Genomic DNA, 72,089 nt, shown 5'->3' with positions numbered 1-72,089 from the left:
ACCTTTTGATGGTATGTGGTTCTGTCTGTTTATTGGTTTAGTGTTTTAGGGTAGAGGGTTGTAAATAACTGCCAACAATTTGTCTCTTTGATGGTAAGAAGACTGAAGATAGATACCTGGATAAACAATGTTCAGGATTAGTCCACAGTACTGTATATAAACCTGGTGTTGTAATACAGGCGTCAGAGGATTTCTGCAAGGGCGTCCTCTCCGGGCCCGTGATTAAACCTGAGATGATTCATCACACTTGTGGTTGTTTTCTGAGAATTAGCAACTCTCAAACTTAAAGAAATTTCTATCACACATTCCTGGCTTTTTCACCAAAACATCTAACATGAGCTGTCCCTCTGATGTACTCATTCCTGATCCTATCCATCCTCATCACTCCCTGAGAGAACCTTAACATCTTCAGCTCTGCTACCTCAAGCTCTGCCTCCTGTCTTTTTCTCAGTGCTGAAAATGGCTGTCCACCAACGTTCACCATCCAACCTGACAGAACTGGAGAGGATCTGCAAGGAAGAATGGCAGAGGATCCCCAAATCCAGGTGTGAAAAACTTGTTGCATCATTCCCAAGAAGACTCATGGCTGTACTAGCTCAAAAGGGTGCTTCTACTCAATACTGAGCACAGGGTCTGAATACTTATGACCATGTGATATTTCAGTTTTACTTTTTTAATAAATTTGCAAAAATTTCTACATTTCAGTTTTTTTCTGTCAAGATGGGGTGCTGAGTGTACATTAATGAGAAATAAAAGGAACTTTTTTGATTTTGGCAAATGGCTGCAATGACACAAAGAGTGAAAAATTTAAAGGGGTCTGAATACTTTCCGTACCCACTGTATACTCTTTTTTACTGCAGCTAACCTTCATTCCTCTCCTTTCCAGAGCAAACCACCACCTCTCTAGTCTCTTTCCATCACACTTGTGGCACCTGTCAACACATTTCCATCCCTGTCCTTAGTCACCCTAACCTGCTGAACATCCTTCCCATCTCTGTCTCTCTGTCTCGCCAACCTGTACAAATCTACCTCTCCCTCCTTAGTGTCCAACCTACCATACAAATCCTCATATGCCCTTTATTTGGCCTTTTCCACCTCTACCTTCACTTTATACTGTATCTCCCTGTACTCCTGTCTGTTCTTTACTGTCCTCTCAGTATCCCACTTCTTCTTAGCTAAACTTTTCCTCTTAACACACTCCTGAACTTCCTCATTCCACCACCACCAACTCTCCTTATCTGCTTTCCACTTTCCAGATGACACACCAAGTACCCTCCTACCTGTCTCCCTGATCACTTTAGCTGTAGCTGTCCAGTCATCTGGAAGAACCTCCTGACCTCCCAGAGCCTGTTTCAGCTCCTCCCTGAAAGCCACACAACACTCTTCCTTTTTCAACTTCCACCACTTGGTCCTCTGCTCTGCCCTTGTCCTCTTCATCTTCCTCACCACCAGAGTCATCCTACACACCACCATCCTATGCTGTCTGGCTACACTCTCCCCAGCCACTACTTTGCAGTCACTGATCTCTTTCAGGTTGAAACGTCTGCACAAGATGTAATCAACTTGTGTGCTCCTGCCTCCACTCTTATATGTCACCCTATGCTCCTCCCTTTTCTGGAAAAATGTGTTCACTACAGCCATTTACATCCTTTTTGTGAAGTTTACCACCATCTGTCCTTCTTCATTCCTGTCCTGCATACCAAACTTACCCATCACTTCCTCGTCACCTCTGTTTCCCTCACCAACATGTCCGTTGAAGTCTGCCCCAATCACCACTCTCTCACCACTAGGGATACCTTGAAACACCTCATCCATCTCCCTCCAGAATTTCTCCTTCTCTTCTAACTCACATCCTACCTGTGGAGCATAACCACTGACAACATTCAACATCACACCTTCAACGTCCAGCTTCAGACTCATCACCCTATCTAACACTCTCTTCACCTCCAGAACATTCCTAGCAAAATCCTCCTTCAGGATAACTCCTACTCCATTCCTCTTTCCATCCACACCATGATAAAACAGCTTGAACCCTGCTCCTAATCTATAGGCCTTGCTACCTTTCAACCTGGTCTCCTGAACACACAAGATATCCACCTTTCTTCTCTCCATCATATCAGCCAACTCTCTAGTTTTCCCTGACAAAGTCCCTACATTCAAAGTCCCTACTCTAAGTCCTACACTCCTGCCCGTCCTCTTCTCTCTTTGCCTAGGAACACGCCTTCCTCCTCTCCTTCTCCGACCAACAGTAGTCCAAATTCCACTGGCACCCTGTAGGTCAACAGCACTCGTAGCGGCCGTTGAAGTCATATTTGTGATTCGCATGTTTGATTTGGCTGAAATTTTAAGTTGGATGCCCTTCCTGACACAACCTTCTGCATTTACCCGGACTTGGGACTGGCACATGAAGACACTCGATTGTCCCCATCTGTGGTTGCATTAGACAACATTTCCCACAGTTGTGTTTTCTTTCTGTTCCATCCAGGTATGGCTAAATGTTCTTTGTTTTATATGCATGGTTAATTTAAAATTAGCTACAGAGGCTTGGGTGTGGAATGATTTATTTTGCATTTGTGGTGGCAACATGTATTTGTTTATTTTATTTTTAATATGGTGTTACCGGTATTGTACCCTAAGTCTGCGCTGAGTATGCAGAGAGGAGGTGGAATAATCACAAGATGATATATATATATATATATATATATTTCATTCTGCATGTGTCTTTTCATGTAAAAGAAGAAAAATATTGATTTTGATGAGCTCATGACTTTTCCCCTTGAAAGACACATTAGCAAACATAGCAACTCATTTGGGTGCTTCTTTGTGTAAGATTGAAGACAGGACAGTACAGTACAATACAGTAATGATATTAGTTATTAAATAAAATTTCAGACTTTTAAGAAAGAGCAATCAAGTGTAATTTACTAATATACTGTTATTTCACAGATAATGAACAGACAATTGTGGTTTAACACAAATTTAAATAAATGGAAACAATGTACAAAAGAAAATATGACCAAAATTAGCAAAATTTTCTCCACATAGAAAAAAATTTCATTGTTTTTTTAATAGAATCTAATAAACTCGAGCTAGAACTGAACTGAATGTAACAAAACAACACAAAAATCTATCTTCGTGCTGAAAAGATTAATGAAAGAAAGCATGCAGGGATGGAGCAGAGAGTAGGCACAGATTTTCAGAATAAAAGCAAGCAGCGTTCTAAAATTGTCCCAATAGACGCAGCTATTTATGTGGATAAATGAACCATTACTGTATCTAATATGTGGCAAATTGATCCTGGAGACTCAGGCTGTCATCCATTCGCCTGCTTGTATTTAGACTCTGATTTATACTTTGTCAGAGCTGGGAGGACAAATGTGTCAGCTCACAGAATCTCCCAGAAGGACCTGTCACTGAAGCGCTATGATGGCGATGGAGTCAGCCGAGGAAGGATTTGCTCATGTTTCTGGCGGCAGGACGCTCCACGGGCAGACATCACAAAACAAACCAAGCTTCAGATACTTCAAATAGGCCTACATAGTAAAGTGAAAAGGGACATGACACCTATATGGAAAATGAAATATGTTCATTTATAATTTTGTGGGGAAGGTTATCGATTGTTAAATAGAAAACACAGGAGGAAAATATTGAATAAATGAACACGAGTGTGTTTTTACTCAAAGTTTTTACTTTGAAATACAGTAAACCTCCGAAATTAGCGGGGTCACGTTCTTACAGAGCACCCGCGAATTGTGAAAAACCGCGAATTTTGGATGTGGTAAAAAAAATGCCTATAAATGCCTATTTTTATAGTTTAAACCCTAAATATGTTCCCAAAACACTTTAATTTCATTTCAAAATCAGCTTAATACATTGTTAGTAAATAAATTAGTGACCTAAATTAGTAAATTACATCGTTCTTAATAATTTCGCATTAAAACTATTAGGGTTTGGTATTCTTGACTTCCTGTATGGACTCTTATTTTGGTCTCTGGTTTCCGGTTTCACCTGTTGCTTTCACCTGTGTTTGGCTTTGTTTCTAGTGTGTGTATAGCTCATGTTCCCCTTTGTTTCTCGCGGGAGGATTAAAGTTTGTTCACGTCTGTTAACGTTTGTCTGTACGCCGAGTGGCTGAGTTTATATGTTGTTTGTTAGTCCGTGTTTGATTCTACGTCGAGCAGTGGAGTATCCTGAATCTGTTTATTGCGTCCCGAGTGCGGAGAAGGTTCTCCGCGGTGCCCGAGCCTGGTGTGTCCAGGAATTAATAAAAAGATTGTGTCCTGCGCCTCTCCTTCTACCCCACACCCCATAACAAAAACGCATTAAAAATTATATATTGCTACGAAAAGAGCCATAAAAAAAATTACATGGAATATTTGCGGTTTCCACGAAATTGCGAGGGTTTCCGCAAACAATTATTAGTTAGGTTATAAGGAAAAATCCGCGAACTACTGAAGCCGCGAACTCTTCGCGGGGGTACACTATACACTGTACAATAGTACACTATACAATAGAGTGATAATAATAAATATTAAATATTTTTGTCAGTAGGGGACACTAATTGTGTACCAGTAAAAATATCTACTGGGCCTACACTCATTTTATCAATGATTGAGAGTCATCCATGTGATTATCCTACTGCTGACAAGGGAGCATAATAATAATTGGCAGATTAAGTAAAATACAGTATGTGCTGGCTAGTGAGAAAATAAAGAATAATATGAATGTCAATGGAAAACAGCTTCAAAAGACTATGAGGGGATATTTTTTTGAAAGAATTATCTTCCTCGCTGCAGCAGATGGTATTCAGAATGTCAGAGTGCAAGGATGGCAATGTTTAGATTATTATAAATGTTAATATTATAAAAACATTAATTTAGAAGACACACAAGCTCTGTGGAGATGTCACAATTTTATAAATCAGTCCATTCTCCATTCAGAATTCCACTAGTTTCCTGGTATGTTATTCATCACAAACCCACACAAAGCGGCAATAAAGTCCTGACTGGGAAACTGCATGTTGCCCTTGGCTTTGAGTAGTAACTCTCCGTGCAGGTGTGCAGAGTGCAGGGTGGATGAATTCTGAGTCAGTGATTAAAACATCAGTGCAGTGTATAAATAGACATTTTTGAAAGAAACCTGAGGCAGAACTAATGTTTAATGAGTGTATTTATTGGATCTGTAAAGTCAACACGTAACTAACTAACATAAATATCCTGCCTGTTGTTACTGTCACTATTACTACTACTATTAAAGTATAACTGCTGCTTGTACTACATCAGTCACTCCTAGTCATTCGAGTACATGTTTATGTCCAAGTCACGTTTCTGAGGCACAGTTCGGTGTTTCTGTTGATGAACTGGTAATACACTGTCGCCATCTAGTGGTAGAAATCACTTGATGCAAGTGTTTTGCTCAGTTGCTGTACAGCAGTTGTGGAATGTAACTAATATAAGTAATGTTACTGAGTAATGTAGTGCTTAATTATACGGGAGCATTTCATGCTACTTCGTGCTTCAACGTCGTTAAATTAAATTGCAGTTTTTACTCCTACTTTTTATATTCTAACTTTATTTACTTTTTAAAATCAGATTAATAGCACAGAATACAGCACAACATAAGGACCTGCCTGATCCTTGGTGAGAAATTCACCAGGAGTTTGTGGAGTAAAACTGAAATTATAAGTACAAGGTAGTTAAAATGAGCTTCCCTAAAAACTAAGATCTTAGACAGATGGAAAGAGCAGATCTGCATGGGCGTCACGGAGCAGCTAAAAGGGGAGGAGTTGAGTGCGCAGCTTGAAGCGCGCCTGGCAGGGATGGCAGTGGACTGGGCATCTCTGCTCTTGTTGAAACTGTGGATGAGAACTAGGCCTGTGACGAGTGAAAAGTGAGGCCGATCACCGACCGTCTCAGAGCCATGCGCCTGTTGATCTGTCTGATATCTGCGCTGAGTCTACGCAAGGAAGGCAACGCGACCGGAGAGCTGACTGCGACAGCAGGACGCTCTGTGCATATCGATGACAGGAACTTTTCAAAGCGGGATCACGTGAGACCAGAGCCTTTTCAGTACCGACAAGTGCTGGATCCCCTGCCAGGTTTGTATGCATCTCAACTGGAGCAGAATTTGTACTTGTGTATTTCAGAAAGGATATAAACTCAAAATAACATTGTAACTGGAGCAGAGAAGAAGACTAATTTAACATATGTTTTGATATTTCTGCTTATTTCTATTATCCATTATATCAAAGGCTTTTTGTAGCAGATTAGAGACTGTGGTGTTATTTAGTCAGCCTAGCCCATCTGTGTCAGGATTTGCTGTTGATGAGTAATAAGACATATGGGGGCTTTATGAGTAACTCTTCACCTCTCTTTTTACTGGCACAAACAATGCAGCCCTTTACTTTGTTTGTGCACTATTTACAATATGACAACAATGTATTAACTGATTTGGGTTTTTGGCTAAACAGCTAAACATCATAAAAATACAACCATAGCAGACTCATTCTTGTTTTCAACTCATTCTGCTCATCTCCTGCTGGTTAGTCTAATCTTCTAAAGGGAAATATGCTCTCCCTCCCCCCTGAAGTACATCTCTGTCTCACTCACGCACTCAGATGCACGCACTTTTCACGACAAGCTTCTTGTTTACAGCAGAGCAGTGGAGAAAAGTTGAAAGAGGGATTTGTGGCCTTGTTCACTTACCAACTGATTCATGCCTAATTCATTGGCCTGTAGGAGTACATCACCCCCGGTCTGCATTCAGGACTAAAACACTTGGAAATGTACCCAAACATGTTGCTGTCGCATGTATTGCTGCCAACCTGCTATCCTGTCCTGCCAAGCCTGCTCCTCCTGGACTTCCTGTCCCTTCGGTACAAAATAAAGTCTGTCCACTTTTCAAGGCACAACTCACAAATCCAAATGGGCATAGAGCATGCTGAGAGCAGTATTGTCATTGTTGTACTCCACACAATACTCCACAGATTTTAATCAGGTTTAATCACATAGCTCCAGGGGATATTTTAATTATTTAACTGGGGACTGTTAGGCACCCCCTCACCAGCATCTTTTGTCTTAAATCTCACTTCAGTTTGCTGACTTGACTGTCTGCAGAATAAATGGCCTAATTCCAACATATCTAATGTGTGTGTGTTGGGGGGGGGGGGGGGGGGGGGGGTCATGAGAAATAAATCCCTGTTGAACCATCTGTTCATCCTGCCTGGTGGTCTCATAGAACAGACCAGTCAACATGTTTCTATCCTTCCTGCGTGCCATGATTTTGGTTATACTGTTCGGGGAAGTGACCTGTCCAGGGTGTACTCCTGCCTTTCACCCAAAGAGAGCTGGGATAGGCTCCATCAGATCCCTGTGACCCTGGTTAGGAATAAGTGGGTATAGAAAATGGATAGATGGATGCTCAGTGAAGTGACAGTGATGCAATATAATGCTCTACCTGCTTGACTGGTCAGCAGAATAAGGTGATGTGAGGGTTTCAATATTTAGATTTTTGCCATTCAAATATAAGGTGTTTTAATTTTTATAATTTAATGTTTGGTCAGTGGAAATATGTTTCCAATGTGCACACACTGATAAACAAAGCACTGAAAACATTTCACTCAAGAAGAAATACCTATTTTCTGTATGTGCCCAATAACAACAGCACTGACATGCTACATGGGATCTATTTCTCATCTGCCTCCTTGGTTTTAGGTGGCTTGTTTCAGTCAACATCATAAACCTCTTTGTGCTGTGGTTCACTTCGCCAAATGGGGAGATTATAGTAATCTGGACCTGTCCAGGGTGTACCCCTGCCTTCCACCCAAAGAGAGCTGGGATAGGCTCCAGCAGATCCCTGTGACCCTGGTTAAGGAATAAGCGGGTATAGATGATGGATGGATAGTAACCTGGCACAAAACACCTCCACTTCAGACCTTCTGTTCTGTTTAGCTATAAAGGCAGGACACAGAGAAATAGGACTGTCCTTTTCTTGATGTTCACTGGCACACAGTATGTATCCTGGTGGGATGACAATAACACAGTAAAATGATAGATATTTGTTTTATTTTGTGGCTGGTAATAAGGGACTCCTGGCAGCTGCAGGCATTTGTCTGCTTCTGATCAAAGGGAATAGTTAGGGGTAAGGATATGGGCTGATCTGGTTATCAGTCTTTGGCAGTTGCTGAGATGCTGTGAAAGCTGGTAGCACTTCAAGAGTTTTCAGTAGAGCTTTGGCAGATCATTTAGCAGCAGGATTATAGGCAGTCAAACTGCAAAATCAGCCACTTCAGCTGTCTGTCTCTCAAAATCCTTAGATAATGACACTTATGACAGTAAGACTAGTGAGATTGCAGCTATAGCACTACTGCAGCATTTAGTTACAAATAAAAAGTGCGATGAGGACATTTTTGTTGTCTCATAGCACAAAATAAGTAGGATATATATAGCTGTGAACCAGCTGCTGAGATTTATGGCTCACAAAAGTCACATCCTGCCTGAAAATACACAGAAACAGTACAGTTCAGTATAGAATATTTATAGCAGAGCCTTAGGTGATTCATTTCCTTAACTCTTTTAGCACAACTTGACAGGTCTTGTTTGAAACTCTAAACTTTCCTCTCTAAACTTTAATTGACCACAAAGCTTTAAAAGCATGGCCCCAGACTTACTCAGTGCCTACACTCCAACTAGATCACCCTGATCCTCGGGCTTTCAATTACTCTGCCCTGTGTGTGAGTTCCTGTGGACCAGGGACTGGTCAAGTCACTTAAAGTTCAACTTAAAACATTTTTATTTTGCCAGGCTAATGGATGAATTGTTGTTTCTTTGCTTTCACTCTGAATTTGTCACCCTGCCTATCTACCTACTGTAACTACTTATTGCAATGTTACATTCTTTTCTGTTTTAAATGGGAAGATCTTTGACTTGCACATTGTTTCTAAAGATGCTATATAAATATATAAAGAGAAATTATAGTATTTTGTTATTGTGTTTTTTAGTATTAAAAATGCTGTAGAGCTGAGCAGAAAAGGGTTTGTCACACTGAATGAATGGCACTACACATAGCGATTTGATTAATTCCTATGTTGTAAATATTGACTAGGGCTGCTTCAGTGTTCTGTGTGTCCCTTAGTCAATGATTGTTGGGATATGCTTGACCACCATTTGTTAACTCTGTGGGCAAGTAGTGATGCATTACTTTATTGTAATGCACCAAGATCAGAAATAAAGTCTGATTATGGTTCCCATAATCACACTTTTTTCATCAATGAATTTTCCTAATGTTTTGTCCATAAGGCATCACCTAGGTTAATTTCAACTGCAGCCAACTTAAGTAAATAAATACATGGTTGTGCTACATACAAGAGGTTGACAAAATAACAATGAGTTACAGTATCTTATACTGGGATCTATAATGTTACATTGTGTTGAACGTGTGTCATTCTGAGACTGGTGTTTTTTTTTAGGGGATTTCATGAACTTGTATGAACTTTCTCACTCAGCTGCAAACTGTTTCTCTTAAAGCAGCATCTTTACCTTGACCACAGTCCCATTTCATATTTTTTCCCCATAGGTTCTGCTTATAATCTGAAGGTCCAGGTTAATGATGTGCTGAGTCGCCAGTACCTGAGCCAGGCAGTGGTGGAGGTCTACATTAACTACACCAGGACCAACACAGCTCTTACTAGAGAGGACGGTGGTGTTCTGCTTCATGTACCTTATCAAACTGGGCTGCCTGTCATGGTTGTGGCCAGCAAGAATGGCTACATTTGCTCACTGCTGCCTTTCAAAACCATGAGAATGCCAGGTAAGATGTTTAATGTGTGTGTGTGTGCTTAATGTGGAGTTGAACAGAGTTACCACAGTTAAGGAGCTTTAGCTTATGGAAAGGTAGTACAGTTTTATGGATATATCAAGTACTTTTAGACTATTATGACTTTATGCTTAGTATGACTGAGGTGCATCTTTTCCACTGAAGCAGGAGTGCTAGACTTCTTTTCTCTTTTTGTCAATTCAGAAAATCTGTTGCTGCTTGACTTAGCATGTTGAGGCTTAACTCCATTGCATAGCTACAATTTCTCTCATCTGTGTGCCTGCATTTTTGACACAGCAGCAGTATTCTTCTTCCGAATGTGACATGCCAAATTGTGTCATATAAAAATTACAATGAAATATAATTTTAAAATGTTGAGATCCAAATACATCAGTGATTTTCTGCATTTTTAGGATGCAGTTTACAAGGCCAGTTTTATAGATTGAGTGTTAGATAAGCCCCTTACAGAGAGTGTTTGTGGAAAATCACACGTGTGAGCTGATTAAAGAGAATGCTACACTGCCATCTATTGGAAAAACATGTAAATGAAGTGTTTAACGCTAATTCTGCATCTTTCTGCTTTCTGCTTCTATCATTGTTGCAGTATTTTCATCAGTGACCATGTCACTACTTGGCCTGAATCGAGGGAACATCTGGCTCTTTGAAGACACTATCCTAATCACTGGCAAAACATCTGGTACTGTAAAAATCAACCAACCATTCTCATGCTTATGTTACCCCTCTATCTCTTTGCTTCTCAGTACAAGAATTTATTTAAATAAAAATATATCAGCCAAAGAAAATACATATATTTCCTCTATATTCAACTGTGATTCATTGTGTTTTGTGTTATTTGCAGATGCTTCATCCCACCCTGTTGTCCAGTTTTCCAAAAGCCTGTTGAATCTGACAGATGGCAGTAATGTCACGTCTGTTAAAGCTTATCTCACCATTCCCAACCTGTCATCAGAGAATCAGAACTTTTTCAACACTTTGGGTATTATCAGCAGTAAATCAGGTAACCATTTCAGAAAACCAGGTAACTATTTTTTCTATAATCTGATTTTAAACTACTATAGACATATATATTATACCATTTCTAATCTATTATAATTTTTAATACCATAATAGAAGTCAGTGTAATTGCACATGTAGGAATGAAAGTATTCTGTTTGACTTTGGTGGCGTCTAGTGGTTGTAAAAATCACCACCAGTTGATACTAATATAAATAAATAAAGATGCATATGAGCTGCTCCTAGTCATGCTTTATTGCTTTTTACAGCATATGCCATTATAATACTTTGAAGGATGAGAATAGATCTTATTCTATATGGTATGTCACTTACAAATTATGTGCATAACAGCTAGAACAAGCTGAACTGAAGCAAAGATGAAACTGATGCTATGGCTTGAGCAGGAGTAGCGTCAGTTTGTCAGACTGCTATATTATCCAACCAGTATTCAATAATACTGCAGTTTCAGTTGCACTGTTAACATTTATCTGAGTTAGTTTTACATGAGTAAATTGCTCAGAACATATATTGTACTTCTCATGCACACCATGTCTTGTTTTCCCAAGGGTATGTGAGTGTGGAGTTGAGCCCGGTGGCAGCTGTCAGCGTGCAGCTTTTCTCAGGAGACATAGAGCTACTTGTGAGTGGGCCCATAAAGATCAGCCTCAGAATTACTGACAGCCGTGGACTTCAGACTTCAAGTGTTGTTCCAGCCTGGTTCTTTAACCAGACCACTGGTGAGTAGAAGTCGTGATCATTTGTGCACGCAATTTGTGGTGCTAGTGAAAATGACTTTATGGCTTCAGCTTGTTGAAGGGTGGATGGTGCTCACTTAGAAGAAGATTACACTGATGTGTAAGTTGACATGCATGATAATTATCTCTCAAACTTTGATGCTTTTAAGGAGAAGTTCTTTTGTAGGAAGATCAAGTGGTTAGCTTGACTTTTCTCAGTTAATCATTTATCAACTGAACTTGTTTTAATATATTTATGATTAAAATCTACTTAGAATGAACATTTTTGTTAATTGATTGTCTTAGAGCAACAACTATTTAAGTCTCCAAGAATTTGCCTAATACAGTAGATGTGTGACATGATACTGTTGTAACAGATGAGCTGGTCTGTAATGATCTGACATGTAATACTTAGTGTTTCACTAACTTGGAATCTGAAGTCATGTTTCAGCACCAACTCACTGTCACTTTTCCAGTAGTAGATTGTGATTGTGACAGATACATAAGATGCCACTGACAAATAGAGAACACAGACATTTTGAATGAACATTTTGGGTTATACTTATTCTTTTTTCAACAAGAACCTAGATTGTTTTTGGAAGGAGAAGAGAACATTTATTTACGTATCTGACAGATTTGTGTTATTTCTGATAAATCTGAGACAAGGGTTTCTTTATAAACACTGACAGGTTGAGTTTTTTTTTTTTTGCCTAGGAGGATGGATGAGAAAAGGATTAGGGAAGGTGGAATCAGTAGATGGAAAACTGAGGTGGACTTTCACAGCTCCTCATCTTGGATACTGGATTGCAGCACCTTTGTCATCAACCAGAGGCAAGTGCTCTACAGTATATTTTATTCCTAACTTTTGAATAACTTAAATAACCAACAATAATTTGTTTGATTAAAAAATATTTTGAGATGCAAAAAGCCCATAGTTAATTTTATTATAATATTTTATTATAGTTGTTGCATGTCTATCTTCAACTTCTGACCATCTCACATCTGCTTCAGGTTTCTTTGAGCTTTCCATTCCCACTGACGTCCTGATGGTTCTCCTTGGTGGCATGCTTGTTATTATTGTCTGTCTGCTGGTTGGATTGTCATATTACCGCAGGTAACAAAGGCCTTCATCTCATCTTATTCTATATGGTATGTCCAATAGGTGGTGGTGATTGCTCAGCGGGAAAATTGTTGAATGTGTTATGACACTTTGTTTTTATCATGACATTGGGTTGCCTTTGAAATCCTCTTCAACTATGGTAAAACTAAGCTGGCTAGAGCTGTCCTTTGAGTAGGCTGCATAATTTTCAGGGCAACTTTTAAAGCCACCCCTCAGGCCATGAGTTTATTTTGTAATTATTAGTCAAGTATTCATATAGAAATGCTTCAATATTAGTAAAACACCAAGCAGCAAATCACACAAATCATTATGGCTATAAAAATCAAATCTATTATTTGCACAAATGAATATGTTGACAACAGCTGCATTCCCAATCATGGGATGATGAAAACGAATCACCTGTCATGTTGTGTATCATTGTCCTGACTCTGTTTAAAGGAAATGTCCTGTCTTGTCTACAGAAGTTCCATCAATGACTCTAAGAGAAAGAAAATCCTTGCAATGATGAGAAAAGACCAAACCACCTCCACATGTGATGAAGAAATTCATGAAGTATCTTCAGGCGATACCTCTCATCCACAGGATGGGCTGAACCAATCTGTCATAGAAAAGAGGGATAATCAACACAAAGCCTCTGTGAATTCAGTTCACAATGACAATGTAATAGCCAATCCCAATGCTGTAGCCATCACGCTGGAGTGTAATGAGCCAGAGCTTAACACTGATCTGAATGATCAGACGTGTTCGTACAAACCAGCAGAACAAAGAAGAGTTCCAGCAACACTGACTGAGAATTTATTTTTCTACAACCAGCCTATTGCCATTCTTCACGCTCCAGCATTCTTCCATTTGGAAGAGCAAACAGAACCACCCCAGCGGAGCAAGTCAGCTACTCTGCCCCGTGTAGGGGCTTCAAACAGTGGTGCCAGTGAGCCTCTGAATAAAGACAACATCACACAGACAATGACGAAAGGTCCATCTTTGACCCAGAACCAGGCAGCAGAAACTGAGGACCACCTTGGAGTTCTGGAGCCCATTCAGGCAGCAGCCCCCAGCAGCACATCCAGGGGTCACTTCAGCCTCCCAGAGTCAGTGTCAGTCCCAGGAACATTAAATAAAGTGCGGGACAGCAGGCATTCAGTGCACACCTTGGGTGAACTTTCTAAAATGCCCTCACCTCAGCCACCCCGGGCCTGGTTTGTCTCACTGGAAGGAAAACCCGCGGCTGAGATCCATTATGCTGTGTCAGATGAGCAGAGGAGACGACGGCCAGTGGAGAGTCGAGAAACCAGTTTGGACTCTGGAGTGGACATGAGTGAACTGAACCAATTGACTGGAAGGAGGGCCGTAACACTGGAGCGCAATGCTACTTTTGTCAAAAGCACATCCAGCAGTAAACACGCACCTCCACACTAAAAACTCTATGCTAGTGTGTTTCAGCACAAACAGTTCCATCTACGACCAATGATTAATTAATCTTATCAATATGTTAATGTTACAGTCTTACGTTACATTTCTGTGAAACAGATTGTATAGCAGTCATGGGTTGGTCATGCCAAAAATGATCCCTGTTTTTTAACAGCCATTACTCACTGCTGACTTCAACGTACCCAATTCTTTTAAAATTTTCAGTGTGGACAACGTTTCTAACATTTATATGTCCACCTCCAACAACACAGACAGCAGTATGACTGGGATTAATGAGTAAGTTTCTACACTGCAACAGTGAGCAATTAAAAAAATGTCTGAATACTTATGTTATTTTAACAGTGTCATCTGATTTATATTTATATACCATATGTGTATGCCATATGTATTCTGTTAATCATTTCATTATATTTTAATACAAATACATGAATAATACACATTCAGGTGATTAACATTTTTAGTGGTGTTCAATATACAATATATGAAATGATAAAAATTCATTATATATAAAAGGGGTTTTGTGATTTGGGAGAGGTTCATGTTATCATGGTCTATGTTCTGGCTTTTTGTCTGGGACTTTTATTTTGGTGTCCAGTTCCTGTGTCCCTTGTAGTTGGTGTTTCTCCATTGTGGGAAGTCAGCTGGTCGGCTCGCAGTTAATCCATGGCCTTCCTGTCCTCCTGAACGCCACCGCAAGTGTGTCTCTCTGTGGTTTCTCCAGTGTTTAAAACTTTCTCGTCATACCCCGGATTTCCCAACCCTTGCCAAACTCTAACTGTCAAGGAAAACTAGATTTTGAAATGACCAGGTTGGGATAACACGCCATGTGATTTATATGGCATGTTCAAACTTAAAATAAGGTACTGTGCCTTCCCAGTTTCACCGGTCAGTGCCTCCTGTCGGAATTCATGGTTATGGACTCTCCCTCTTCCTACTCTGGAATATCAGTTCTCACCGTCTGATTACTTACCTCTATATACTTATTGGTCCTGGTGCCTCCTGGTTCTGATCCTGGCTGCACCCTGGACACTTTTGTAGATACTTCGGTTTTCTGAGGTTTTTTTTTCCTCTTTCATGTTGATAAAGTCTCTATCTGTGAACTTGGGTCCAAAAATAAATTTATAAACTAAATCGTGACACGTGTTTGCAGTAAAGCCACACAAACTGTCACTAGATGCTCTCTCTATGATCCGTGGACCAATGTTGGCACTGAAACGGGGAATAAACCAATTCAGTGTTGTTCAGTGTGCAAAGAAAGCCAGTTTTCCTACACAACTCCATTTTTTATGAACAAGTGGCTTCAAAGTTTCCTCTTTTGTGCCAGAAAGTAGTAACAATGAGATTACACTTACATTGCACTTTTAAAAAAACATCCATGCAACTGCACCCCTTTGGTTACACCAAGGTGGTCACAAAAAAACGTGGCCGTCTTTATGTTTGTTTTTGTGAGTCACTGTTATGAAAAGCAAAAACAATTCATGTAAGTTTTACATTTAATTCTGTTTTTGACTAGAATCAAAACAGGTTTGCTTTTTTGTCTTTGTGCTTAAAAATGTAACTTTTCTTTTCTTTTTTTTTCAAATCAAAAATGCACAGATGAGGAACCTCTTTGCCATGTGTTAGGGTTTGCTTGGGGCTCCTCCCCTGTTGACACGCAGAAGGAATGAGGAAGTTGATCACGAAATTCACGAAGCAAGAACTTTAGTTTCCATCTACTTTAAGCCTGAATCATAATCTTATCTGGTTTTCTGTCAAACTACTACAAGTCGAACAAAATAATGGTATGTTATGTTTATTGTCTATTTCTGTAGTCATAGAGAAACTCTCCAGATGTGGGGCTTATATACTTGATCAAACCGTGTTGCTCAGTTTACTTTTCTGTGTGCATAAACACGATGGACTCGTCATTCTACCTACAATATCTTTCAGTCACCATATATAAAACAATGGACCAGTGATGTGAAATTAGGTATATTACATGAGGGAACATAATAAGCATGTGGCCCTATCAAAATGTTTGACTTTTTAAGTGTCCTGGTTTCTGTGTCATTATAGGCGGTGGATAAGCTGAGGTCAGAGCAAAAACAGCTTTGTGTGTGGCTTTCAGATGACCCCAAATATATCCTTAAGCAGTGTGGAAATCTTTTATATATGAATGAATACAAAGAGGCAGACAAGCAAAACAGTGCAATACAGAAAATGAAAGTGCTGTTGGGAATAATAATTGAAAAAGGAGAAGATGCCTGTCAGAAATTCATTGACATTCTAAGGCAACATCAGACACATTACCAACAACTGCCACAGTTTTTCAACCCTAACACTCAAGGTAAAGTCTGCCATAGTCTACTATAACTACATTTAATAAAACCAGATGTTGAAGTTACCCTTTTTACAAATGATTATAAAACTGAGTGAAAGACAGTATCATACACAATTGTGTTTGCAGGGTCACACATTGCATCTGTGTTTGCTGATAGTAACAGCATTGTTACCAGAAGAGAAATAATAAATCCACAAGCAAAATCACTCTCCATGATGATCGAAACAGTGAGTCATCCAGGGAGTAGTCAGTCTGGTAAGCATAAATCTTTCTCATGTCACATGAAATGATGAACCTAATTTTGTAAAGTATATTGATATGCTCTGCTAAAGCAACTCTATTTTTGTTGCATAGTTTATACAGTTCTATTCTGTTTGGAGTTGCTTGATCAAAACAGGTTTCAATCTCACTGGCTCTTGATCGAGGTGGAAACATGGTGGATGACATAAATATTTTGCACTTGTTTTCTTCAGTCAACTATTTACCTTAAGGGTCCTGGATTTATTCATGTGTAACATGCTGAGCACTCATCTTTTGTCTTTAGCTGAGCTTTTTTTCTTCTTTTAGGGAATACTGAGGGACAAATTCTCCCAGCATGCTACACTGCACGTAATAGTAGTATAGCATGTGCTGATACAATATCAGGTGCCATTATAGACGGTGATATAAATCTGTCAGTGTCTATAAAAACATCACAGTCAGGTAAAATTTTGTCAGTTTCTTACATCTGGTAGATGTTATAATTACATTTTGTGTGTCACTTTCTGTCATTTGTAAATCAAAGTATAGAACAATAAAAGATTTTTTGTTCCCACACTGTTTTCTTCCCAGCTACAGTAAATGAGACACCACTACCTTCAAGGGTACAGTACATGGAGGTAAAAACTTTCACACACTGATAGGTGTTTTTTTTTTTTTTTCATAATCATCCAGGATAGTAGAAATTCAAACATGCCATTTTAATGCATCTATACTTCAAAATTTCAAAGTTAACACTGAGATGAGTCCAGTTATTGCCACACTAAAGCCCAATATTCATGTTAACTGATGTTTTGACCTATTACTAGGCCCCACAGCAGCCATCAAAATTTATAAATCTGCTGGATCCTGTGAAATGCAATTCCGTTCTTATTTGACCCAGATAAAAACATTTCTGCCCTCTTCTATAAGAAAGAGAAATTCTCAGGAGCTTGTGTATGAATGGTGCTATACAAATAAATTTGCCTTGCCTTGCCTTGAGCCGGCCTCATAACACAGCATTGCATCTGCTGCTGTTGTGGCTGGCCCCACTGGCTTCGGGGCAGTTTTCATTTGAATGCCATGGCCTGCTCAGTGCTCCAGCTCTTCTTTACATTATCTAGCTCTGTCAGCCCTATTAGTAGGTACAAGTTAGAAAATCAGCACTCTCTATTCTGGTGCACATTTAAAACATGTTTGACTCTTCACCCAAGCAAAGAGCAGATATGTGTCAGTATGATGTGACCTTACAGAGGCCTTACAGAGCTACCATTATACCTGCTTAGATTACTCCACAGTGGCTGGCCCAGCTCTCTCAACAGTGTATTCCAGCATCCATGATAGTTAACTTCCAAGATAACCAGCATGCACCTCAACCTACCATCCAGCAAATCCCAAGTAGTCATCCTCACCCTGCTGTTACAGTATCTCATCTTAAGTAACAAATCAGCTACTCCTGTCTGCCTAACTAATCCTCTAAGCTAATTTGCATGCTAACATGCCCAGGGCACCATATAAATGAACCAGCGCAACATGTTAGCAAGCAACAGGCTAAAACACATTGGTTACCCTAACCAAACAATTTCCACCATGGTAACAAACCAGCCAAGCCTCTTTTACTACTTCATTTTAACCTCACACCACACCAGTTCACTGCACTAGTTCCCTATCTTTGTCCCAGTGTCAGCCATGTTTTTCACTCTCTATTTCAGACTGCACCCTCTTATACCTACGTCATTTGAAAACTGATTTGCCAAAACCCCTACAGTGATATTAAAGGAAATTAATCTCCTCCAGTTCAGTTTAATACTGAACTGTCGATCTGTAACTTTGATGTTGCCTGCCAAGTCAATCACAATATGTAATTTTCTAGACATCATGTGTCTATGTCTATTTTAAACAAATGAGATTTTGACATATGCTTGAGTGAACAACAGTGAACCCCAGTTTGCTCCTGATACATGTGTGTATCAGAAGCTCTTTCCCTGCTCTCCTCCAAAGATACACGGGAGCAGAGAGAGGAAAATGGGCAGCTGCAATAATCAGTAGCCCCACTAAGGAGCACAGTCACACCTAAATATCACTTAGAACCTATTTAATCTGCATGATTTTGGCCCATGGGAGGAAAACTGCCATGTTTGACAGTAGCAAAATGTAAAATTTGATGTAATGAACAAAAACACAGCCACAAAAATTGCTAATGTATAAACATTTGATAAACAAAACCTTCTGTCTTTTGTAGGACCCGGTTGTAAAAATGATCATGAAGCACAAAGTGGAACTCATTGACTGCTTGAGGGCAGATTGCAACTTCATTCTGCAACATGTACATGCCAGAGATATTGTCACAGACAGACAATACCAAAATCTGAAGTGTGTCCCAAAGCCAGAGGAGTCCATTATTAACCTGATTGATCAAGTTATTGCTAAAGGTCAAGAATCCTGCTCTTCTTTTGGTAAACTTCTCAAAGAGCCAGAAGTTCTCAAGACCTATCCACAGCTCAAAGAAATCACAAAAGATTGGTTCTAGACAAAGGTTGACTAAATAGATTCAGCTATTTAATACTGTACAGTACATTTGGAATACCATCTTTCAAAATTTCTTGATTGCATTTATATATATATATTGATAAACAAAACCTGCTACATGCTGTAGCCACCCATTTTGCTATCACTGTGGTGAGCCTATTGCTTGTGGAGTTGTCCATCTGTCTAAATTTTTCTAAATGAATGAACAGTCTAACATATTGTAAAGTTCAATAGCAGGCTGCTGCATATTATTAACTAAACCACTAGAGGTCACAACTGTACAAGTTTTGTTTTTGAAATTTTGAATTTAATTGCCAAATTAATTAATATTACAATAGCGTATTGGACACTTTATTGGAAATGGACGTTAGACTGATATTGGTAATAACTCCTTAACTCCTTAACTAAAGTTGCCTTTAGTTAATCCTAGACCAAGGTCTACAGGGTTTATCTAATCAGAGCATTCAATCCAATACAATTATTTTTAGTCACAAAAAAAGGACATGGACAGGATCACATCTGACTGCCTTTGCCTTGGACAGAGGCCTCACACATGGGTTTGAGCCAGTGATGGACTCTGGATGTGAGGAGTTAAGAGTGCAGAAGCAAGGTGGCTGGAGGAGCCTTTTGGAATGGAAACAGTCTGACGCACTTGGTAGATCATAAAATGCCAGCAGGATTAGCGCTGGTCTAAGGGGGGCAGTGAATGACAAACATACTGAACACTTGTCCCACTAGCATATATTTCCCTAAAATTTTTATGGATCTTACTTCTTGTACAAAAGCTAACACACCATAATGCATGTTTTTGTATGCTTTTTATACATTTCGCTTGATATAGCTCAAGTTCTGAGACTTGAAATGGGCAAATGAGTAGAGCTAATACTTCCTAAAGAAGATTAATTGCCTTTGATAAAAGGCTGGTGTTCCTCTTTTTTTGTTATTAAATTGGGATGTTTCCTGTCATAGAAACTTCATGTAAGGGGTAATCTGCCATTCTCCTCATTATTAATGCATTTTATCTGACACTCTATATTGTTGTCTACTTAAGCCTGGTGTTCATGGAATATCAGAATATATTAACGTGTCCTATTGTTTTACTTTTCTCCTGCCATCCTTACATGGGTGACATTTTTACATGCCACTGCACTGCCAAGCTTTTGCAGTGTGAATCTCTACCAGGCCAAACAGTCTATCGCCTCCACAGCAGACAAAAATGGATTTTCAAATCATTTAGATTGTCCATTGTCAAGACTGGATCTGAGTGTAAATGCTGGATACCCCACTGCTACAAGACGTATGGTAATGGTGTTTTCATGTAAATGTACAACCTTTTGTTTGTGGCCTCTTCAATAACAGAAACATGGTCTATTCACAGATCAATTCACTCCTCTTTATAAGTGTATCATTGCAACAGTCTGCTGTGGATCATTCTCACAGTGTCACATATTTTAATCAAATCCTATCAGTAGCAAGAGATATAGTGACATTTCTTTGTATTTGAAAATGTTTATTAAAATATTTAGGTGCATTGTTCTGATGTTCCAGCTTCCCTCTTTCTGGTCTTCAGCAGCATCCCTGAGGAGCATTATTACCACATCTGCATTCTAGCCATGAATATGTAATGTGATCATGTAATTTTAACATGTAATAGCTTTAGTGGAGTGTGCAGACTCAGGCAGTGCTTGTTAGCAGATTTACTGTAATCCATTTTGGGCCTGAGTCGTCAACAGCAATATTATAATTATAATTATAGCATATATCCAGCTGTATGCATTCCTACACATTTCAACTGTTAGATTACCATTGGATATCAATCATGTTCTGCTTATCCTGGACCATGTGGGGTTGGGTGGGCTAGAGCCAAGCCCAGCTGACATTGGAGAGGTGGGTTACACTGTGGACAGATCCTCATTAGTTTATCATAGGGCTGACACAAAGACGCCGATAAAAACACATTCACACCTACAAGAAATTTAGAGTAACCAGTTAACCTAACTACAACTTGCATGTGTTTGGACTGTGTGAAAGTACCTGGAGTACCTGGAGAAACCCACACAGACACAAGAAGAACATGCAGGCTCCACACAGAAAGACCATTGGTCAGCCAGTGTTGACAACTGCCCCACTGTGTTTCCTTTAATCAGAGATAAATTAGTTGAATTTGTTATTTTGTTATAGCTTTAGTGTAAAAAGTTGACTTGTTAGTTCTAATGGGCATAATGAACTATATCATGTAATTACAGGCAAAATGTTCTTGAAAAAAATATTTAGCGCTGTTTCATAATGTTATCTTCCAAAATGTTAATTACGAAGACAATTGAGATTTGTGTAGCTGAGGACACAATGAGTTGGACAGGTTCCATATGCTATTTTAACAATGTTTCTCAGAGGTATTTTGACATAATCCCCCTTCTCCTACAGTACATTCACATGCCCAGCCCCCGATTGACCCAAAATAGCACTGCTTGGCAGAGATGGGTTCAGAAATAGCCTGGAGTTGAAACAAGGCAGATATGGATACCCTGAGAGATCGTTTGGTCTCAAGTGTCATCTCACTTCCTACATTTTATTTGTATCACACATACAGTACATATGTCTGTTGAAGTGCCAGGCACATACACTCTCATTCTCAACATCTGTAGAGTTGACAGGGGTTTACCATTAAGCCTATTTCATGCTGTATATTTTTGGGTTCAAGCAGAATGAACTTGAGCTTACTGAAATATGTTTTGTATTTTTTCTGTGTATTTGTAGACGAGGACCAAAAGCAATTTACTTTCTCTATATTTTTCTCTTTATTAATAATCATAATTATTGTACCATATTAATTTTACGGTACACCTACGGTACTTAAGTAGCAAAAGCCCTTTTAAAGAAGTAAACTGTGCAGTGAGATTTCTGTTTACTTTATATATATATTTTTAATACAGTAAAATCACATAAACTGCAGTCTGTTAGGGCCTCTGACGGTCTGGTCTACATCTTTACTGTCTATGGTCACATAAAGCCATAAACAGTAGTGCTTTGAGCTAAATGCTAAATCAGCATTTTCACAGTGACTATGCTAAGAAATGTTCACAGAATGATAATCCATCTAACTGTTGTTAAATGATTTAATACAAACCAAAATATTTTAACCTTGTGCTGGCAGTAGAGGACAAGTCAAGCAATCAACAAGTTGTTATGATTCAGCTAAACACACACACACACACACACACACACACACACACACACACACACACACACACACACACACACACACACACACACACACACACACACACACACACATATAGTACCAAAAATAAAAGTACTCATGCATTCTGACCAATGCACATTATATCATTGGATTATAACTGATGCATTAATGTATATTGAAGGGGCTACTTGCCTATAATAAAACATCAATATTTATTGTCTTTTGGATTATAAAGCTAAATGTTCTTCCACGTCCCAAACTTGTAAAAACATAATTAAATATCTAGTTCAATTAATAATTATATGATTGCACATCCCAACTTCCATCAGTCTTTAATTTCAAAAGACAAAGAGGCTGATCTGGTGTGAACAATAGAAAATGGAACATGTGCTCTGCAGACATGGTGGATCAAAGACAGCTGTTGATAGCTTTTAAGTTTCAAAAAAACCCCAAATTGATTTATGAAGGTTGACTTGCCCTTTCAACTTTTTTTTTTTAACAGCTGATTGAATTACATACAAACATTCATCCTTGCAGAGAACGCTAATGTTGCTTATAAAGTTTTGCTGGAACATCTTTCAATATTTATTTGTCTTTGGGCACAAATGCAGAGCAGCTGTTTCTCATGCTGTTCTAGGTCCAATGTATGTCACAAGAAGTGCTCGGTAAGGATACTGGGTTTCACTCTGTCTGTGGTCTGTTGTGGTTAAATGCTTCACAGACCTTCAGTTATGTGAGATTAGCTTTGATGATCAGGATGTTTCTTGATACTGAAATGTTTTTTATGTTCCACTTTGTTTCAGTCACACATTTAACAGATGGTTGCTGAGGCTTTGTTTGGGTGTATCTCCCTGTTTTGTGCTTTAAATTAAAATATATGTTTTCCAGATCTATACCTATCAAATGGTAGACAAAGGTAATGGTTAGCAACTAGTAATGAATTAGATAATTCCATCAAAAGTAAGGGGAGGCCAAAAACAGAGCAAGATTGAATATTGGATTCAAATTCACTGGGTGGCCAGAAACAAAACAAAACAAAAACAAAACAAACAAAAACAAAAGAAGATGAACAAAATGAATACTAATATTAGATTGTGCAGGTTTTGTCCAAAAATATGTTTCTACTGCCTGCAATTCAGCCATTCCAGATCCATCCTCAGTAGACTCCTTATAACGGTTGTGACAATAGTTAAAACATAGTCAGTGGGTCAAGCCAACGACACACATGTTTATCCTACCTGACTTTCTCATGGTTCTCTGGTAATGCAAGCATATCACCAGTGCCTTTCAACTACAGCAACCAGGGCTTCAGTTGTACAAATAAAAGGAAGCAGACTCCATGCTGGGATAACATGTTTGAGGTCTGACACCTGTATGGAGTGAGATAAGGGTCAGAACATGAGAGCTCAGGGTTTGATCATATGAATTGTGTTTGGTTTCTGGACATGAACTCATAAAACATCTGCTTTACGACTCCTTTTAATGATGGGAGGAAATGATATAGCACTGATGATAAAAGCTTCAACAAAATTGCTTGAACATTAAACAGTCTTGTGAGGGCAAGCCAACTCTGGTTTATCAGCAAAACAATAAGCAGACAGGCAGCATTTGGCTTTGAAAATAATGAAAATAAATCATTCCTCCTACCTAGGGCTAAATTGCAAATTGGTTGCTGCACACAGATGATTGTGAGGATGTGCAGCTGTGGCTCAAAATGGGATAATATGAGACTGGGGCAAAGTTTCAAATGTCAGTTTAACTGAGCCAAATGATGTTGTTAGGGGTTGCACTTAGGGGTCAGGATGACAAGGCTATCTAGAGAGTATGGCCATGTGGAACATAAGAATAAATCCTTCACTAACCTCACACTTTCACACTTTAGTATATTAGACTGGTGACCTTTTTAAGAGGTGACAGGACATACATGTTTTATAGCTATACTTTATGTCTGTGGTGGGACAGACGTGGGTAACTCTTCATTTACATATGTTTGCACCATATGCACAGTACAGTGCATTTTAGGTATAAGGAAGCAGAAAATGATACTTAACATGCTCCCTGGCTAATAGCTGAATAAATGTACTTGCAGTACTCACTCTTCCCATTCTCAACATTTAATTCTCCAATGACTAGAGGTGATATGCGTTGTTACCCTGACTGCATTTCACTCTTTGACTCCCCTGTCCTGACCGGGATCATCATTAAAACAATTAGCGTAAGAATAGTAGAATAGTTGTTCTCCTAATGACAGTCAGTAGTCCACGGTCATAAAACATGTCAGTGATCTCATGCAGCCCTACCAGCATTCACCTCAATATAATATTCCCAAAATAATATTATATATGCATGTTTTCCGACTGTGTTTATATGTAATTTTTACAACCTTGGATTTTCTCTTCCAGTCTCTGTCTCTGTGTATATTGCCTCCACTCAGAACTCTGAACTGCACCACTGTTATCTCTAGATAGCACGGTGTTGCTTGAGGGGAAAAAGGAAAAAAAGGAAAAGGATAGTTAACCATTTCTACTGCCCTTTGGCTAATTCTGTTTCCATGCCAAAGTCAATTTTCTTTGGAAATAGCCACAACTGTGACACAGTTGAGCCTGAGTGGATCTGCGGATATAAAGCAGCAATCAGCAGGATTGAGAAATATTTAGCTTTGTCACAAAGGGCCCTCCAAATTCAACACATTGGAAAATGACTGGAATACCAGAGCTGGAACTTTTTCTTGACCCTCATGTACATCTCTGTTAATCTGTCATTCAAATTCATTAGCAACACAATTACCATTTGTAGACGCGCCAAATAAATCACTCAATTGGGATGTTGTAACATTTGTAGAATCTAGACAAGGCAAACAAAACTTTCATGAACTGCTAACAGCTATCTTGGCTATCTTACACTGGAGCTCTTTTTTAATATTTAAAAATTAAAAATTAATTATATTTTTTAACATAATTTAAATTGAGTGAAAATATTGTTGTGGCATAGGTTACCTAAAATATTTAACTCTTATCCTGAATTATTTCACTAAATACTAATATTTTGACTGGATCGTTTTTAGCTTTTCCACTGATTTAAAATTTAAATCCCAAAATTTCCAGTACCTGCCCTTATTGGAGTCATGTTGACTTAAGACTTTGGAGTTTTTAGGATATCAGTTATGCTGATGATTAAATCAACCCAATTAAAAAGGCTGAAATTAATGGTTATGTACTAATTCAGCTCACAGAAAAACACAAAAATAGAGCTATTTCAGGATAAGAATAGGAAACCATTCTTACACAAGCATGTCTTTGTTCTCGCAGCATTGCACATTGCATTTTACTACACATATTGCATCCGTTTGTGACACATATCCTTGAATAAATAAGTTCTTTATTGTGAGAATATTTGTCTCTGGAGCCTACAGTATGTAACATGTTCCCTCCCCAACTCAAAGAGCTCTCAGGAAGAGGCCTAATATTCAGTATATGAGCAGATCATCAGCTTCTTTTAATTACATTTTAATTGTTTGCTTTCCATTCTGAGGAAATGATTGAGAATTATTATATATCTGATATAGTAAGTGCTTTCAATACTAATGTAAAATTTTCAGATGCCCTGTTTTATAACAACATTATTACAACAACAAGGCATTTCACAGACTAGTTTATTGTCATGTTTCACACATCAGGATATACAGTATGTTTTTCAGGGCATCTATATTCATACAATTAATTACAACAGAGAGGCAGCTTTACTTAAGCAAGATGAAACTTTACTGGAACAGTACACTCACATATCTACAGTTTTCAAGATGGTACAAAAATGTAGTGACAATCCTTCTTTAGGTCACTTACTGTAAAGCCAGTAATTTCTGGTGTACCCATGTTTTGGAAGCATTCAAAGTCCAAACACATAATTATTTGAAGGTACAAGTGTCTGATGGAAAGGCTAGTGCAAATAAACAATGAAATTCTTTGACTCCAGCGTTTGCTTCTGTTTCCTGCATGTTCATATTGACCAGAATATAATCAGTTATAATTATTGCTAAGAGGAGCACTTTTTGATTAATTTGGGAAAAGCGCAAGGGCTCAAGACCCTAGAGGTCTGACCCCCAAACATGCCTGATTCAGGGTTTGTCCCTGTATGGCTTTTTTCCCTCCAAGCCCGACTTTTTCTTCTCTGGGAATTTTCTGGTAACAGCTGGATTTCATTTCATGGAGCATGATGTTGAAACCAGGACCCTTCTCTAGCGATGCTGATGCAGGGCAATTACTCAAGGGAAATACCTTGAAAAATGTTTGCAGTTCAGTAGCTGGGTATAAAGCTGTTTCACATTCACAGCAGTGAATGAAGTGTTTGTATGAATGCATGTATTTTCACATTTTAATCTTTAAAATGAACACCACACAAAAAAAAAATTGTCAAATGTGGAATTCCTTTCAGGAATTTGTGCAGTTTATAGAATAGTTTGATTTTTGGGAGAATTGCATAAATTTGATTAACAGAGTACTGACCCCACTATAATGTCTGCATGGGAAAATGAAGCTGTAGCCAGCAGTTTGCTTATCTTAGCACAAAGACTGACAACAAGAGGAAACCAGTTGGGCTCTGTCCAAAAGTAACTCTTCCAGCAGCACCCCAAAGATTTACTAAAATATTTGTATTATGTTAAACATGTTAAATCCATACAAAAACAAAGAGGCAAATTGTGGATGTGTCAGACTTTGTTATGTTACTGTTCCCAGATTGTTAAACTGAAATTGGAAAATATGGATGGTATATTACATTCCTAAAAGTGCAGTTAACATTAAATGTCACTAGTGCTTAAAGTATTTGATTGTATTTTCTTTAACAGTAAAAAAAATTGTGTAAAGATATTATGGGATATGTTGACAAGCAGTATTAGGCCAATTTGATTATTTAAAGTAATCGGAGGAAAAACATCCAGAAAGCCTGTCCTTAGTCCTGTTGAACAAAGTATCTCTTGGCTTGTGAGTTGCTCAGCAGATGGCACCATTCAGACTTCCTTCCTCTGCTGACCCTTTCCCTTGTTTCAGCCTCCTGACGGATGTTGTCTGCCACATACATTAACCCTGCCATTTTGTTCAAAGTGGAAAACATGCTGAAGTCTTACTAGCATGCACACAAAAATGTGTGACCTTCTCCTTCTTCTTCCTTAGTTTCCTGTGGTCTCTAAAGGAGTGTGACTCTTGAATAACTCACCACCATTTATTCAAAAACAGACAATCCCAGAATCTGGGCTATTTCTATTGTTCTGTCTAGTTTTCTTTTTTTAACTAGTTGGGGGACAAGCCTGGTCATTCATAATTCAAGCAGTTTCCTGAGTGTTCAGAGCACCTTATTCTGCCCTGTCTGGAGCCGAAGCAGATGAAGAAGAAGATTATAAGAATGTTTCTATTAATGCTTTTAATACTTGGACTTAAGAAATGTTATAAGATTTACCAACAATTTACTAATAGTATACACCTGGATTTGTTCAGGAACGATAAACGTTATTAAGAATCCAAGGTCTGAGGACCTAAACCACCTCAGGAGGATTTTTTTTTTTTTTTTTTTGCATATTAGCCTCACGTTTGATGTGAATATCTGTGGTGTGTTTAATTTGCCTCTGAATTTTTCACTTTTTTTGCGTTGTTCCTGGTGTGTAAAGGCCTGAAGTCCAGCCCCATCCCTTTGAGTTTGTCTCTGAGGATTATTGGTCGGATGGTATTGACTGCACTTGAAAAATCAAAAAAACATAATCCTCACATAACTTCCAGGTTCTTCCAGATGAGACAAAACGTGGTGAAGAATGTAGAGGACAGCATCATCCACACCAATGTGTTCTCAGTAAGCAGACTCCAGGAGATCTATTGTGTGTTTAACTTTGAGTCTTAGTAGGGACCTCTCCAGGACCTTCATAATGTGGGATGTGAGAGCCACCAGTCTATAGACATTTAGTTCAGCTTCACTTTACTGTGAAGTTGTTAATTCCCCTCCACACCTCTCTGGTGTTGTTGTGCTGTAGATTTTTCTCTATTTTGTTTTTGTAGTCCTCCTCAGCCTGCTTTAATCTCCTCTTGAGCTTGTGTTGCATTTGTTTGAGCTTCTCTTTGTCTCCATCTGTAAATCCATCTTTCTCTGGTTAAGGATTGCCTTGATGTCACTAGTGATCCAGGGTTTGTTATTAGGAAAACAGCACAGACTTTGTAGGTATAAAGTATAGAAGTTGAGGTAATCTGTGAAACAGTCAACCTGTCTGTCAATGTCCATGCTGCCCCCCCCCCCGCTCACAACAATATGCTCCAATCTGTGCATTCAAAGCAGTCACTTGGAGTCTCAGTTCAATTCAGTTCAATTTAGTTTTAGTTGTATAGCGCCAAATCACAATACAAATCATCTCAAGGCACTTTACAAAAACTAAAAACCCAACAAATCCCTTATGAGCAGCACTTTGTGACAGTGGAGAGGAAAAACTCCCTTTAACGGAAGAAAAAACATCCAGCAGAACCAGGCTCAGTTTGGGCGGCCATCTGCCTCGACCGGTTGGGGTGAGTGGATAGAGCAGAGAGAAAAGAACAGCAACAATAAACAACAAATAGACACTGAAGGTTGGTGGGACCAGTAACTGCACATCAGCAATATACAGCTCCAGGACCAGGGACACCTGCAGAAGGTACAGAGAGAGAGGGCGAGAGAGAGAGAGAGAGAGCACAAACTAGGGGAGAGAGAGCGAGAGCACAAGGTTAGTGACATTCAGTGGTGGAATATACATATGAGAGGGGAGGAGAGGAGGAGAGGAGGAGAGGAGGAGAGGAGGAGAGGGGAAGGGAAGGGAAGGGAAGGGAGGGGAGGTCAGGGAAGCCAGATTGAGATGGTTTGGACATGTTCAGAGGAGGGACAGTGAATACATTGGTAAAAGGATGCTGAGGTTAGAGCTGCCAGGAAGGAGGCCTAGAGGAAGACCAAAGAGGAGGTTCTTGGATGTAGTGAAGAAGGACATGAGGATAGTTGGTGTGGGTGAGGAGGATACAGAGGACAGGGTTGAATGGAGGCAGATGATTCGCTGTGGCGATCCCTGAAGGGAGCAGCTGAAAGAAGAAGAAGAGGTAGGACAGTTGACAAACTGAGAAAATACAGTCAGGTGTGAGGTGAGAGTCACATGGTTAAAAGCTCCCGATATTATAATGAGGCCTCAGAATGATGAGTTTGTATCCTGGCAACAGTTTCATGATGATGAACGATGAACATTAACATTAGCTCTTGGTTGAATATAAACAAGTATGGTGATGATATCACTGAACTCCCTGGGGACATAATAAGGTCTGAGACCAGCTGCCAAAAGCTCCATGTCCTGACAGCATATCCTTTCCTTGACAGAAATATAACCAGAGTTACACCATCTCTTGATCAACTGCAGCATCTCTGTCTGCACGTACCAGGGTGAAGTTAGGCACATCCACATGGGAGTCTTCAATGTTTTGATTCAAGCAGGTCTAGGAAAAAAGACATCAGGCTACACTCATGATATGTTCTCTGTATCTTAACAGTGCCTCCAGCTCATCACTTCTGTTCAGCAGAGAGTTGACATTGCCCATGATGATGGATGGTAGGAAAGGTTTGTGTCTCCATCTCCTAGCATTTAGTTTAGTTTAGTTTAGCACCAGCTCAGCATCTGTGGAGAGACCTCTTCAGCTCAGCTGGAATAGGCTGATATACTCCAGATCTGCTCCTTTGTGGTAAGAAGATGTAATTTCTTGTGTAGATTCTTCTCCCCACAGTAATATCCGTAAGTGATTGAGCAAAATAAGGCTCCAGTAGACAACAATGCCCAAATGAAAGAAAGTTCATTAAGACGACCATGTAAAATTTAGTTGGTAGTGCCTCAACAAAACAATATGATCTGTAAGAATAGCTGGAACTCAGAAATCCCACATTCAGGGCTGCAAAAAGTGGTGGCTGAATGGAGACATTTGGAAAATCCTTAGTTCAGAGGACACAACTCAAAGTTTAGTACACAGAAAATAACATGCATTTAAAAAAAAACAAAACTGACACTGACATTTTGATATTATTAAAGGTGATATGTTAGGGCTGAGGATGATGAAAAAAGTTTCTCGGAATATCTTTCTGTGGCCCTAAGTGTTAAAGATCGGTCTACCATCACACAGTGGCATAACCTGAATAAAACAGTACAACAAAAGTAACATGTTAAATATCTATATACTGTGAATCAATGTAAGTAAATAGATTTAAAAAAGGGTTTTAATGAGGCATTTGAAGAAGATGCAGACTTTCCAAGCCTAATATGATCACACAGAGAATTTGATGGCTAAGAGGACTTTGATAGTGATGATTCAGAAGAATATCTCTGAGTCTGAACAGAAGAAGATCTCTTCAATCAGCTGTTAACAAATTAAGGCATGTATCCATCTGTTTTCATCTGCATGTTCAGTTTCACAAGTAGAAATGACAGAAATGAAATGAAATGAAATAAAATTTCTGAAGAAATGAATTTAAAACTCAAAAATAAAATATTAAATTCTAAAACTCACAGGCTGCCAGTGGAAAGCACTAAGAACTGCTGCAGATTACAGAAAGATACGTGATGAATCACAGATGTAGACAACACAGTGTGTTGCACAACCAGTGTCAAACTGTGTGCTCATTCCCCAGGAGATAAACACAAATTTGTAGCATATACTAAAGTGATCAGCTTTCATTCAGGCACCAATGACACTCAACAAGCATTAATAGCCAAAGTCACAGTAACATGTGAGGGGATTCCAAATGCTAATTATCAAAACAACCAAAAGGAAGTCTCTGATGGTCATTGTTCACAGAGACAAGACAGGGAAAGTGCTTGTGCAATAGGCAAAGACGTTTACACTCAAATAATACACAGATAGAAAGTTAACTCTCACTTTTTTTTATTGGGTCTCTGTCTATTTTTGGTCAGTGTGCTCTAATTTTTAGCCTCCAAATTTAAAGTGTGGGGAAACGATCAGAGATTAAGCCACTAGCTCTCATTAGCAATTAACTATGAATAGTAGATATTTAACAGGAGATTCATTTTTATGGATTTGATTGTTTCCAGTAGGAAAAGAAAAATGTTCAAAACTGAACATAGCACACAGACAAATACAATGCTCTGCTCAGAGCTGGTCTGGAAACACTGCCCCCATGTTACGCAATCCCTCTCGGAGAGGAAGTCACTTAATGACTTGAGAAGAAAGATAACCATGACAAATAGCATGCTGTCACTTTGTGAGAATGGTTCCCCCCGTCTCAACATTTTTTAAAAAACACTTTGATGCACATGTCAGAAGTGAATATGCTTCTTTAATTTCTGGACACACTCAATACAACATTCATGCCGTCATGCTAATGAAAACTGCCCTGAGAGCATCATCAGAAAGACACGGGATAGACTGCTGTCTGCAGGGTCCTATAAACTCGTGTCTTTTGCTGTTTGTGTGGAGACACACTGAAGATTAATATCTTCAAATATCAAATATATTATATATATATTATAATATAAAATTGAAATAAGTGATTATTTTAATTGCATATAGTTTACGTATTATTTATATTCCCTTGCCATGCCACAGTCATTATAGAACACAAAGATGAAGTACAATACATAAAAAGTAACCTACCAGCACAACTGAGGCTTAGCAAGCAGGGGAAATTGAAATATTTTCCCCAAACCGCGTTGTCCCTTACGCCATCTCACTCCAGGGATCCTTGTTATTTTAGGTGCATTTCTGCCTGCATCAGATCTTCACATGATCTTCATACAACCTTCATAAATTATACATTATACAACAGCTCTACATCTAACTGGGCAAAGCATTTTAGGACCACCATATCACTGCACCGCTGTTTCATATCAGAAATGTTGCTTTTTAACTGTCTGGCTATTGATGAGGGAATACACATGTCAGAGTATTAAAATCACTACTCCACAGAAAACTAAATGCACTCAGGCTCTAGTCCAGCAAATGATCATGGAGGAAACATCCAGTAGTGTTGTTTGTGATTGCTTGACTGATGGCAACCAGGGTTGTGACTATAACCAAAAAGGTTAAAGAACAGTAACCTTTTGTCTTGGGCACACTCATTTCAGGCTGATGCACATAAGGGATTCCTGGTAACAGTGAGTCCTATTTTGACTGTGCTGCCAAATAGCCAAAGACCTTAAATTCAACATAGTCACACCAATACTTTCTGCAGTATTTGTATGTGTTTTGAGGGTTTGCAGAATCAGCCACTTCTGGTGTTCTTGTCTGGTATTAAGGCTATGAGAGTAAAACAAAAGTGCAAACACTGCATTTAACAAGCAGTTTTTTTAGATCCATTATGCTGACATGCCCAACAGAAAAACTCGACTTCTGTTTTACAGAAAGCAGAAAGCCTAGTACACTCCAGGTCCAAATCAAGTCCACAGGAACTCTTTTTTCAACACATACAGAAAGTTCCCCCATCCCCATTGCAGGCACTCCACTTAGGCTGTTAATTCCATTTAATACCATCACCGACTCCCATTTCCTTTCAACAGTTGCTGTGAGTTTGTTTTAGAAGCTGGGCTGGTTCACAGTGTCTTGTTTCATTTCATGATCCATTACCACTCGACGAGCACTTTGGGATGAGTTAATCTCTGGGGTAGGTGTTGTGCAAAGTCCTTCAGAGTAAATGAATGGAAGAAATCTGCACATTTTGTTACAGTGTAGAATGTGAGAGAGGATCTGTGTGAGCCAGACTGTTCGTACAGGTACACATTTTGGGTAATGCAGTACATAAGGTTTTCTTTCATTGAAACACAAAATGTACTAAGCAACACATAGTTTAGGAGGTTCTGGCTTAGATTTGGCCTTAGTCTGACTTTCATGCCTTTTTGTGTCAGTGTCTCAGTTTGTTTTAGCTCCACCTTATCTTCCTGTCCAACCTACCAAGTGCCTTGAAAACACAGAACGTTCTTATCTTCACTCACCACACCTACATGCATCCATCCATTTTCTATACCTACTTATTCCTTAACCAGGGTCACAGAGGTCTGCTGGATCCTATCCCAGCTCTCTTTGGGTGAAAGGCAGGGGTACACCCTGGACAGGTCACCAGTCCATCACAGGGCTACATATAGACACACAAAGACAAACAACCTCACACACTCACACTCACTCCTATGGGCAATTTAGAGTCACCAATCAACCTGACATACATGTTTTTGGACTGTGGGAGGAAACCAGAGTACCTGGAGTAAACCCACACAAGCATACCTACGTTTCACAGCCAAAGTGTATTCATCTTTCAAGTGTTTCTATGGCGCAGCATTGTTCATGTTTTTCAGTTTAGGCTCACCCATATCATTATTTGTGAGTCACGGAGTTCATAATCCTCTGAGTTTTAAAGTATTTCCTCTGAGCATTCCTAAAGGCCATTAGCAGAAGAAGAGGAATTAAAGGAACTGAAAATTATCCAGGACTAAGACAGAAGGAAAATCAATATGAAACACTTTCTAGTATAACTTAAACTAGGATCACTCCAGCTGTGCATGTGCAGACAGAGTGGCATAGTATGGCTAAAAAAGAAAGTATAGCAGGCTGTGATTAAAATAATTTCTAGAAAGACAGAAGTCACATGAAATACTGTAAACAGTTTAGAGAGGCTAAACACTTTAAATTTACAAGAATATTCCAAGATAAGATAGAAATATATTGATAATTTAGTGATTTAATTTTATACATGTAAGCCTCTGTTAAATGAAATTGTAATAACATTATAAAATAATTATATTATCGTGCAAAAGTGTGATGTAATTGTACTCTAGATGGTAGATCAAGATTGTTAGGATATCAGCAAATCACAGAAGCAGGAAACAGATTGTGACAAACACAATGATGTTATCTTATCATAGCAATTATTTGTGACAGAACACACATGAATAGGCTCATTGTATTTGAACAGAATTGGGTTTATATGAAAAATGCCCTGCTCCGCTGCCAAGAACACAGTTGATGTAATGAGAATGAAAGGAATGCCCTGGTCACGAGGCTTAGAGGCCTGCAGTGCCATCAGACCACAGTTAAAGAAATAGTGCCATCCAAAATGACATATTATTGTTTGTTAAAGCAGTTTTAATGAATATGTTATATTATTACAAATGGATTTAACTAGGGCATGATGTTAAAAAAAAAAATCATATCACCCAACTCTGCGGGTCCCATCAGCTTTACCAAAAATGTCATTCAGTGTTTTGTTTTGCACCTTCCTGTTTTGATTTATTTTTAATGTTCTCATCAGCATCAATTCCAGCTTTTAGCACATGGCTATTACCATCAAAAAGTTTAAATCTCCTTTAGTGCTACCTGTCCAGCACTAAAAGAGCAAACAGTGATGAAGATAGATGAAATTTCGCAGCTAAAGAGACACATATTTTGCTGAGGATTTGGTGGCAACCAAAAACAGAGTGGAAATATGATGAATTTAGCTTCTGAAGTCACCTGAATGACTCCAAATGAATGCTAATGCTGCTCCATGTCTACCGGAAGATGATAATTTTCCTGTTATCACGAGACAGGCTATGATCTGCTGTCATGACCAAAAAGTCTTATTTGTTATCATTCTTACATAATGTCAAAAATGTGCCTTTGCAGTGTAACAGGGTCCTAAACTTTGCTATAGTAACCAAACACACCCCCAGCTTTTCTGAATTTGGAGGACAGCAGGGAGTGCACTAAAACAATGTATGCTTATTTTCCAAAGTTAGAACATAACATTTGATTAAATAAATTGAGTTTACATTTGAAGTCTGTTTTAGGGCCTAAGCAGCACAAAGCAGCTGCTTACTTTGCTGATGCCCTGGGCCAGCTCTGCATTGAAAGAAGTCCTCTTAAAGTTGAACACCAGTGTAATCTGATGAGGCAGCTGTTTAACTCCAGATGAGTCTGACTGTTGCCTTGGGCTCTACAGCAGTTTTATTAGTTTTCTGGCTGGAAATAAAAGACAAATGATCTGGACTTTGCATATGGGTTTGTCAACTTTAAAACAACTTGCATGAGGAGCTCAGTCAGGCTAAATCATTTATTGTATTCCTTACTAGCTAAATTTCAGTTTTATCGGCTGCACAGATTCTTATGTGTTATAATTTTGCATTTCATACTGCGACTTTACTGTTTTCATCACAGTTTTTAGTGTTAGCAAAGCACTTTTGTAAAGTGCTGCATAACATAGACAACACTGATAAGCGAGGTAGTGTTTAAATTGCAGATGTATGCATGTAGTCACAAACCCAGCATTACAAGCCATTAGAGAACTATCATTTCAGCAGGAAGAGGCATTAACAGATGAGCTGTCCCATAATAATAATAATAATAATAATAATAATACCTCTTACTAGACGAGGCAAGGCATGTTTATTTATATAGCACAATTCATACACAGATTAAGTCAAAGTGCTTTACAGAAATAAAAGACAAGTTAAAAGCACATATGCAAAAATCAAAACAGGAAAGAGCAAATAGTAAAAAAAGAAATTGATATTAAATTAAAGGAGAATGAGTGCAGATAAAACACTTTAGATAAAACACAGTTGTCATATGCCACACTAAAAAGAAAAGTTTTTAGTTTGAACTTAAACATTGCCAGAGATGAGGCTTGCCTAACAGCATCAGGAAGACTATTCCTGATTTTAGCTGCATAAAACTGAAACGCTTCTTCTCCATGTTTAGTCCTGACTCTGGGCACGAGCAGAAGGCCTGTCCCTGATGTTTGCAGAGTCTGAGATGGTTCATATGGCATCAACAAGTCAGAGATGTACTGTAATGCTGAGTCATGAAGAGACTTATACACAAGCAGTGCTATTTCAAAGTCTATTCTCTGAGCGACAGGAAGCCAGTGCAGAGATCTGAGAACAGGAGTAATGTGGTTGTACTTCCTGGTTCTAGTCAGGAACCTGAACAGCAGTTTTCTGAATGTACTGCAGCTGCCTTATAGCTCGTTTTGAGAGCCCTGTCAGCAGGCCATTACAGTAATCTAACCTGCTAGAGATAAATGCATGGATGAGTCTTGGCTAATTATAGACCAATTTCCAACCTGCCATTTATTTCTAAAATCCTAGAAAAAGCTGTTGCTAAGCAGCTATCAGACCACTTACACAGGAATGAACTATTTGAAGATTTCCAATCAGGATTTAGAGCACATCATAGTACAGAAACAGCACTGTTGAAAGTTACCAACGATCTTCTCTTAGCCTCAGATAATGGACTTGTTTCGATACTTGTCCTCCTAGACCTTAGTGCAGCATTCGACACCATTGACCACAACATCTTATTACAGAGACTGGAGCATGTGATTGGTATCAGAGGAACAGCGTTAAAGTGGTTCCAATCCTATTTATCGGACAGATTCCAGTTTGTTCATGTCCATGATGAACCTTCCACACGAACAAAGGTTAGTTATGGAGTTCCACAAGGTTCTGTGCTAGGACCGATTCTGTTCACCCTGTACATGCTTCCTTTAGGATATATCATTAGGAAGCACTCTATTAATTACCACTGCTATGCGGATGACACTCAGTTATATCTATCTATTAAACCTGTTAACACAAACCAGTTAACCAGACTTCAAGCCTGTCTAACTGACATAAAGGCTTGGATGACCAGTAACTTTTTACTTTTAAACTCGGAGAAAACAGAAGTCATTATATTTGGGCCTAAAAATCTCAGAAATAACTTTTCTAAAATTATAGCTACTCTAGATGGCATAGCCCTGGCCTCCAGCACTACTGTAAAAAACCTTGGAGTTATTTTTGACCAGGACATGTCCTTTAACTCACACATAAAACAAATTTCTAGAACTGCATTCTTTCACCTGCGCAACATTTCCAAAATTAGGAACATCCTGTCTCAAAATGATGCAGAAAAACTAGTCCATGCATTTGTTTCCTCAAGGCTAGATTACTGTAACTCATTACTATCTGGATGTCCTAATATCTTAATAAAAAGCCTCCAATTAATCCAGAATGCCTGGAACTAGCAAGAGAGATCATATTTCTCCTATATTGGCTTCTCTTCATTGGCTCCCTGTAAAATATAGAATAGAATTTAAAATCCTTCTTCTCACATACAAATCCCTTCATAATCAAGCTCCTTCATACCTTAAAGACCTCATAGTACCATATTATCCCAATAGACCACTTCGCTCTCAGAGTGCAGGCCTACTTGTGGTTCCCAGAGTTCTCAAAAGCAGAATGGGAGGCAGAGCCTTTAGCTATCAAGCTCCTCTCCTGTGGAACCAGCTCTCAGCCTGGGTTCAGGAGGCAGACACTCTCTGTACTTTTAAGGCTAGACTTAAAACCTTCCTTTTTGACAAAGCATATAGTTAGGGCTGGCTTCAGGCAACCCTGAACCATCCCTTAGTTAGTTATGCTGCTATAGGCCTATACTGCCCGAGGACCATCGGTGCACTGAGCTCCCCTACCCTAACACCCCCCCCACCCCACCCCCTTCTCTCCCACCTCATGTATATTCCACCATTGAATGTTACTAACCTTGTGCTCTCTCTCTCCCCTAGTTTGTGCTCTCTCCCTCCCTCTCTCTCTCTCTCTCTCTCTCTGTACCTTCTGCAGGTGTCCCTGGTCCTGGAGCTGTTTATCGCTGATGTGCAGTTACTGGCCCCACCAACTTGCAGTGTCTATTTCCTCACTCACCACCGATAGCACGGCAATACTCATTAACGCCTTTGTCACCTCTCGTTTGGATTACTGTAACTCACTCCTCACTGGTCTACCTCTCAAATCACTTCATAAACTTCAACTTGTCCAGAACTCTGCTGCCCGAATCATCACCAGAACTCCATCCTCACATCATATCACCCCTGTCCTTAAACAACTTCACTGGCTCCCTGTGTCCTTCCGTATAAACTATAAAATCCTCCTTCTCACCTACAAAGCCCTCCACTCTATTGCCCCACCATACATCACTGAACTACTTCATATCTATTCTCCGCCTCGTCCTCTCCGCTCCTCCAGTTCCACTCTCCTCTGCACCCCTACAGCGCGCCTGGCCACCATGGGCGCTAGATCCTTCAGCCACACTGCGCCCCGCCTTTGGAACATTCTCCCTCATCGCATCCGGTCGTCTCCGGACTTATCAACTTTTAAATCATCACTCAAAACGTATCTGTTCCGTATAGCGTTTTCCACCTAACTCTCTTAACTTCTCAAAGCAGCCCGTGATGTCCTACCACCCTCTGCCTATTTCATATTGTCTCATACTGTTTCATATTTGTTGTTCTGTCATCTGGGTTTCTGTATTTCAATTTACTTTTACTGTACTTCGCCCACTTCCTAGATAATCCACCCTTTTGCCTTTACATTCTCTCCCGCCGTTTATGTATTCTTGTTACTGTTGTTTTAATGCACTCTATGTATATCATGCTGTATGCTTCCTTTTCTATCTGTAAGGTGACCTTGAGACTTTGAAAGGCGCCATGAAATAAAATGTATTATTATTATTATTATTATTATTATTTGTTGTTTATTGTTGCTGTTCTTTTCTCTCTGCTCTATCCACTCACCCCAACCGGTCGAGGCAGATGGCCGCCCAAACTGAGCCCGGTTCTGCTGGAGGTTTTTTTCTTCCGTTAAAGGGAGTTTTTTCCTCTCCACTGTCGCCAAGTGCTTGCTCATAAGGGAATTGTTGGGTTTTTAGTTTTAGTTTTTGTAAAGTGCCTTGAGATGATTTGTATTGTGATTTGGCGCTATACAAATAAAATTGAATTGAATTGAATTGAGTCTTTCCAAGTCTGGTTTAGACATGATCCCTTTGATTCTGGCAATGTTTTTGAGATGATAAAATGCTGACGATATTATTGATTTAATGTGGCTGTTAAAATTCATGTCTGCATCCATGATTACCCCTAGATTTCTAACTTGATTTTTAAATTTTAGAGAAAGAGACTCAAGGTGACTGCTGACATCTCTTTGTTTCTGTGGCCCAAAGATGATTATTTCAGTCTTGTCACTGTTTATTTGGAGAGAGTTGTTTTGCATCCACACAGTGATCTGTTCAATGCAGTGGCACAGTCAATCGACTGGTCCATATTCACCAGCTGTGAGTGAAATGTAAATCTGAGTGTCATCTGCATAGTTATGGTAGGACACATTATTGCTGCGTATTAACTGGCCTAAAGGAAACATGTAAAGATTGAACAAAAGGGGTCCCAAGATGGACCCATGGGGGACCCCACGTCAACCCCATTTGGTCTAAGACACAGTTACATAATGCAAGAAACAACTAACACAAAAATCAATAACTTCAGTTAACCACCATGACACAGTGACTGCTCATGTGAGGAAATTAAATTGAATTGTTCATATGCACCCAAGCATTCAGTGTGCGTGAGCTTAGAGTGGGGGTGGATGGTCTATTCCTGAAAAACCCATCAAAACCTGTGTTCTGAGTACTTGAAATCGTGGGTGGACTGTGTTGCCATTTTTTGTAACCCAACAGCATGAGAAAAAATTGTATTTTCCCTGAGTTGACTGTCACTTGAAATGGGCTCACAGGTCATGTTAGTCATTGTTATGATGAGTCATTCATGCTGCAGTGCAGGAACAAACGGGACAACAACGCTGCATCAGACAGAGTTTTCTACCAATACTGCAGTTAATATTGAGTTTTAATGTAATTTAAAGCCTCACATCTTTGAAATAATTTTTCATTACACATTTACAGACAAATGTCACAGCTCTGGCTAACTGGTTTGTTCCATCAGGCTTCATAGATAGATACAGCTGAGTGTCTTCTACATAGCAGTGGTAATTGCCTAAGGAAAGTATTTATAAAGTGAAGAGAATTGGTGGAACTCCAAAACTAGGTTTTGTGTGCGTGGAAAGTTCATCATGAACATGAACAAAATGGAATCTGTCTAATAAATAAGATTTAAACCAATTATATTATTAGTATTAATAATAATGATAATAATAATATGGTTATTATTATAAATATTAATAGTAATAATAAAGGGTAGGTTGGATATTGGTCTATAATTACCCAGGACTCCTGGATCAAGACTAGGCTTTTTGAGTAATGGTTTGATTACTGGAATCATAAAAGCCTGCTGTGCTGGAATTTTCTCTCAGATGCTGCATGATCCATTATCTTAAATTCAAAAGTTATTAAGGAATGGTCAGACAAAAGAGGATTTTTGGGAAATACTATTAAATATTTAATTTCAATGTCACATGTCCGAACAAGATCAAGAATCTAATAGTGAATTAAATGCAGTTTTGTGACTATTATTTTCAACATCTACATGAATGTTAATAAGGTTGATGTTTTTTTTTTCAGCCTGTCCTATGATACAATCCTGAAGTCAACTTTTATTCAGTATCATTTCCTTAATTGAATTCAATTACAAGTAAAGGGCAAAAGAGCAAATGGGGGATTTAGTAAACACTCCTTCCTGTGTTTACAGAAGTTTCTTATCTGGGGATGTGCAGGGCATTAAACATACTGAACATTTGTTTTGCTTGGGACTAGAAAAGGAAATGGCTTTGGGACTGACTGAACCACTAGTGAGAATTAGAGCATAAAGACATTACTTAAATCATATTAAAACAATTAAGCTGTGACATCATTTCTTATTTTTATTATTATTAATATTTGTGAGGACTATTTTCTGTGTCATAATTTCACAACAAAATGCTTCACTTGTTCAAGTGAACCTACTCTTCTCTGGTCTTTGTCACATATTTCAAGTATGAAACCTAATATTGTACATATCAACATTATTCTATTATAACCATTGACATTCTTGGGCCTAGTATTTTTTTTATAGTCTAATTAATTCCACCCTGCTCAATGCCTGTGTTTTATCCGGTTTCAGACATGCTGTCATGGTTACCAGTAAAACACAGAGTTGATTTTAAGGTTCTTTTAATTGTTTTATCTCTGAACTCCTGATCACCTATTCCACCTGGAATTAAGATTGTTAGTTTTGTTGTAATTGTTAGTGTAGATTGCACTGTTATTTTTAAATGTCATCTTTACAGCTATATCTTTACAGCTTCTTAATATGGGTTGAATGGATCAACAAAAGTTTGGACATGGGAAATGGATTGTCAGTGTTGTTTCTTTTACCCATGAGCATTACATAACCTTACTTAACCATGACGACAAACATCCTCTACCTTAACCCAAACCACAATGTCTCGCTGTGTGACAAACAACTAACAAAACCTTTACCACAACTTCATCATCATGTCAGTACTTTCTTTTAACAGTTTATTAAATTATGCACCAACCAATACAGAAAAGACACCTGTGAATCGATCTGAGGATGGAGACAACCTACCTATACCATCATGCTGGATGGAGGAATTGTTAGATTAAAATTATACATTTTCATTGGGTATTTACATCTATCTGCCTGAAACATCCCACATCATGACAGTGATTCCAAAGCCACTTGCATCATAAATTTGAGGGATTGCAGGATGATTAATGCTAAAAGACAAAATATTGCTGCTGCAAATATTTTTTTTCAGGCTTTTCTCAACTTTTGCTCTTCTGTCTTCTGAAATACCAGCTCTCATAAAGTACCACCTCAAATGAGACAAAAACAAGAGCAACTGTATTAAAACTGAAATTTTATTATAATTCCCTGATGTCTAAATCGTGCAGCTGTGTATCTTATGATTAACTGCATTGGATGACGGGTTTTTATCAGTATGCATGCTTCTGCCCTTTTCTCTTATTAGCATCATTGATATAACTGACATCAATAAGCTGATTGATGCACAATGAGCTCACTATTACTGATCAGCCCATAATTTACCAAGCGCCATGTCCTTTAATTATGTTTGCCATTTGGCTCGTGGATGTGGTGCTTTAGGTCCCTGCACAGTCATAAATGTCAAACAACCTATTACTAGTTGCTATAAATTGATCTGGTCAAAGGGGAATTCTCGACTGGAGAGTGATTACATGCTCTGATGTCTAAAACAAATCTGAAAATTGTACCACATCTGTCCTTAAGCTCTAGAAAATAAACAATATAAAACCAGTTTACAAGACATTTAAAATCTTTTTTTGATGGGAACAGAAGTAATAATTTATATGTTTTGCTTTCCCTAATTTGTTTTCCCCCTCTAATTAACTACACACTGTTAGGGGCTACATTTGGGAAGAGATAAGTATCTTTACAACTACAAGCAAAGAAGATGTACATATTTTAAGGTGGTTTCTCACAATTGCAGGAAGACTCCTTACTGCTGTGCCCCTCTCAGCAGAGAGCAGCATGGACAGACATTTCCTCAAGCGAGATAGCAGAGTTTTACTCTGCAGTTTGTCTTGTAAGTAGACGTCCTGAGTAGTTGGCTCCACAAACAAGTCACCTCTTCCTCTTCTGTGCACTTAACTGAGAGGATTTGTATAAACTGTTGAGCATTCCACTGTGGCCTGCTTAATGACACATGCTTCTTAAAGGAAACTTCTTTTTCAAGAACTAAAAGGAACAATTTGTGAAAAAAAAAAAAAAATTAACAAATGATCACGCATTTGTTGTGTTATGCCTACAAAAACATCCATAGAACATAATGAATTAAAAGATGAACAAAAATGTCTGAGCTTTACAACATTGACAATGACTGCTTATTCTCTGTTGTTCTTTTATTCCAGGTTTTTGATGAAATGATTTTTCCAACTTCAACTTAATTATAAATTAAGGATGATGAGCAATTGATAGCCCATACATATACAGTACATATACAGTAACAAATGTATTAGGCCAACATTCATTGAGAAAACACAAATAATTGAGGAACCTGTCAAGCAGCTTGTTTAAAACAAGAATCTTTTATAATTTTTTACAATTTTCTTGTCATTTATTAGCTTTACCATTTTGAACAGGTATGAAGAATTTCAAATTGAATTGTTTTTATACCCATGTTTGGGCCGGTACATTGGACTTTTCTAAGAAATTTAAAAAATTAACGAAGCATAACATTTACCCATTAAAACTTATTTTTCCATTAAGAAATGCAACTAAATTCCTGTAGATGGGCATCTGAACAAAAGAAAAAAAAGTTCTTTATGACTTTTCTGGCTTTCTTACAAAACAGTAAATTCCAAAATTCAGGGATAACAACAATAATTATATTTTAGTATTAGAAATACTACTGTGACTGCAGAGATTGCACATAGTGGATTAACCATTACAGAAAAATAAAAAATTGGTAATTGCCAATACTATTAATTTAGGCTGAAGTCAGAGCTTGTTACACCTACTGTTAGGACACTGAATTTTCCTTTATTTCAATCTGTATAAGTTATAGGATGAGGTATACACACAAATAGATAAAAAATACAGAACAGAAAATATTAAGTTTTTGCTGCCTTCCCAATCCTTTTTCCAGCTCTGTGCAGACATAATGTACAGAACCAACATGTGGCTGAGTGGAAAGGTTGTCAGTCATGTCTATGTATAAAAAGAACTTCAAATAAATAAGCAGTGGGTGGTTATTTTGCATTTTAGTGCAAATAATCACAACCCAAGCATCTTATTAATGCAATATTAATCTCTCGGCATCCATTCCTGTTTTTAATCCACAAACCTCAAAAATGGTGTACCCAAAATGAAATGGTTAGATTACCTACATATTCATTTCACTGAAATTTAGGAAAAGAAAAAGAAAAGTCAAGTGGTGGTACTTTCATTTTAGACCCAAATGTAGACAGCAGAGCATGAGGAATGTAATGGAGATAATGGTGCTTTATTTGAGGCAGTGGAACTAGGCATTCTGGCAAACTCAGAGATGGACTGAAGCCATCCACATGTTAAGTGGAGTTCATGGGAGAACAAACACTAAGGAGATGCTCATTAAAAAAGAAATTAGACAAGACTCTTATGAAGGACAATGATCTGGCAACCAGTGGCTGTGACTTCCTGGCTTAAATGCAGAGTCACATAAAACTAATGCGAAGCAGGTGAGTGCAGTTAGCACAGGTCATGAACATGGTAAAGCTGGAACTGAGAACAAAAATAGAAAACCAAAATAAAAGTGTGAGAACAGGAAGTACATGGAATCATGACGAAACAAACAAACAAAGACGTGAAAACTGATGGATTTTTCTCAAAAATTAAAAAAAAAATTATTTTTTTTTGGGACTGCTGGTGTTGCAGTTTTTTCAGCCAATAAGGCTTTTTCTAACTGAGCAGCAGACAACACATATCTGGGGCATATATGAATAGGGAGTCGGACTTGTAACCTGAATGTTGCGGGTTCAGTCTCAGGACCTGCGGAAATTCTCGGTGGGGCCCTGTCCACCTTCAATACCACGACTGAGGTGAGACCATTGAGCACTGGACCCCCAGTTGCTCCACAGTGATGGCTACCCAGTGCTCCAGGTGTGTGTTCATGGTGTGTGTGCACTTTGGGATGGGTTAAATGCAGAGCACAAATTCTGAGAATGGATCCCCATACTTGGCTACACGAGTCACTTTCACTTTCACATATCTTCAACCTGACAGGACAGATGATGTATGCAGTTCCCATCCCAACCCAACCCAGAGTCCACAACCCAACAATGGTATCAAAATAGCCATATTTAAGTTTCCAAGAGTTAAATCCATAAACCTCTGGTCTCTAATCCAAGTTTACAGGAAGTATGATGGCACACAGTGAGCATATTACTGTTTCAATGAGCACAAAGGCACCAACATGCAGAAATTGCAAAAGTGTACAATATGCAAATATTTAGGACTGAATAGTTACTACTTATTTGCACAAAATAGCAACAAATGCTACCACAACATGAATACACAAAGTTCCAGTGATACATTTTGAGACACACATGCACTTATGCACATACCCAGAGCTCTCATTACACACACGCAAAAAGCTCTGTCACAGCTTATGCTTCTATTCTCACTTTCTGCAGCGTCTGTGCCACTGTTACGCTACATCTGTCATCACACTCCAAAGCATCAGCTGCCAAACAGCTTTTGGCTGATGTGCATTAGCTACTTCCTGGAAGCTCCTCAAGCTGGATATAGATTTACAGACATAGCACAGCTCCACAGACTGAGCAATACAGCTGCCACCCTGCTGATATAAACTTTCCTTAAACAAAAAATATGGGTGTGCATGTTGATATAATCCTACTTTTCAATATAAGAAATATATTTTAGGAAAATAATTATGAAAAAATATTTATGATTAACTCTGTGCCTCATATACTATTCTTTAACCCCTTTTTGCATTTGGTTAACCAGCATTTCTCTGAAAATAATAAAACAATATTAACCATTCCACCCAAACATGTTGATATGCATGAAATGCCACTGCAGCAAGTCCATCTTCCTGAAAAATAACCTGATCTGTGCTGCATGTAGGATTACCTACTCTCGCTCTCACACTACCCAACCTCCTCAAACAAAAGAATTCAGGTCAGATTACTTCTTGCACAGCTCAGTGACATGTCATCTTCTTCCCTTATTGGTCTTCTCCGTCAACAGGGTAACATTACCCTCCTCTAACCTCCTGCCAACACTAGGCAATAGACCTGTGTGGATTGGGCTTTTTCCACTCCATTTTCATCCCTCTGAGACTCTGTGCCTCAAATCATGGGAGACTTCAAATTGCTTTCATTGCCCCAACTGATCTCAGTGTCACAAACTTAATTTTAACTACCATCTCTGGCTCAGTTTCATCCATCCATCCATCTTCTATACCCGCTTTTCCTGGCTCAGGGTCACGGGGATCTGCTGGAGCCTATCCCAGCTCTCTCTCGGGTGGAAGGCAGGGGTACACCCTGGACAGGTCACCAGTGGCTCAGTTTCACTGCCTCACAATTTCAAATCATGTAGACCAAAGCCCGCCTGGTGTTTCCCAAGGAATGGAAAGACTAGGTGAACCCCAGACACCTAGGAGAAGCAAAAGCAGGACTCTCAGATATCTGCACCTGCCCATGTTGTGAACTAAGAGAGGATCCAGCTGGGAAGTTATGGGGTAAAGAGTTAGTGAGAGAAATATGGAGGTCAGACTGACTCAGGCTCAATTTCCTGTTACATTATGTTGCAAAAAAGTAATAATGTCTCAGCCAGCCTATTTTTAGTCCACAGTCTAACTGTGACATACACCAGCTACTGTGGATTGAAAATTTCTTTTATACGATGGGATAAATATTTTGACATTTCAGGGAAAATTAATGATATAAAATTAAGAAAAACACTGACCTGCACATACTAATTTCCGAGAATCTCCAAAAGTAAACAATCTTGCTAAGTGTCTTTCTATATTGAAGCTGGCAGTTCGCCTTCATATACACAGCAGCAGCTATCAGTACAAGACAGGCAAAATGTTTTCATTAGGCTAAAGGCCCCCCCTCGTCCCATTTCCTCTGCTATCATGAAGGAATACAGGATGGGGTGATTAGATAGTGACAGACAAATACATTGGCGCCTTTTCATTTTGTGGAGTATTTTCAGTGTGGTGCAGTGAAAGGTTGAAGCTAAGTTATTGAGATTAATCAAATCTGTCTTACCACTGCACTCCTGATTAAGGATGAACCTTTTCCTCAGTGGGAAACTCATGCACATATATGTTACCAGAGTCAGAAGGTAATTCAACAACATCAATCCAGTCAAGATGTGGCACATTGCAAAATTGTTATCTTTCTCTTGAATCCCTTCTAATTTCCCCTGAGCCAGTAACTGGATTGATTTTTTATTTTAAATCAGCTTAACACATGGACCAAGCTTGACGAACAAAGTTCAGTCAAAGCCAAAAAGCATCCATTAACAATGTGAATGCAACACATGGCAAAATGTGAATTTACTCTAAGGCGAGTTGATGAAATGTCTGTGAAAGCTGATAATATTTTAACATTAATGAAAAAGTTGCACTTATCAAGCAGCTTCATGAATTCTCTCCATGAACACACAGAGACGAGATGGAAAGCAGAGAGCCTGCAGAAAACTGATGGAAAGATCTGTTGAATTTTGACATCAGAGTCTGATTTGTTACACAAACACACAAAGTACACACATTAAGTACACTTGGTTATGTATCTAACACACTTGATGTGGAGTTGGAACATTGGCTGATGTGGATTAATTAACACAGACTGCACAATACCAATGATTACTGGTGACAAATCTACCTCTAAGACAGTATCTCGCTGCAGTCAAAAAGTCTAAATGAAACAACAGCATAACAGCCCCTGTGTTATACAGTCCAGTGTACAAATGTATCACTACTTTTGAGGTTAAATGCAGGTGACAGTTCCCTAAAGCAGCCTCTCCTCTGTAGTTACCAGCAAGTGTGTGCAGCCATTACTTATTGAGGTCACGCAGAGGGAGACAAGCTACCAGCAGCAGAGAAAAACACATGAAATGTCTGTTCACATAGAACTACCGGAAATGTATGTTTCAGCCCTGAATTAAGTTATACAGTTTTTAAAACTTCTGCTAAGGTGACTCAGATCACAGCCGCACCTACCACATGCTGCAAAGCTGGAAAAGGATCATAAGAAATTGTGCATGTAAGCTCCGCATGGTTGGGGGCAGTGGAGCAGCAGTAAATGACTGGTGCTGGGAGTTATAATTGGACAAAACAGAGTACAGAGCAGGCTGCTGGAAACATGTCCTGAGCCTTATGCTCTCCAGTCGGAGAGTTGTGAATGAACTTTTGAACTTTTCTGAAAGCACCGTGTGGAATGACATTACCAGTGCACTCTGGTGAGATAACATTAAATAGGAGTTCTGCTTTTCATGTACTGCTGGAGTTCTTTGTGTCAAAGCAGATAGTGAAAACAGATAATTATTACAGATCATTAGGACCTTTTTGTGAATATGCATAAATGCCATGACAGAGTTTCCAGAGCTTTGGGACACAGATTGTCGTTAATGTGTGCAATGTCAAAAAATGCTACTGGTGCATTATCTTGCACTCCAGAATCAATGTATCATATTACACCTACTAATATCCCATTGAAGGAACTTTCATTACGACAAACGGAGGAAATACCTCCAACATGCATAAACATTTAACCACACAGCATGCAATTAATTTGCACAAATGTAACGTGTTTGATAGGCTGCTTAACAAAGGTGGTGGTGATGACAGTGGAAGTGAAGCTTACAACAAGCTGTCTTCTGAAATGTTCATTTCTACAGAGGAATTCTGAATTTTGTTCGAATCGAATGCAAAATGTTAGTCCATTTTTTACATTAAAGAATTAATTCAAACAAACCCACTTGTGCTATAATTTATTCCCTAACCCAATGAGAATCAATAAGGAACCAGAATCGATAAATAAGAATCGATAAGGAATCGGAATCACTAGATTCTTATCAATTCCCATCCCTACTGAAAACAGTATACCGGTACATACAATGATATACAGTATATAGACATAGAAAATTGCAGGGTGTGAATTACACTGTAGCTTTGTGGGGTCTATGATAATAAGAGGATTTTACAAACTATGGGACAAAAAATTTATTGAAGTAGAAAGAAGGGAAAGAAGGGAAACATCCCTACGGCACACACAGGCCTATTGCTGCATTAATAGACATTTTCACACACTGTGTGCCAACGGCTATTGTGTCCAGTTTACACTGGCCATCTGACACACTGCCACATCGATCTATTTTAACACCAACTATGCACAATAATCACACATAGTGGTACAATGTAATGCTATCATACAACAACACAGTGATTGTGGAGATCAGTTATGTTATCTGTGTTGCAGGAGAAGTGTAGAACAGAATCAAGATGAAAAGTAGGAGTTTGTATTGTGATTAGAATTTGTATAGCAAAAATCACAGTGATTACTGACTATGTGGGACCCTGGATCATTTGTATTTCTAGAGTCTTAGTAATGACCCTCACTTAACAAATATTTCTGTAACAGACTATGCATGCATTGCATTAGGGACCTGAATGACATAAAAAGAAAAGCCCACCATAGAGCAACAAAGTGTTAATGCATTATGCAGTTTTTAAAAATTTGTCAGATTTGACTTTGACACTAAAAATAAATTGTGTTTACTAAGTGTATATTATAAATAAACATTTATATGATAACTCCTGCTAGTGTTTTTGAAGATGAAGCAAGATCTGGTGCTTTAATAAATATACCACCAAACATGGTCCACTGGTAAATGTACATTCAACAGAAAAACATACCAGAACACAAAGAAAAACACAACTAAAATTGAGGGCTAGTTTTATACTATACTGTATTAGTATGCAGATACACACAAGATAGCAACATTATCTAAATTACTGAAATAATATAAAAGAGACATTGTATGTACACACACACACACGCACACATATGCGTGTTTCTCAAATCCACAGAATAAAACACCACTGGTTACATTCAAACAGCAGTGTGCAGTCAAAACTATCAAAGATAAATACAGTACAGTACAAACAAAAACGAAAGACATTGTCCTCAATGCTTTAGTCATACTTTACAATATTACATCAAATTGTCACTGGAGATTTTAAAAACCCTTTGGTAAGTTATGAAAGTAATTCACACATAAATAGATAACATAATGGGTACACAGGAGTTACTAGATTTGTCAAAAATATTTGCTTTTCCATAGTTCCATAATTACTGCAGCTTCTTAAATGATCATGATGTATCACTAGAAGAAATCACTTTGTTTTGACATATTCCTAATGCTTTTCTGCAAAACAGTACAGTGACAGACATAAATGATGGCTGTATAGTTTAAAATTAAACTGATATACTGTCCTGCAGATCTGGCATAAAAAGTACAAACTGTACAGTATCTGTGATATTGCAGGGGGATTTCATACTGTATATCATTTTCTTAGAAGATTATAAATTAACTTCTATTATAAACTAACTCTACCTCAAACACTGGCAGCCAAGAATATTTTTCCATAGATGAAAATAACATAGTTTAGTATATAGTTAATGTTTCTTAAAAATGTTGTTTTTCCTGTTTAAAAGTCATCAGAAAACACAGCCAGAAGAATGACTCATCTATCAATACATGACCTTCTTTTTCTTTGAGGTAAGTTTGAGGTACATATTCACATGTATCTGAAAAAAACTAGAAGTAGCAGAGATTTGTTTCATGTTTATGTATGATTGGGGTTACTATGGCATGAATAATGCTTACAGAAGATAGTGGTATGTTCTTTCTTCACTTTCAAATACAGGCAAAACAGGAAGGCGACAGAGTCTAATGAAGATGAACAATAATGCAGGAAAAATACAGTTGCTTGTTGAAAGCTCCGAGTTACTAACCCCAGACCATTTCCCACCCTTCCCGATTTAACACACAGGAGTAGAACACACAACTCCCTTACCGGTGTCCTGCAAATCGTGGAATATACACATAAGACCGTCCTGGTTCTATGCATTTGACAATGATGCAGCCATAAATACTGTATTGAAAAATCATGCACACACACCACCACACATGCTCACAGGTTCAACCTGTCCTGTCCTCTTCTTGCTATATATACATAGATATTTACATCAGGTAATAGTGACTCATGTTCCCAGCATTTTGGACAATGTTTTAAAAATGTTCTAAAATGAAGAAAAAAAAAATAGAGGTTTTGTGATTTCAATATTTAAAATGACAACATAATTATAAAGTGCAGTGATTATTGACCAGGTCTGTAGCAGCCAGCTTGAGCTAAATGCTTTACAAAGAACATTTATTTATTTATTTATTTATTTTTTAGCACAGCTTTATGTAGATGTCAGACATGATAATCTCATTGATGTATTTCTAAATAAGGCTATGTTCAGACTGATTAGCACTGTGAAAAATATGCAGCTACTTCATTCAATGAATGAGATCACTTTGTGTGTGTGTGTGTGTGTGTGTGTGTGTGTGTGTCTTGACAAACATGAGGACTCATCATCACAACAACATCATAAAAAGCAGAAACAGAAAAGCAAAAATGTTAAACTTCACTCAATTTCTGCCACAATGCAACACAGCAGCAGAAATGCACTTATCTCACCATCACAAGTATAAACTGTGACTGTAAGTTTTTTGTTGTAAAATACTGTATTTCCTCATAGCATTATGCATGGATGTTAGTGGGTATGTGTGTTTCCACTATTGTTTTGGGATTATTAGGAGTTAGATCGCTGACGAGAGGAAGAAAGCGCCACAGGATTAATTGAAAAAGTCAAACCTCACATAAACAGAACTGATGGGGAAGCAGACTATAGCATTTGTTGTATCAATCACTCAACACCGATCTGCTGCTGGTTTGCTGTAGAGGACCAGAAGCTCCAGTGGACGTGTAAGTATCACGTATAAAATCTGCTTCCACTGGGTTTCCTTAAAACTTAGCTTTTACCTATAGAACAAGCATGAAAATATTTTTGCTTTACAAATTTTTCCAAATTGTGTTTTATTTGTTTTAGTAAACAAATGAAAAATGTGCTCACTGTAATCATGTATCATTTTCAGAATAGTTTTGAAGGATACCTTTGGAACACAGCAACACTGAAGCTGATATGAGCCAAAATAAGATGGCTATATTTCAAAGTCATAGACATCTTGGCACAAAATTCCCTCTTTGTGCTTTACCTGAAAAAGACTGAATCATTGAACATACATGTGATTAGCTAGCATGAAGACATTCACTTGAATTGGCTAAATGTATTAGTTTTGCTTTAATTTTAGAATGCATTTTTGTGTCAAATAAGGATGGTAGAGCCATTCTATCAGTGTAGAAAACTTGAAAAAGAAAAAGACTATTCATTAAAACCTACTGAATTACTCAAACCAGAGAATCATATGGTATGTCCACACCAATACCTGAGACAACACACCTGCATTTAACACAGCGCTGCTTTTGGTCTGAACATCTCACTTGTATGCAAGTAATTAGGGAAGAATAAGGCTAAAGACAGCAGTGAATGGGAATGTGATGCATTTATGTTGAGCAGAGTCAGATCGTTTAACCTAACTGTTACATTCAAGTATAATGAGCAGAATACATGTGATTTCAAGTTGGCGTCTTAGTGATAATACTGTGCTAACATATTATACTACTACCTACCATGTGGTTTAAAGGATGCAATTGTAAGTAAGGATCACTTAAACAGGCTCAAACTTTAGCATGATGAAATCTTTAAAACTGATCCATGCAAGCTAACGGCATGATTCAGTAAACCATCTGCATTAACTACACCCACAAAAACAAACACTGAAACAAAGAAATGCTTTGAATCTTTATGTGAAGCTGGTAAAGAGAAATAAATACTGTATGGTATTTATTGTAGTTTAATTTTTTTTTTCTTTTAATAAAGAATATGTTCATATAAATTAAGTTTAGAATGTGAAAGGTATAATAATGTAGCTTTAAATATTATTATGCACTTGTAAGATGTTCTCTTTTCTGATTCTGTATTGAAAAAAAAAAAGGAGGCAGGAAGGATTTCGTGGTTTGGCACTAACCGTGTCAAAAGAATATACAGTGAAGCCAAAGGCATGTTGTGCATGACATGCCCCTCAAGACAAGAGCCAAGCAGTTAATATTCATCGATTTAAAAACAAATTTGTTAGGCAGAAACATTGCGTGGTTACCATTATGCATCTTAGATCAAGTTCAAACTGGAGAGAAAAGACAGAGCAGGAACAGCTGTACCAAGCTCATTTACAGTACTGTTAAAGTGTGTGTGTCTGTGACAGAGAGGAGTTCCTTCACCTGGGTGAGAGTCTAGTTATACAAACCTTTTCTCACTAATTTCTTTTGTATCCTTAAAAAGAGGCAAGTTTCCTTGCAGAGCCAAAAATGTTGCAGTTTTTCCAGGTGGGATGGGACACTTAGAGTCTGCTGTCAGGCGAAGGGGCTGTCTGATTTTAAGATGCAGGCATCTGCGTCATGGCAGCTCCTGCCGTTCATGTGTTCTGTGTGGCTGTCGATGCTGTAACAGCCCTGTACCTCAGTGATGGAGGAAGCCGTGTAGGAGGCTGAGCGCAGTGCATCTGAATGGCTTCCTACGCTGTTGCCAAACTGGATGTGATACTGGTGCCAGTGCCTCCTCAGAACTGCTTGGACCTAACCACAGAGACCGCATTTCAGATATTAGGACCGCTGAGGAAGCATTAGTTGATAAAAACTACAATGTGTGTGGTTTGATATTTTAGGAAATGTGTACTTGCTTTTGTTAGGTAAAGATATAACCCTACTCCACCTTCCTCCAAAGAGAGTGCAGAGGAAGTTGCCAAAAGGCAAATGTGGATAAATGTATTTATGCTTGCATGCAGGTCAAAAAACACAGTGAAAGGTCATAACGCTGTCTTACTTCTCCATTGAAAAAGCAGAAGATGGTGGCCACCAGCAGACCCTGGAATGTGAAATGAAACATGAAAACATGAAAAGACATTCACCTTGCTAAGTGGTCTTAGCTGTTTGTAGATGACTGGCATGTTGAAGCTAAGGTTAAACTGAATGCATTTTGAGAGCTGATTCAGCCTCTTGCACAAGACATTGTGCACTGCCCATGCTGGGACAGCACATCATTATCAGATAATGCCTCGCCAACATGATTTCAGCCCCTTTAAGTTCAGCCAATTCTTGCCTTCCTTCCCGTTGCTGTTCCCAAAGTTTTATCTGAGGCTGACTGGAATGTTTTTGCTTAGAGTTAAGAAAATTATGTTCATATCCAGGCCACAGTTACTTTACTATCACATCATTATCATAATATATGATATACGGTATATGTAAAAGGCTTCCCAAACAGGGAACAGAGTCATTGTAGTGCATGCAACAGAAAGTATGTGGCTTGGCTGAATAAAATACAAAGCAACTCAAACCTTCTCACTGGCCACTGACCAGCTCCTTACCTGGTAATGCATCAGTATGTTCATGATGTAGTCATATATCTCAGAGGAGACCCGTCCCGCTGGCTTGTAGGGAAGCAGGACAAACTGAATTCCCAGAAGAGGCACCAGGATAAGAGTGGCTCTCACTGCCTTCATGTAGAGACTTGACTCTGCTTGATGGGTCACTTTCAGTTTAGTGATTAGCACTCGCACGATGTTCAGAAGAAAGAACAAATTGACCTATAGAGATAGCAGCAGAGAGGATGTGTTATCAGGCATTAAAAAAATGTAAATGTTCAGTCACAAAGTCTATATCCTAAATAGCTATTCTGATGACTTACATACAGCTCACAGGCTCAGACTTCTATTCTTACTATTATTACATGAAACAAAATTTTGACAGTCACATTGTTCGGTTCATAAACTGTCCTCTTTGAGAAAGGCTGGAAAACAAGGTGAGCAAAACTACAAGACCTTAATTGTCCTTAAAGGATCTGAGCAAATTCTTAGTTATTTGAGGCTGAGGGTGGTATTTTAGTGCTGAGGGTGTCATAAGGGACCAGTTTTATCTGAAACATTCCTAGCTGTGCTGATCTGAATTCTGAGACTGTAAAATTGGTCTGGGGACCAGAGGGTCCATCCTCAGAGGGGCAGATCCACAATTATGCATGATATGAAACTGTCTCCTGCTTACAGGCCCCACACAGTGTCTGCTCAGAAGAGACAAAAACAGCTTATTGTTCCTCATTGCGAAACAGGAAAAGTGCACCAAGTGAAATATGCAACAAATCTTGTTTATTTTCATAAATCAATATTATTATGATTTACTTTTCCCTAGAGAAAAAAACTTGAGCCTTCTCACCAAAAGAGCAGCACAAATGGGACCATGGATGATGTAGAGTAGCGATGTTTTGGAGCTAATCCAACAGCTACAGTGGAAGAGAGGACAACAGAGAAACATTTACACAACAGTATCACTGCATCACATGCCAGCTGACCCATGACACAGATGAATGGGCTTTCTGAAAATTTATTTGAGGGAACAGCTTAGGAGAATTCATAAAAGCCAGGTTTACTGTGTTGCTGAACTGTACAAAATGCAGACAAACAAACAGCAAATAATAGTAGAGAATCTTTGCCACAGATACAGAATATAATTAACATAATTCTTAGCCCTTTGTCACCGGTTCTGTTCATTACTTTTATGGACAGAATTTCTAGGCGCAGCCAGGGGCCGGAGGGAGTCCAGTTCGGGGACCACAGGAGTTCATCTCTGCTTTTTGCAGATGATGTTGTCCTGGTGGCTCCATCGAGCCAGGATCTCCAGCGTGCGCTGGGCTGGGGAGGGTTTGTAACCGAGTGTGAAGCGGCAGGGATGAGAATCAGCACCTCCAAGTCCGAGGCCATGGTACTCAACCGGAAAAAGGTGGTTTGCCATCTCCAGGCCAGGGGAGAGATCCTGCCTCAAGTGGAGGAGTTTAAGTATCTCGGGGTCTTGTTCACGAGTGAGGGAAGGACGGAACGTGAGATTGACAGACGGATCGAGGCATCGGCAGCAGTAATGCGGTCGGTGTACTGGTCCGTTGTGGTGAAGAAGGAGCTGAGTCGGAAGGCGAAGCTCTCGATTTACCGGTCAATCTACATTCCTACTCTCACCTATGGTCATGAGCTCCGGGTCATGACCGAAAGAACAAGATCACAGATACAAGCGGCTGAAATGAGCTTCCTCCGCAGGGTGGCCGGGCGCTCCCTTAGAGATAGGGTGAGGAGCTTGGTCACCCGGGAGGAGCTCGGAGTAGAGCTGCTGCTTCTCCACATCGAAAGGAGTCAGCTGAGGTGGCTCGGGCATCTGTTTCGGATGCCTCCTGGGGACCTTCCTGGGGAGGTGTCCCGGGCATGTCCCACCGGGAGGAGGCCCCGGGGAAGACCCAGGACACACTGAAGGGACTTTGTCTCCCGGCTGGCCTGGGAACGCCTCGGTGTCCCCCCAGAAGAGCTGGAGGAAGTGTCCAGGGAGAAGGAAGTCTGGGTATCCCTGATTCGGCTACTGCCCCTGCGACCCGGCCCCGGATAAGCGGTAGAAGATGGATGGATGGATGGATAATTCTTATGTTGGTCCAGTTAACTGCGTCTTTCAGCTGAAATTGTAAGTACTGAATTGCATTTAGCTTTTAAAGGTGACAGCCACTGTACCCTCCCACCCTTGCACCTGCTTACTTGTCATTGTAGTAATAACTTCTAGCAACGGCATGTATGGAAGCTGGAATAAGTGGAAAGCCTGGAAAAACAAAAGAGTGAATAATTAAATTATATAAGATCCTGCATTTTGAAAGACTTACATTGTGTTTCATTTATTTCACTGCTAATTCAAGTTAAATCTAATATCATCCTATATTTTTTTTACTGTTAATGAACATACAGATAGGTCAGGTTTGATCTCAGTGCCTACCCCAGCCTAGAAGATAATACCACATCAGGTGCTGCTTCTCAGCAAACACAGCCACCACAATGAGAGTATGTAGGTATATTCCTTCGCACAGCATCCAGAAGTAGTTACAGCAAAACAGGTACAGATGAATGAACTGGGACACTTTACAGCTCGTCTGAGGAAGAACAACATGCAAATGTGAATGGGGCATATTACATTTTTTTTACTCTGCTTCTGTTATGTCCTGGTGCAGTACTGTTACAGTTACATTAAGTAAATACATAATGTTGCTGTAGTAACACTGAAAAATAAAGCCTTCATTACCAAGAGTGCACTTTTTATAACAACTTTTCACTATATAACTATATAACTGTAAAAATCTATATAACCATAGAAATATTAAAATGGACCATAATAATTCAAAATCAATACATAAACTCACTGGATTCTTCTGCAACAGCTCCTGGTTGTTTGCCACTGCTGTCAACCAAATGATGGTGATCACAGAGTTTAGAACAAAAGAAAAGAAGAGGTTTTTGTGAAGGGTGATCCTTTGGCAACTTAGACTCCTGCAAAAAGAAAAAGATGACATTACCACTTGGCTACTGATTTATGAAAGGGACAAGAAATACCTATAAAACTAATCTAATCTCAATCTATGAAGCATGTTAAGACAAGGTTTGCTGGCTTACCTGAAATGGAAGAATATTCCAAGGGAGACAAAGAGGGAGGTCAGTGATAGTCCATGTCCTATGAGGGCTAAGTACAAAAGGTTCATTGCAGTCTGGAAGGAAACAAGAGACACAAATTAAATGATATAGATCTCCTAATGATGACTGTTGTGAGAGACTGTATCTATACACCTGAATGTTTCCATACATAATCTCATATCCTCTCCTATAGTAAATTAGTAACTGATGTAAGGACGACAACCAAATCACGTTTTACATTAAGTAATTGTCCTGAGTAGAAAATGGACAAATAAGGACATCTGTTATGGATATTCATGGTCCATAGACAATGCTAGAATGTAATGATTTTGGTGACTCCTCAACCAGTGATTCTCACCGTCCCACTGATCAAAACACTGATCCACAGTAAGACACAGTACATTATAACAGTCAGATTCCCATTTGCACTGGGTAAATATAAGCTCAAGATGATGCCAACATTTGTGCTTTGCTCTCAAACATATGCATACGACATAAATATCTACTCATGCAATATGATGCATGTCATTTGAACTATATATTATATACTTTTAATGCCATTTTATAAAGTGACCAACCACTCTGCTTTCAACGGTGTGTTCATTGCAGCGGGTGTAGTTGGTCCATGTCCGGTTGCTCTCAGGGTGCTGGAACCAATGACCATTGTCAGTGCAAATCTTTGTAACCATCTCTGCAGGCAAAGATTGGACATACAATAACTATTAGCCTATTAGCCCCAGGTGAGGATGTATCTGCATATCTTGTTGAAGGATGAAGTTTCTTCTTTTTTATTTTACAATCTTTCAGCAATTACAATGAAGAAACACAATGTATTTACACCACTGCATACATGAAAATACTATTAATAAATGCCCATTAGAGTTTAAGTCATAAACAGAAAGATACACTTGAAGAAATGTTTACACATATAATCCATACATGCTCGCTTGTATGTCGAGTGGATCAACAAAGTGCAATGCACAGATTTATTTGAAAAGTGCCAACACATTCACTTTTGTGTGTTCCAATTTGAATACCATTTTTCTCATTAAGTCATATGAATTGAACTAAAAGGGGAAACACTCAAAGAGATTTGGTTACTATGAGCCACAAATCTCACCTGAAGGATCAAAATCGTGGAAATAGTCTGGACAGTGCTGCTCTGCAACAATTCCTGCTTTAGTGTCGTCCCAACAGAGCCAGCCATCCCAAGTGCGATTACACATGGGCTCTAAAACCACAGAGAGTGTTAGGGGCTAACCAGCAATGACAAATATTCATGAGCATTTTCAAATAATTAATACAATTAATTATTTTCCAATAAAACATAAACCTTACAATACAACTGATGCTAAACATGAACCATCACAGCTACTCTACCTTGTTTGCTCATGGTATTGTCCTTCATTATCTTTTGATAACACTCAAACTGCGCACTAACTATCTTGTTCCTGGTCAGTCCGATGTCATGGTAGACGCTGGTTGAATGCTGCTGCTGTGTTTCATTGACTTCTGGGCTTGCCTTTATAAAAAACTGCAAGGAAGGGGTGAAAAGATTAATAAAAGTTTTCATGCCAATTCATAAGCATATATATATACATATATATATAGTATAGTACAGTAAATGTACATACTTATTATATGTAAGGGCAGCATGGTAATGAGTGGTTTGAGAGGGACAGTGAATACATTGGTAAAACCAATGTATTAACTGTCCCTCCTCTGAACATGTCCAAACCATCTCAATCTGGCTTCCCTGGCTTTTTCTCCAAAACATCTAACATGAGCTGTCCCTCTGATGTCCTCATTCCTGATCCTATCCATCCTCGTCACTCCCAGAGAGAACCTCAACATCTTCAGCTCTGCTACCTCCAGCTCTGCCTCCTGTCTTTTTCTCAGTGCCACTGTCTCTAAACCAGACAACATTGCTGGTCTCACCACTGTCTTGTCCACCTTTCCTTTCATTCTTGCTGACACTCTTTTGTCACACATCACACCTGACACGTTCCTCCACCCGTTCCAACCTGCTTGCACACGTCTCTTCACTTCTTTTCCACACTCTCCGTTGCTCTGGACTGTTGACCCTAGGTACTTAAAATCCTCCACCTTCTTCACCTCTACTCCCTGTAACCTCACCGTTCTACTTGAGTCCCTCTCATTTACACACAGGATGGATGGATATATGTATACATATATAACCTTCTCAGAATAGCTGGGAAGGGAGACTAACATGCATACGCTTAAACAAAACAAAACATCTTTACAGAAACAATGCCAGCCAGATGTGTTAGCGTTTTATTACACAGGAGATACGAGCCTGAGACAGCATTTTCATCCTTTAAAAAAAACCCCCAACTTAAACTGACAAAAATACGTATAAGGTCAAAGTCAATGCTGAATAGTGAACTGCACCATTTTTTTACAGTATTGTTTAATTTCTCCATGCATTCATCATTCAGTTTCAATAATGTGTCTGTTTTATTTCAGCATTTGTCTGTTTTAATATGTTTATGTGTGTTTATTTCCATGTCCTACCTTTGTGAGATTACACATCAGTATAAGTGCCACTAGCCAACTTCGCCCAATGCTTTCCATCTTCCTTTTAGCCATGGCAGCGCAGGAGGATTTTTTACCAGCTGCAAATCTAGAACAGAAAAGAAAAAATTAAAAATTAATTAGTGTCTTTAATGTACTGCAGTAGTGCCAGTGTATTTGTTAGATAACCTGGGAACACACAGTAAGACTACTGTATCGGAAAACCCTGTGATTATAGGCCACTTGTATGCATCAGATTAAAATGAAGTAAGAATCATCATTACTGAATGCACAGTACAGTACAGTCAGTGAGCAACATCAGAACCCCTGAAATCACGAATGGCACTACCATAACAGTAATACACATTGAGCAAAAAAGAAAAAGGAAAAAAAGGCTAAATTTAGACAGGGAATGAGACATTATTGGTTAGTGGTAGTAAACAGTGAGTAAACTATGTAAGATCGCGAGCACATGTCTGATTTTGATGAATTAGTAGTTGTCTTTGTGGAGTCTATTTTCTCATGCTGAAAACTGTGATGTCAACAGCCCAGATTCTAGTGGTAAAAGACAAACATTATAAAATGAAACACAACAGACTGTATGATTTGATCTAGCAGTCGCCACCAGAAACTCTTCTAGAGTAAAGAGCATATGGTTCTATCTTGGTTTGATCAGAAATAGCATGCCATCACTGATTGTACAGGTCAGCTTGGAGTTAAATGTTCTGACAATGCTAGTAGTTAGTATTTTGGCTTGGTGAAAGTGAAAGTACAGCTGACAAAATATGCAGCTAGAACGAGCCCAGCAAAACACCACAGATCTATGAACGTTTCCAGCTGTCTGACAAAAGTCACGTAAGCACAGGTGCCCTCGGTGTTGCTGTGGGGTTTGTGAGCCATATCTCATTTCCATTCATAAATTCTCAAATGTGACAGCAGTTTTAATTTAGATAGCAGGTGTGTTACATTTTTTCACATTTCATATTTAAATGTGATTCTGGTGCTTCATCAAAACAATATGCCAGAAAGCTGTTTGCGGCAAAGCTGCAGGCCACTGGGATTTCTTGTCATGGTTGCTGCATAGCAGATGAGACAAAATCACATGGAAACAAATCCCTCAGGTTGTACAAATCTGATTTGCAAAACAGTGGGTGTACTTATGCTCGGGTAGCTTTAGTCTATGTCTGCCTGCCTGCTGCTGCTAATGTTTCACTGTCAAAGAAGTACAGGTCTGCAGCTCCTTCAGTTTCTTCTGCTTGAGAGAGTGTGCCACTAAAAGTCAAGCTTTTTTTAAAATTTTGTTTATGTTTGATACCAATGTGTTGGGTCTTCTTCTAGGTGCTCTGTAAATGTGTTTTCCTTTTTTTATCTGTTAAATGTTTTCCAGTATTTCTGCCATAATCCTCCACTCTTCGCAAAACTGGAAATTTGTCAAGAAAATCCTAATTGTATTTTTAAAGAGGTATTTGGCAGTTTATATTGGTATAAATGTGTGTGTAAGTGTTTATGTGTCTGAGAGAGAGACAAAATTTGATTTTTAAAGGTTGAAAACTTGTCATTTAGTTTTGACCAATTTTCCCTGACAAAATCTCAACACAGTCTTACCACACACTGTCAAATAAATGAGAAGGCAAAGCAGGGGGCCATCAGTCAGTACACAACCAAGGAATCTGACCCTGTGGATGCTTACAAGCTTTCCCCCTGCGGCTCTATCATCAGAGGACCTGGCCCACTGCCTCCACAAATCTGTTCAGAGTTAAAACAGCATTACATTCTGGAGAGGAGGGGCTTACTGAAAGTGGGATTGTAAAACATTATAGTTAGAAACAGGCAGAAAAAAAAATCAGCTGCTATGTTACACATGCATGCAAACACATAAATGTACTTATACACACTTTGGCAGCTTTCCCAGCTGTTTCTTAGATATGGTTGCTTCTCATACATTAGCACACCCATACAGAGGATATGTCTTGTCAGATGGCAACAAAAGACATGTTTATGAATGTTCTCACAATACATGTGGCTGCTTACATATTGCATATATCTACAGTAGCAGTAGTGTTTTTTCATATTCATTTATTTTGGCCTTCTTCTTTGTATTAATACATTACCATTTTAATACATTACCATTTGTACTGTCCTCAGTACAGCCTAAGGGCTGTACTGAACCCTCCCATCTTTAATGGACTTTACTTAGAAATTTCCAGTATTTCTGCCATAAAGGCCTTAATGTATTTATGATGGAAAAAAAAACTTCAGCATATTCTTCTCCAGACAGCCTGATCTGGAATGATAAAACCTTGGGTAATAAATGTCATAGGTTAATGATGAGTCATTGGTCTTAAACTCTTTAGTCTTTTTAATTTTCTTAGTACAATAACTATTCTTTATTCAAACTAAATGACAATGAGTGTTACACAGAGAATAATGTTTTAGTTCTGGGTGTACTAAACCAACCATGTCTTCTACTGACATAGAATATGCAAATCATTTAAAAAGGTAATTTATGGTCATTGGCAACATTTAGTTCCAGTGCAAGAAGCAGTGGGATTACCCAGCCTACACTTAACCCTACTGTACTTTGTCCATGAGGTTTCTTCACTTACCCTAAAGCTGCATTTGCTGACACTGGAAGGGCAGCAAACTCCAAAGCCAGCTTGCAAACTTAAATCCCTGACACTGTCTTATAGAGGTATGTGTGGCTTTATTAAAACAACTGCCTATTGCAAAACTGCCACACCTTTGGATCTATACTCCCGGCCACCTGAAAATCTGAAACCTGAAAAGTTTACATATGATTTCATCTCCTTGAACTCCTGAGAGGCATGTCTGGGTCTTAGATAAGTTCCTAATGAACATTTTGTGTGTTCGATATGAATGTACTATGAAAAGTATGGGCAGAGAACAGCTGCAGGTACCTAAAAAGTAGAAGTAGTGATTAAAGACAACCACTTTCACAAGAAGTGCAGTTTTTGTGCTGCTATGTACAGAGGTGTTAGCTTGGCATAACATGTCACCCTTTTACAAGTTCCAAGAATAAGTGGAAGCTGTTTTCAATGACGTTGGAGGCCTTGGACCTATGCCAGTACAATATTTCATTTTTCAGAATCTGTTGTCAGCCTGCATTTTAATATTTCTCACCCATGGTCCAGAAAAATAAATTTGTTACTTGTCTTTCTATAAGACAAAAGGTTATTAAAAATATTTTATAGAGACAAAGTTACAGAGCTAATGCCTGCTGCTATAATACACAACAAATGAAAAGTTAACTGTTCAGTTTCCTCTGCTGCCCTTTCCTGAATTGTACTTCTTATCTCATTGCTCAACTCATTGTTCTACGACTGACAATTACTTTCTACAGTAGCCTGGAGTCAAAAGACTATTTGTGTGTCTCTGGTTGTGTATCACACCAAAACTCACTGATGTGGTGGTTAAAACTGTCACATAACAAAATTAATCAAAATGTCATATACAGTACACTGAGATGCAAAACACAGAAAAGCATGAACACATAATCAAATAGTCAACAAAACCCAAACTCCTGAAGCTAAGTAATATATATTCAGTTATAAAATATAGTTTGCTAAATGCAACTCAAAGCTCAGCAAGGAGCTTCCGCAGGGGCACAACAGTTGATTATAAATCTGTTTGGGTTAACTTAATCCAACCAAAGACCAATGCACACTGTGGGTGGTGCACTATTATCTGAAGTACCTCAGAGTGTTTCACAGAAGTGGTTAGTCATGTTCACTTTGCACAAGAGCTGACATCACCTATTAAATCTGCCTGCATGAAGAAAGATACCTGGAAAAACAGCCTATGCATAACAGCTGTTGTGTTCTCAGCCAGTGCCAGAGCTCAGCTTGTACTTATCAACTTCCACAGTCCCTGCAGAGATGCTGTGCTGTAAACATCCCTTTGCCCTCACAGGATGTGAGACTCCAGGTTCTCCTCAGTGGCATTTTGATGTCTGTTAGTGAGCTAGTGAGAGCCTATGATGTTTAACTAAAATAGTCTTTACATGCAGACCTACATCCAGTAATAAGTAAATTGTTCACTGTTTTTGGTTTTGTTGACATATGTACAGTTCACCAATGCCACCAACACATATTTCTGTGCATTTACTGCATATGACAAATAAACTGCCCTATTTAACTGGAGAAATTAATAATTCTATCAACGTTTTTAGTACTAAAACCTTTCATTTTCAGTAAAAGCTAAGACAAACCACACTGGATGCTTTTGGATGCATGTGGCGAAGGGCAAAAATAAATACTGTACTGCTGCACTGCAATGTTTGCTTGACTGTTCCTAGTATCTGAAAGACAAACACAAACCTGACCACAGGGATACACTAGCAAGTATCACATCCTTGCTATACAAACAAGAGACAAGACAATACCCAGCAAATACTGTATAGTACTAGAGGTCTATAGTTGGTGAATAAATAGAGGGGCAATGATATCCTTGACAAGGTCAGCTGGCACATGGGTTCATAATGGAGGTCATCTTATATCCAAAGCCAAACATGACCATAACATATAACATATTCCATATAATATGAAAGCACTGATAGATATAATATAATGACACGGAAATGTTCCCACTAACATGTTTCAACATATGTGGTCTGCTTCCTGTCATACAGATTTCTTAGCTTTTGAAATTCAGTGCAAATTGCTTGAAACTACTGATCAAGACATTTGTCAGCTAAACTGTACCAACATTTTAACATTACACTAATGCAAATTAATTATAACCCATCTGTGTGGTGCCTGGCTTCCTATGATACTGGAATGCACTGATGCTGTGATTCTGACAAAGTCTTAATGTGGACAGGCAGGACGGAACATGTTTAGTTTTTTTTTTTTTTTTTGATGATGGCTGAACAAAGTGGGTAGAGGAAGGTCAGCAAACCAGAAGCTTTTAAGGATGAAATGTCTCTGAGGGCTTCGGTCAACACCTTTCTCATTCATGAAATAATGTTTAGTCACTGATGTTACTAAGCCTGTGACATCAGAGTAGCCCTCATGCAAGCCTCCATGTTGCCATGGCCATCTCCTTTTGTCAGGGAGAACAATAACAATCTCACAGAGATGTAAAGGAGGAGTTGTCTTTGTTCCACAGGAAGACATACTCAACTCCCACTCCATCCACTCTGATGCATGCAATTAACATGGCATTAGGGAGGTTCTGTTTAGTGGTCTAGCAATAGACAACCACCCAATATTCATATCAATGCACTTACACCCTCTGCACCATCATACCAGTGTTGTCAGAGTGGGCACATGTAGTTAGAAGGTTGATAAGAAGAAAAATATATCTGCCTCAAGTAAAGGAGAGCCTCATTCTGGTGCTAAGGAAACAACGTTAGATGAGATGAGGGCAGTTACTATGGTCATTCAAGCTCTTGAGGCTGTACAGTCAAAGAGCAGATGATGCAGCCCAGTATCACAATGAATTATGACTACTGAAAGCATGCCCTTTTAAAAACAATGCAGAAAGTGTGTGGAGGACGGGGTGGTGGATGCAGATGTAGCATGCCCAATGGAATTCTTGTCCCTTCACACCCAAACAATAATGTAAGCTTTAAGCTTTACAGTCTTTGCCAAACCTTTCTCATATTCTACTTGCTGTGAGCAGGTACTGTATTTTAGTGATAAATTATGTGCAGTAAATGCCTCCGTTGAATATAATCTAGGACTTTTTAAAATGATCTTATCTGCCAAAAAGTTGAATTATGAATACTGTAGTAATATTCTTTTTTGCTTGGACATCCTACTGTGTCATTTGATCCATTGTGAGTAGGAAACATTGATTAGTGCAGCTTCAAAAGTATAATCATCTGGTCACATTGTGATGTACTTGAATGGACCTGCCAACTGTTTTGAAGTCTCTTGCATTTCCCTAATTCATATTGGCCAGTTAAGACTATGCTATGTTTTGTTTGGTGTAAATATAACAAATATCTACAATTGTGTTTTGTTATTGTTCAAAACAGCTGCAACTTTACTATTTTTTCTTTATACAGATTAAATAAATGAGTTAGTTTCCCTCTGTTTCCAGTCTTATTGCTGGGCTAAGCTAACTGACTGCAAAAACCAGATGATGAGACTGAACAACGACAAAAAGCACTGATGTCGCCTGAAAACCTGTTTCTCTTCTGAATCTGAATTGATATGTGTTGCAGCCATATAACATATCATATCACACAACATATCACCAACATAGTTGTCTTATTAAAGAGTTTGAGTACTACAGAACTTACCAAAGGATCCCATTCAGGGGCCTCTGGTCTACGCAAAGGAAAAAATAGCACAAATAGCTAGATAAAAATACACTGGTTAAAAATAAACTGGGCTCCATCATGCATTGCACCTGAATAACTGCTGGTAATTCCCCTTGGTGTTAATGTAAATGTTTTGCTTTTTCAGTAGAGTTTCTAGGAGGAGTTCAAATGTGCCTAATCTCAATAACATGCGCTCAGTGCTTAAATTGAGGCATATATTCTGGTGGGAAAAAGGGGCTAATTCCACCACTTCTTTCCACTACATAGAGCCATATTTTCAATAGACCTTGTAATGCTCTTTAAGTGCACTGGCAGGCTGACTGCCGACACGAGCTTGAACATTTTTAACAGGGCTCTTTTACCATTTCTTTATGATACTTCTGCATCCTAATCTGGCTGTTGCTTTCCACAGATTTTGGTTTTATGGTTGTGTTTGTCACAGCAATTAGTAGTCATTAAGCCGGCATACGGCTGGAAGGGGATTTTGAGGTCAAAAACTGCTTAAAAGGGTGTTTATTTATTTAATTTGAGGAGGGGGGAAATAGTTGTTCATATCTGTGGAATGCATCGCAGTGCTTCAGCTCTATTATCAGCCTCAGTGTGGACACATTGTAAACCTTGAAAGCTGCCCCTGGGGGTCTCTCAGCAGGCTAGTCAAGCACCATTCAATGCTCCCTATGATCAACATCATTCTATCCATCTGACCATTTCCAAAAAGCTCCACATCACATTCTTTGTTAGTAGAACAGACCATTACATTAAAAGGTAAGATTTACAACATATATCAATAAAGTACTTCTTCTTCTCCTTCATATTTTGCTAAAAACACTGATCACAGAGAAAAAATGAACACGGAACAGTAAGATAATTAGACAGCTCTATCACTGTTAGATTATATTGTCATTCTTTTGGTTGAAAAATCAAATCAAAAACAAATAAGACATTTTCTTATATCTGTATAATTTGTGCAAGTTAAAAGAGGTTACAAAAGTTGTATATTATAATCACTTTCCAACATTACATATTTTAGCATTCACTGGACTCTCAGTACTTGGACAGTGAACACAGGGTCTTCCAGGACTGGTGTGAGTGGTTCCCTGGTATTACCAGGTCAAAAATAACCCTGGAGCTGGGTCAAATTTATCATTGTTTTAAGACAGTCTCAGGAAGGCCAAGGAAACTCTGCTATGTGCTGGCTGTTGGCCCTAGACTTGACCTCCAAGGGTGCAGCTCACGTCATTACTAACTGGTTCAAGTTACTCTGAATGCTCTGGGCTTATGTAACAAAGCCAGCTACTATGAAAAATTAATATATAACAATATGAAGTATTTAGGATTTTTTAAAAATCTGAACCAGTGATAGCCACCAATGCCAAAATACAGTATGATAGCAGTGTGGCTGCAACTAATGATTATATTAATGAATATTTTTTTAATATCTGAAACATGAAATAGGGAACAATGGCATTCACAACTGAGAAACCACATTTTTCAGTGGGCTTGACTTGTACATTTATGAAAAAATGCAAAATGTCACAACTGAAAAGCTGAAAATGTAACTTGAAACTGACGGAAACAATTAGCGGAAATAGCTGCTGATTAACTTGCTTTCCTTCAGCTAAGCTATTGTTTGTCAGTAATCAAAGCAGCAAGCTTATTGGCATCCAAAAGAGCAGAACTGTTTGGAAGAAGACATCTGCGGCATTATGAATACAAATATGAAGGGGTGCTAAAGAACAGCTACAGAGAAAGGCTGAAAAACAGTTGGGCTATCAAGATCTAAACATAATAAACAATAAGTTGAATGTAAGAGTATCATAGTTATCAGTACTAAGGAAGCATGGAACTAATAAATTTAAAGCCCAGCTGAAATCCTGCAATAGTCATTCCTTTTTAGCCAAAATTAATTTTGTTATAGTTTTTTCTCATTATTGTTAAAGAAGTCTCCATGTAACGATAAGAAGTGCTCATTGTTCTGTCAGTAGTTACAGGGGCATGTTTGAGTGAGCAAGCAGGCAGCATAAGAAAGAGAACATCCATCCATTATCTACATGTGCGGAGCAAGAGACTGGGTCCATCCTGGACAGATCACCAGTCTGTCACAGGTTTTCCTCCAGGTCATCCCAGGAGCTGTGATAATGACTATTATGATACTACAATGGTACACTGTGCTCTTTAAAAGGGATCCAAGACATCTGGGATATTAATTTATCCTTCAATCAATTAACTGCAATAAAATGGATGAGTTTTGGGCAAAGCTTATGGCAGCCTGGGTTTTGACAATAATTTTGTATTTAAAGACAGTAAAAAGTCTGAGATTGCAAAATGATTGTGGTTTATTAACTGCCATACAGTATTGGAAGTTCATCTTTGGGAGACAGACACAGAGCATCTGAAGGACCATTTCCTCTATTTTGCATGCCAGAGACCCCCTCCCACACTGTAAATCAGGAAGCCTGTGACACAGATGGTTTGTTTAGCTCTCACAAACATGGAACACCCTTAGAAACCACACAGACTCTTTCCACTGTCCTCTACAAAACACTGCAGCTCACACTGCCAACCACTGCACACAGACAGAGCTCCTCAGATGCATTAGCCCATGTTAGGTGTTTCTAGGCACCTTGTGTACTGAAATTAAAAACTGGATATATATATGAAAAAAAAACCACACTCCAAAATCTATGAGTGGAAAATGACCTCAAAAGGTTTCACATCCCTGAATCCAGAACCAAGAGGGGAGGGCTTTGACTGGTGCACATGTGCATTGCTGTGTTTTGTGAGTAATACAATAACTTTAGCCTGAGGTAAGCAGACAGAAAAATACATATAGTTTATACTAAGATTGCTCATGTGATACAAGTTAAAATACAAGAAAGGTTCAACTTGAATGCAATTGAAGGGCAGTAAAATATTGGAAGAACATGAAACTGGTCACAACACATTAAAAATAAATGTGAGAGCTCTCACAGTGTCCACTACGGAACCCCTTAAGTATCAGATGGAAATTATTTTTTTAGACTTTGTTTTGCGTTTGCTCGCAATAGTTTTTACCTCGCAAAAAGATTTGCATAGTGTGCATTACAATTTTATAAATACAATCAATTTTTTTTTTTTTTTAAAAAAGCGCCGTTCTGAATGGCAGCAAGTCCGAGTAGCTCCTGTGTTTTTTAAGTTTTTTGTTTTTTCGTATGCTTTTCTGAATTTCCCCCATGGGGGATGAATAAAATATCTATCTATCTACAGTATCTATCTATCTATCTATCTATCTATCTATCTATCTATCTATTACAGTGGCTTTACTGAGCCCTTGAACGTAGCACGCAGCTCACTTCCATCACATTTTGAATGGTAGCTATTGAGGGCCACTTCAAGGTAAGTCGGCTGGTATGAAAACCAATATATGATATAAAGAAAGACAAAGCCAGTTTAAAGTCAATGCGACCTCAGTGTTAAATTACGCTTCTATCTTGTTGAAATGAAGGGAGCCAGCAAAATAGCCTGCCCGGACAAAATGTGACAACAAGCAATGGGCTGTAATGGGACGCATTTAGCAAGTGGCTAATTAACGTTAGGTAAACTAATCTAATGCACCCAATGCAGATCTTTTTGCGAGGGAACACAAGACAAAGTCTAAAAAAATAATTTCCACCTCATACTTCAGGGGCTGCGTAGGCCACACTAGGACAGAGAGCACAAGAGGTAAATCAATAATTTGCAGGGTGCAGAAGCCCAGTGAGCCTGGATGATTTATGAGGGGTTAAGTTTCATGAACATCATCATTACACTTGTGACTGTGAATCTGTTGGTGTTGGCGCTCACTGGGGCTGCTAACAGTGTAGGAACATGGACCCCTCCCAAAAGCATAAATTACAAACACATACAGTCACAGCAGATAAACACAAAATAAATGGCCGAAATCAGATCGGTTTGGAGATATTTCACAAGAGGTTTCTGTTGGTCTTTCTCTTCTCACTGGTTTGATGTGACACACACAATTCAATATTTTGCAACATGAATAGTTGATCTGTGGGACAGTTTCCCTGTGTTTCAGGTCAACAATCAATCACGTGATCAAAGCACTCCCCCACAGTGACAAAATACCGAAGGATGTGTTTCTGGGTGTGCATTTAGTCATATTTAATATAACTGAGAACATCTATTATTATAATTAATAATAATAATAATAATAATACATGATTATCAATATTAATAATAATAAAAATAACAGTAATCACAAGTTTGGATATAATTATGGCCAAATGTTCCCAAACTTTACTATAAAGAGATACAGTTTCCTTGTGTTTTAAACGTCAGACATTTTGAATCAAAGGTTAGAGGCACTGTAGCAAATAAAAACAGCACTAAAAAACGTTTTTATTTATTTTTTTTTAACTCGTATTGATTAATGCTGTTTTCCCATTCACCAGTGTGAAAGTGGTAAATAAACTGTAGTTATTATACTCCCAACACTCCACAAAACCCATGATGGACGTGTTGACACCAATAGTTCACTCCTGTCCAGAAACTCTGCCGTCACCTCCCTCCAGTGCGTCTTTCCTCGGAAATGTGGTGGCCACCGTCATCATGTCCTCCTCGTAGTCTACACATCACGATCGCCATCATTCACCAGCTTTCTTTTTTTTTTTTTTATCGTCCAGCCCACAAACTTCCAGGATGACCAAATCAGCATCTTATGTAACCATGCAGATGATTTAGCACCGACTGCATCAAAGCCCCAGCGCTGAATGGACCTGAATGACTGCTGATTTCCAGCGCAGTCAAGCTGAGAAGCCTGGCGGGCCCCATCCCTTTAAATACATTAACAGTGCTTATTTAACCTACAGGCTGGATGGTAAACCGAGCAAGCTGTGCGTGCAGACTACAGTCAGCCACAGCTGTATCAGTGACGCGTTCACACCGGTGGTAAAACCGATGATTCAGTTTATGGCCAATCTGTGCGTTTTAAGAAAGATCTTTGGCGGTTGTATCGCCTTTGAAAGGCTTTGACGCCTTCCCGTAAATCTCTGGGCTGACTCACTTTTAGTATGTCACTCCATCAGAGAACAACCGTGGTGTATGCCTCCATACGTGGATTGCTCACGAGAATGTATGTAGCCTACCTTTGGCTCCAGCCCGCAGCGACCCTGAAGGATAGGTGGTGGAAAACAGATGGATGGATGGACGTAGATTAAATATTAAAGAGTGATACGACTTGACGCGCATAGATGGGCTCATCCCGTCCAAAAGGATCGCTGCCACTGTATATTCTTCTACCCATATTCTCATAGCCAGGTCTGGACGGATTAACTGGACCCGGTTTTTGGTGGTGTTCAGAAGGTTACAAAGGACTAAACAGCACACATGCACACTGCTCGACCATAGCGCATGCAGACACAGCTAAAATTAAAGCCAAAACGCATTTGAACTCGATCTGATCAGAAAGTAACACATCGCGTACAAATGAGACTGGGCAGCATGTCCTACCAGAGAGCACAACCCCACTGCAGCGCAGGCTTTGGACCGGAGTAAACTCTTCAGGCTATCCGCAAAGTGTCCTCTGTCGTGGGCTTGGGCGCAGAGCACCGAGGACAACCAATCTCCGGCGCTCAATGAGCGCAGCTGAAGCCTCTGTCAGGTTGACGTTGGAAGGCAACCCACTGCTTCCTGTTACATCACACCGTAGCCCACAGCTGAGGACCTGGGAGCTACAGTCAGGTCTACATAGTGGAGGACGGCTGGGCTCTCAGCTCCCACGCTATAACACAGACTTGTAAATATATTTTCTGGTTTCCAAATGTGTCTCTTACCGTATCATTCAATTTTCATTCTACTCGTCCTGCACTTAAACTAAAACTGCAGAGTCTTAGTTTATGGGCACTTCA

The 72,089-nt window shown here is 38.9% G+C and overlaps 3 protein-coding genes across 4 annotated transcripts; 2 read left to right on the top strand and 1 right to left on the bottom strand.

The window, feature by feature from the left end:
* Nucleotides 1–5,817: 5,817 nt before the first annotated feature.
* On the top strand, nt 5,818–14,433 carry LOC113124003 (protein FAM171B-like). Its single transcript, XM_026296442.1, has 8 exons — nt 5,818–6,097; nt 9,574–9,807; nt 10,418–10,510; nt 10,673–10,831; nt 11,394–11,564; nt 12,276–12,392; nt 12,573–12,675; nt 13,143–14,433. The coding sequence occupies exons 1-8, from the start codon at nt 5,920–5,922 to the stop codon at nt 14,095–14,097; spliced, it is 2,010 nt and encodes a 669-aa protein (XP_026152227.1). The 5' UTR covers nt 5,818–5,919; the 3' UTR covers nt 14,098–14,433.
* Nucleotides 14,434–15,761: 1,328 nt separating this feature from the next.
* On the top strand, nt 15,762–20,731 carry LOC113124004 (uncharacterized). Of its 2 annotated transcripts, XM_026296444.1 has the most exons (6): nt 15,762–15,890; nt 16,165–16,435; nt 16,556–16,684; nt 16,997–17,131; nt 17,261–17,307; nt 18,909–20,731. In XM_026296444.1, the coding sequence occupies exons 1-6, from the start codon at nt 15,888–15,890 to the stop codon at nt 19,194–19,196; spliced, it is 873 nt and encodes a 290-aa protein (XP_026152229.1). In that variant the 5' UTR covers nt 15,762–15,887; the 3' UTR covers nt 19,197–20,731. The 2 variants fall into 2 exon arrangements, with proteins under 2 accessions (XP_026152229.1, XP_026152230.1); XM_026296445.1 differs by lacking the exon at nt 16,165–16,435 and having other exon boundaries at nt 15,770–15,890.
* A 28,890-nt stretch (nt 20,732–49,621) lies between these two features.
* On the bottom strand, nt 49,622–71,846 carry calcrla (calcitonin receptor-like a). The gene is made up of 13 exons (XM_026296383.2): nt 71,692–71,846; nt 59,916–60,024; nt 58,761–58,914; nt 58,501–58,611; nt 57,959–58,071; nt 57,363–57,454; nt 57,113–57,239; nt 56,692–56,845; nt 56,460–56,520; nt 55,105–55,171; nt 54,264–54,482; nt 53,723–53,764; nt 49,622–53,475 (listed from the first exon to the last, which is right to left on the bottom strand). The coding sequence occupies exons 2-13, from the start codon at nt 59,988–59,990 to the stop codon at nt 53,254–53,256; spliced, it is 1,437 nt and encodes a 478-aa protein (XP_026152168.1). The 5' UTR covers nt 59,991–60,024; nt 71,692–71,846; the 3' UTR covers nt 49,622–53,253.
* Between the last annotated feature and the right edge of the window lie 243 nt (nt 71,847–72,089).

Source organism: Mastacembelus armatus, chromosome 21, assembly GCF_900324485.2.
Source record: "Mastacembelus armatus chromosome 21, fMasArm1.2, whole genome shotgun sequence".
Lineage (NCBI taxonomy): Eukaryota > Metazoa > Chordata > Actinopteri > Synbranchiformes > Mastacembelidae > Mastacembelus > Mastacembelus armatus.
Note: the sequence above shows the minus strand (reverse complement) of the source record. Positions and strands in the feature narration are given on the sequence as shown.

Bases quoted from the DNA above. Each gene is read 5' to 3' on its own strand.
- LOC113124003 (XM_026296442.1), top strand. From the start codon at position 5,920: ATGCGCCTGTTGATCTGTCTGATATCTGCGCTGAGTCTACGCAAGGAA. The intron at 10,511-10,672 runs GTACTGTAAAAA...TGTTATTTGCAG, and splicing joins AATCACTGGCAAAACATCTG to ATGCTTCATCCCACCCTGTT. The intron at 12,393-12,572 runs GCAAGTGCTCTA...CATCTGCTTCAG, and splicing joins ACCTTTGTCATCAACCAGAG to GTTTCTTTGAGCTTTCCATT.
- LOC113124004 (XM_026296444.1), top strand. The intron at 16,685-16,996 runs GTAAGCATAAAT...TTCTTCTTTTAG, and splicing joins TCCAGGGAGTAGTCAGTCTG to GGAATACTGAGGGACAAATT. The intron at 17,132-17,260 runs GTAAAATTTTGT...TTTTCTTCCCAG, and splicing joins TATAAAAACATCACAGTCAG to CTACAGTAAATGAGACACCA.
- calcrla (XM_026296383.2), bottom strand. From the start codon at position 59,990: ATGGCTAAAAGGAAGATGGAAAGCATTGGGCGAAGTTGGCTAGTGGCA. The intron at 55,172-56,459 runs GTAAGCAGGTGC...CTTCCACTGTAG, and splicing joins AGTTATTACTACAATGACAA to CTGTTGGATTAGCTCCAAAA. The intron at 53,476-53,722 runs GTAAGACAGCGT...CTCTGTGGTTAG, and splicing joins TCTGCTTTTTCAATGGAGAA to GTCCAAGCAGTTCTGAGGAG.